The 72,089-nt window shown below is 38.8% G+C and overlaps 2 protein-coding genes across 4 annotated transcripts; both read left to right on the top strand.

The window, feature by feature from the left end:
* Window positions 1-1,439: 1,439 nt before the first annotated feature.
* Window positions 1,440-3,083, top strand: LOC110287418 (uncharacterized). The gene is made up of 2 exons (XM_021154050.2): window positions 1,440-2,181; window positions 2,939-3,083. The coding sequence occupies exons 1-2, from the start codon at window positions 1,608-1,610 to the stop codon at window positions 2,941-2,943; spliced, it is 579 nt and encodes a 192-aa protein (XP_021009709.1). The 5' UTR covers window positions 1,440-1,607; the 3' UTR covers window positions 2,944-3,083.
* A 32,457-nt stretch (window positions 3,084-35,540) lies between these two features.
* On the top strand, window positions 35,541-63,556 carry Pwwp3b (PWWP domain containing 3B). Of its 3 annotated transcripts, XM_021153987.3 has the most exons (5): window positions 35,541-35,703; window positions 38,801-38,948; window positions 56,541-56,669; window positions 58,923-59,090; window positions 59,731-63,556. In XM_021153987.3, the coding sequence occupies exon 5, from the start codon at window positions 59,947-59,949 to the stop codon at window positions 61,990-61,992; it is 2,046 nt and encodes a 681-aa protein (XP_021009646.1). In that variant the 5' UTR covers window positions 35,541-35,703; window positions 38,801-38,948; window positions 56,541-56,669; window positions 58,923-59,090; window positions 59,731-59,946; the 3' UTR covers window positions 61,993-63,556. The 3 variants fall into 3 exon arrangements, with proteins under 3 accessions (XP_021009646.1, XP_029329551.1, XP_029329550.1); XM_029473691.2 differs by lacking the exons at window positions 35,541-35,703; window positions 38,801-38,948 and adding an exon at window positions 43,058-43,099; XM_029473690.2 differs by lacking the exons at window positions 35,541-35,703; window positions 38,801-38,948 and adding an exon at window positions 44,090-44,199.
* Window positions 63,557-72,089: the final 8,533 nt, after the last annotated feature.

The following is a 72,089-nucleotide window of genomic DNA, read 5'->3' as shown; positions in this document are numbered from 1 at the left end:
AACACTAGACAATTAACCACAAGCAACTAAAGAGGGTCAAGAACTGGGATAAACAGTGTTCCCCAGAGAAGAGACACAATGCATGTCGATCATTATGTCTCGACAAGTGAGCTTACAACTCTCGTTATGTGTGAGAGGAGACCATTGTGATATTGTATAGGCAATATAGAACATGTAACAATCCTCTCACCATAGACTAGTTCAAGTTCCACCTTGGCTCCACAGCAAGCTTTTCAACTTCTAACACTCTCTTATCGGAGGTGGAGAAAGTCTTGTTGGGCTCCCTGAAGGACGTGGAATTTTTTTATTGTACTTGGCCAATTAACCTTTATACATTCTCTTGGATATTTGTGTGTTTTATGAAAACACCCTGCTCCCTTTTTGATCTGGGGGAGTATGGCAAATTGTTACTAACCCCTAAATTTTGTGGAAGTGATTAAAGAGAATGGAGGTTGTCACTTTCCAGAAATGTACTATTTTGATATTTAAAGATATCAACTATAAGTATAAAAAGGCATTTGATTTCTCCAAAGAACAATATTTATACTTTATACTTTGGAATTCTTTATTTTTGTCTAACTGGAAAAGAATGAAACAGGAGGTCTTAGTTTGGTTAGTTCATCCTTCTAATTTCTGACACAGCTTTCCTCTTTTTTTGTGTGTGTGCATTAGGTAGTGTGAACTAAATGCTTTCCAGGTTCTGTTTTAACTGTTTTTTCACTTTCAACTGTTCTTATTGTATTATTTCAGCATTTCAACTTTTCTGTCTCCCCATCTTTTTGTGTGTGTGTCTTCCACTGCTGAAATCTGAGCTACACAATGATTGGGTTTAAATTTTTTTTTACTTATATTTATTTTGTATGTCTATATGTGCTTTAGTGCCCAAAGAGAGCAGGAGCACAAGATCCACTGGAACTGGAGTTATAAATGGTTGTTAACTGGGTGCTGGGAATCGAACCTGGGTCCTCTGGAAGAGTAAGCGCTCTTCTGAGCCATCTCTCCAGCCCCTTCTAAAACTGTTTTCTAACTCTGGTATAACTCATGTAAAATAAAATCAGTCAAATATGTTCATCCATATTGACAAACTATCATTTTCTGACAATATTAAATTTAAAAGACATGTTTTCTATGGCCTTTAAAGGTATCCCAAGATAGTAATGCCACAAAAGAAAAAAAAAAAAAAAAGATTCTGAGCAATCCCTAGAACATAAGGACCTTTACAAAGTGATAGACATGCATTGGATATAATGCATGTCAATCACTTTGTCTCAGCCAATGAGATTATAGCTCTAGTGACGTATGAAGAGGAGCATTATTACTCCTCAAGGCTCCGCCCACTTGTGCTTGGTATATCGCCATCTTGTAGCCAGTCTCGGTAGGCTGCTCAGCTGGGTGCTGTGCGGTCCTCCCTTTTTAGGTACTCTATACTTACCAACTCCATCGGCTGACCCGTGGAAAATCTTCTCTACTGCTCTCACTGCTTTCTAAGAGGAACTTGTGACCAACATCTTCCCTCTTCTTGGTGGCAGTCGCCCTAACAACGCCCCATCTCAACCAACACCTTCAAAGCTCCTAGCAACTGTAAGAAATATCTGACAGGTTATTTCATGTCTGCTGTTGCAGCACAGGAGCCTGGACTACCTGACCAAGAGGGAGATGGTGGTGGGATGGGGGACGACTCCAGACAAATTGTCCTGCATGTGCTGCCAATTGAAGAAGCTGCTGCTGACATCGATGGAACCGCAGCATTTCTGGTTTCACAGGCAGTGGTGAGAGCCATCGCAGAGGAAGAGGGCGGGCAGGAGGAGTTACTGCCTGATATTGAGGAGATCTGGCCACCTGTGGAAGAGGTCTGGCCCATTATTGAAGATATCTGGCCTGCAATTGAAGAGGTCTGGCCTGATGTTGAGGAAGGCTGGTACATCTGGAATGATGACCAGGAGAATGATGAGGATCAGAGGCAAGTTGGAGACCAACGGGATTATAATAAGAAAGGAGAGGAGGAAAACGATGATGATGATGATGACGATGACGACGAGGATGACGATGATTATGAGTACGAAGATGATGAGGATGATTATGAGTACGAAGATGATGAGGATGATTATGAGGATGAAGAGGATGAGGATGACAACGAAGGGGAAGATAATGAAGATCAGGGGGAGATTATCCTGCGTGCCTGTGAGTTCCCCTATGTGGGTGTAGGTTTCTAGAGAAGTGTTGTTTCTCGTAAATAGCCCGTGGTAGTACCAAAGTGTGTATATATGTTATTAATGACCACTTTGTGCTTCACCCCAGGCAAGAGGAGTAGTAAAGTTTAGTTTCTGGGAGCACACAGATCTAGGAGAATGGAGGGCTCTCTGAGAAGTCCAGAACCTGGCAAAGAAGCATATAATTGGGAGGGTGAATGCCTAACAGGAGGAGCTACCTCCACTATGGCTGCCCTGTATAACGCCCCAAAGTGTATCCCAAGGTTCATTGTACAACCCAGAGGAAGAGGACAAGATGTATAAGCTATTGGAAAAGAGGGAAGTCATCCTAAAGAAAACCATGAAGCAGCAGATATAGGAAATTCATAAATACATCTATCACTAAGAAGTTGTCTACACGGCTGGATTTTGTTTGCCTATGTCTTTAAGGAGAATTTTTTTAATACAGTTTATTAGTGGACAGAATCTTTTAACATAGAATAACTGATTTGTATCTTTACAAGGTTATAGGATCACCAAAAAACTAGGCCTTTATGGTATTAGAGAACCTTTTATGGTCAGCTGACTGAAGACATTACGTTATATGAGATATCCTGGAACACAGTATTTAAGTTACAAAAGGAAAATACTTTTGATAAGAAAACATAGGATAGACTAATTTTCTTAACAATTAAAAAATTTTTCATGTTATATGTTTTACAGTTCTTAATTATTTCTTCTTCCTACAGATTGAAGGCAAAGGAAGCTATGGATGAAGATAGAATCAAGGAATTGGTTCATCGTGAATAGGAGATCATCTAACACTCATTACCATACGGCAAATTGATGATCGTCCTATTCTAAAATTCTTCATCCACATCCATTTACTGAAGACTTCCCCATATGTTTAATTATTAAATCAAAAATAAAATTGTTTCAAATGAATGAATGGGTGAGGGTGTTTTTTTATAATCAATACTAACTCAAGTTGATTAATGTATATTTATTTTGTTTTAGCCTGCCAGTCATTGGAGCAGATCACTTTTAACTATTTTACACCCTCTTATTACACTTTCAATAAATTGCATTAGTAAGTTTTAACCATTTATAAAAACAGATATGGAGGCCTAGCATAATCTGAATTTTATGCACAGAAACTGTCAAGTGGTCCAGTTTGTCTGGAAACAAGATGAGAACGTTTGACGCATGGGACAGCAGCAGCAACAACAGCAGCAGCACCTGGGAAGTTGTTAGCAATGTGAACTCTAGCACCATTCAAGGTTTACTAAATAATAAATTCTCATATTGATCTGGCAGCTTCTGAGCCCCTTTAGTCTTAATATCAAGATAGTTTGAGAACTGCTGACTTAGAGTAGTGCTTCACTACAGTTGGGACAGCATTAGATTGCTGAATTGAGACCCTTTCAAATAAATTGAATAAAACAATAAATACTGGATACTGGATGAGGGGTGGTGGGTGCAGGGAGATACAACAGTTCTGAGAGGTCTAAGACAGAGAGAAAGGTCTAAAAACACAAATATTGGAAGGTATAGTGGGGGAAAACTAGATAACAGAAAAAGTAATGTCTGGATACTTTATAACATACATATAAAGTTTAAAAATATGTAAAACAATAACTACAAGTATATATATACATACATATATATTACAAGTATATATATAATATATATATACTTGTAGATATATAAACATGTATATGTATACATATATGTAAACAAAGTGAATTTGTATGATGCATGCTTATGTAGCATTCAGAAAATCTATGAGAATGAAAATACCTATTATTACTAGATTTTTTTTAAGAGAATGGGGTAAAAGTTAGGTAGAGGTACATGGTGAACTTCAATTATATCATAACATACCCATTAGGTTAGCTCATCGGTGTATATATGTAAGTTATCACTACACCTGTGTGTAGATTAGCAGTGTTTCTTGAAAGAAAAAAAAATAAGAATAAAAAAAAACACTCAACAATTAGAATCAGCTTAAGGAAGAAAGTACACTTGGATGTGAGTGGAATAGGTGCTCTGATTCTTCAAATGGCAGGATTTTGAAGGTGAAAAGCCTTGTTCTACTGCTATTTCAAGCTGCTTGGGTGTTCATTTGCTATAATTGCTTCCAGTGTATAGAAGCATATTCTAATCATGCAACACTGAGCAGCATTATCTGCATATATACCTAAGTCTTTCTATAGAGGTCAAGTTTCTAAATTGTTAGGATATTTTCAAAGTTTTACTTAGCATGCATCTTTCTTAAAGCACCTACATTGTGTTTTCCACTTGGTAGATATGTGATAAACACTTCTTACCAAAACAAAGTTTACTGAACATTTTACTTAATGCACACAGAATTGCATATTTGGTCACCAACATTGACATTTAAAAACACATTATCAGTGATCGTATAATAATCACTAAAACATAAATAGAAAGAATTCATTATAGTGCTATATAGCACAACGTGGTAATTATACTCTTAAAAAATGCTCACATATTAAAAAAAAAAACTAAAGGAGAAAGGTTTTAAGGTTTCTAACCCATACAAATTCAAATGTTTGATAGTGTGAATTACCTTGAATTCATCATGAAACATTGTATATAAATACATTTGTCAAACCATGACACTATACTTCACAAATAAATACAACTACACATTCATTAAAACTAAACTAAAGATAATATAATCTACACAGTACACATTATTAGGAACTTGACATATTTATGGCAGGCAAATGGCACAGAGACACACTTTAAGTCCTTTGTCACTATTCACACTGAGTGACAAGCCCAAACATGCATATTGAGGCTAATAAAATCCTTAATATCCCCTGGTATTTGTTTTATAGAGTTGGGTGCACACAAGTTTTGTGCATATGGATTATCCTCTTGTTGGAATGTTCTTTTAATCAGAATAAAGTGAGTATCTTTGATTAGCTTTTGGATTGAAATCTAACCACTATGGAAATCAGTATGGTAGTTCCTCCTGAAGCTGGTAATAAATCTACCTCTAAAGCCAGTTATACCACTTTTAGACATATATGTAAAGGATTCTACATCCTGTTACAGAGATACTTGCTCATCCATGTTCATTGCTACTCCATTCATAATAGCTAGAAATTGGAAACAGCCAAGATAAAATGTGATGCATATATAATTAAATGTTACCTGACTTTTTTTTAAATGAAAGCATGAATTTTGCAGGTAAATGTATAGAGACAGAAAAATTCATCTTAAGTGACCAGACCAAAAGAGAAAGACAAGTATAGCACATATTAGTTTATGTGTGGATGTCTTCAATACACAGGCTACTACTACACATATAATCACAGAGGTTTGTCATAGAATAAGGGAGTAAGGGTGAATAAAGAATCTCCCTAGGAAGGAGAAATAGAATAAATAGTTATGGATGGATGGAGGGGCAGGGGAAGGGAGGATCAAGTCAGGGAAAGAGAGGAGTATGTGAGGGAATATGTGGAAGACAGACAAAACTAATTGCCATTTCATGCATCATAGGGAATCCTAATATAGCAGAAGCTTTTTAAAAATACATAAACATGTAAAATAAATCTAAAATGAGTCAGTCATCAAATAATTGGAGAGACAAAGCCACATCTAGGTATCTCTCACCACCAAGTGAAACCTCCAGTGGGTTATATCTAATTGAGCTATTAGCCAACAGAGAACATGTAAACTCTCAAGTCACCTAGGCTATTTCTAAATCTATTAGTTGTTCTCTGCAAACTGACGGTAAAGCTCCATTCTTAAAGATACCACCTACGAACTCATTAAACACAGAGAAGTTGAGACTACCTAGGGCCTAGTACCTAGTTAGAGCCTTCATCCCTACTGACTGTTGTTTATAGTACTGGAAGCTACTTTAATTGATGCTAAAGGAGAAAGGTGAACACCAACCCAACTACAAACCCTGTGATCTACAGAGGTGAGCAGCCTACAAGATTTGTGGGTACAATAGTGGTACAAAAGTTGTGGGAGTAACCAACCACTATCTGCTTGTATTTAAGGCCCATTACCTGAGATGAAATCCATGCCTAACAGTGCTCAGGTGGCCATGAACATAAAACTAGATAGGCCATGGGCCTGGGAAAACCAAATACTACGGTTCTGCTAAAGGAACCTAGCCATAAAATGAGTCCTAACAACATTCTGTTATGTGCATATATCAATAAGAATTCATACACCAGGGAAGCTCCCTTCAGGAGTAGATGGGAAGAAATACAGAAACCCAAAGTTCTTAAATAGGATATCTGCATCAAATCCCTCTCCTCAGGAATTAGGGAAGCCTGAGGAAGAAGAGGTGGAAAGATTATAAGATCTAGTAGGGATGTGACCAAGGTAGGGCCACAGCACTGATAGAGAAGTGAACATAAGCCCCTTATCCTAGAGCAGACATTGTCTCCAATCGATAATCACTCACAAATGAAAAAAATAGTTTTATCCAACAGAGTCTCACTAGGTATACAAATCAAACATAAGGGCATGACTCAGAAGTAGATGGCCAACACAAAACAAACCCCGTGGTATTTGGGGGATATGTATTTCAAATGCTTGGGCTTTTTATCTCACAAGTCTTTTGCTTATATATTACGGTTTCTGAATTTGTGTTTTCATGGGATTTCTATGTGTGAAAATATGTGTCTCTTTGTGTTTGTATGTGATTCTTGTGCTTATTATTTGGCTTTTTTCCCTGTTTGTTTTGTTCTACCTTGGTTAGACTGTTTTTGTTTTACATTATTTTATTTTATGATGCCTGTTTGTTTTCTAATAAGAGGAAGAACATGCATTGTTTGAGTATGCTTGGGGTTGGGAGAATCTAGGAGGAATTAGAGAAGAATCATACTCAGAATATATTGTATGGAAAAGCTAACTCTAAGATAGTATCTATCCTTTAACTTGAGCTGTACTTTGTGTAGATAACAAAATGATTCTTTTTTCTAATCCATTTAGCCAAACTGCATCTTTTCATTGGAAAATTGGGCCTTTAATATTCCAAATTATTATTATTATTATTGAAAGGTACATCGTAATTTATATCAGTTTGTTGATTTTGTGGTGACTTTTTATTCCTAAGTTGAATATCTATTGTCCTGACATCATCTATCTTCCATCATATTTCACTAAATGTTTATTAGATTTACTGAGTTCCTCATTTCTAGGTACACCTCAGCTTTGTTTTTCTTCAATATTTTCAAGTTGTTATTGAATTCAATATCAATATCATGAATTGTCCTTATTTTTATTCCTCTATTAATCTATCTATCTATCTATCTATCTATCTACTGTTTTCTAGACATGCTAACTACAGTTCCCCACCCCTCCACTCCTCCCAGTTCTCCATTCCCAACATTCCCTCTTCCCCAGATCCACTCCTCCTCTATTTCCCTTCAGAAAATAGCAGGAGTCCCAGGATATCAACCAAACACTGAAGAGCAAGTTACAATAAAACGTAATAGGAGCACAAGAGTTCCAAGAGCAGACAACAGAGTCATAGAGACCCCCACCTCCACTGTTAGGAGTCCTACAAAAACCAAGCAACATAAACATAGCATATATGCAGGGGACCTAGTACAGATCCATGCAGGCTCCATGATTGCTGCTTCAGTCTCTGTGAGCTCCTATGAGCTCCGCTTAGTTGATTCTGTGGGTTGTGTCCTCCTGGTGTCCTTGATCACTCTAATTCCTACAGTCTTTCTTCCCTCTCTTCCATGGGATTCCTCAAGCTTCAAGGGGCAGAAGCCAAAGGAGATCTCCAATTTGGGCTTTTATTCTCTGCCTGATGTTTGGCTGTGGTGTGTGGGTGTCTGCCAGTGGAAGCCTTTCTGACTTGTCCTTATATTTTTATTCAGCCATTTGATTGTGTTTTATCATATTTCCAACATGAGTTCATTCATTCCTATTAAAGCTCATGCAATTATTTGTGCCTTCTTTGAATTCTTTGAAATCTTGTACTCATTTTATTTATATTTTGGAGTTCTATCTATGCCTGAGTTTCTTCTTTGGTTGTTCTTTTTAGGGGCATTTGCTACAAGATTGATGTTCTTTGTGGGAGACATATTGTCTTGTTTTTTCATGATGCTAATCAGGAAGCTGTGTAGCTTATGGGGATGAAGGAATGGTGAGACCTGGTTTGGGTTTTTGCTTTTGGTTTGTTCAGTTTGTTGTTCATTCGTTTGTTTGTTTGTTTTGGGAACAGGTTCTAATGGAGTCCAGGCTGGTCCTAAGTTCACACTGTACTTGAGTATATCCTTGAATTTCTGTCCCTCCGGCCTCCACCTCCCAAGTGCTGAGGTTACAGTCCTACCCTATCACATCTGGCTAAGAAAGTAGTTTACTGCTTATTTCTAGAGAGATCCTTTGTATTTTGTCATGCAACAATAGAAAAGAATATGTAGGGCTTACCAGAGGGCAGCCTCGGAGTCACCAGATCTCTAGACATGTAGGGTAAACTATTGTCCAACTATTTTTGATATGTAACTGTTAATGCAAGTCTTATGATTTTAAATTTTCTTAGCAAATTAAATAAGAAAAAACATGCACTCACGATTTTAATGTTTATATATTTATTGTGTATGCGCGCGTGTGTGTATGTGTGTGTGTGTGTAAGAGAGAGAGAGAGAGAGAGAGAGAGAGAGAGAGAGAGAGAGAGAGAGAGAGAGACAGACCATGGGTATAAGCTATGAAATTAGAATGGGTTCTATAAGAAGAGGTGAGGGAAAGTGATAAGAAAGAGGCATCAGGGTTAGAGAGATGGCTCAGTGGTTAAGAGCACTGACTGTTCTTCCAGAGGTCCTGAGTTCAACTCCCAGCAACCACATAGCAGCTCACAACCATCTGTAATGGGATCTGATGCACTCTTCTGCTATGTCTGAAGACAGAGACAGTGTACTCATATACATAAGATAAATAAATAAATAAATATTTTTAAAAAGAGAGAAAGGGGCAGCAGACAAAAGAGCATGCATAATAACTTCAAAAGGAGACTACAGGGGTGGAAGGCACAAGTGGGTATTAGAGGTAAATGGTGAGGTTAGGATGGACCAACACAAATATTGTTTGAAAACACCATAATAAAACTTAATTGAGACAGAGAGAGAGAGAGAGAGAGAGAGAGAGAGAGAGAGAGAGAGTTTAATTTTAAAAAAACAATGAAACGAAAACACAGGAATATTATAAATTGAAATCTGATCTTTCAGGTTGACAGAAAGTCATATTCATCATGATAATAAAGGGAAGACACTTAATAGTGTAGGAGTTGATTTAAACCTTTCAGATATTTTTATATATCACATGTTGGCTTACAACAAACTCTTACTGGGAACCTTTCAAATATTATCCAAATTGTAGGTGGTTCTATTTACATATTTGGTTGATTATCCTTATGCCTTCTTCATTTTCTGTTATACTTTGTCACCTAAACATAGAAACAACACTGTCCCTGGGTTTAGAAAGGGAATCTTCACTTTGGTCTCATAGTCCCTCTTTCTGTAGGGCATGGACCTACATACAGCTCTAGTGTGGGCATGGCTATAACCAACCATCCTGCTACTCTGCCCACTCCCAACCACATCCATCCCCTCTAACACGGAGCTGACCTTTTGCCACACCTTTTATGTAGTTTCTTGGACTCAAGGCTTCTGCTCTTTTACCAAATGAAAATAGTTACATGGAGGCTACTTGTCATCAGCTGAATCAGGCATAACTATAGAGAGTCCCTTAGGATCAGCACAAACTTTCCAAATGACATCTTGCTTCCTCTGATAAGCCTTGGACCTGAACTGTTAGTTCCTACCTTATTTGCTTTCTCTCCAGTTATACATAGACTGAAATTATTTTTAAAAAAAGCACTTTGCCCCTTCTTAGAATTGGGAACAATCACTCATGGAAGGAGTTACAGAGACAAAGTTTGTAGCTGAGATGAAAGGATGGACCATCTAGAGACTGCCATATCCAGGGATTCATCCCATAATTAGCCTCCAAACACTGACACCATTGCATACACTAGCAAGCGTTTGCTGAAAGGACCCAGATATAGCTGTCTCTTGTGAGACTATGCCGGGGCCGAGCAAACACAGAAGTGGATGCTCACAGTCAGCTATTGGATGGATCACAGGGCCCCCAAAGGAGGAGCTAGAGAAAGTACCCAAGGAGCTAAAGGGATCTGCAACCCTGTAGGTGGAACAACAATATGAACTAACCAGTACCCCCGGAGCTCTTGACTCTAGCTGCATTATGTATTAAAAGATGTCCTCGTCGGCCATCACTGGAAAGAGAGGCCCATTGGACTTGCAAACTTTATATGCCTCAGTACAGGGGAACTCCAGGGCCAAGAAGTGGGAGTGGGTGGGTAGGGGAGGGGGGGAGGGTATGGGGGACTTTTGGGATAGCATTGGAAATGTAATTGAGGAAAATACGTAATTAAAAAAAAAGCAATGTGGAGTTTTGCAATTTAATTTTCACATAGAACAGAGACTAACAAAGCTAGAAAATTGTCTAAATGTGCCTGCTGGTATCTAGAGGCATCTTTAAGCCCTTCACTAGAAATAAATGAATAAGCAGCAGAGGTATGCCTATAGTCCTAGTACTTGGGATACTGGCAAAATTGTGAGTTCAAAGTCAGCCTGATCAAGATAGTGAGTAACAGTACCTGCTGTCAAGGCTAACCACTTAAGTTTGATCTCTGAGAGCCATATGATGGAGGAGAGAACAAATTGTCCTCTGACTTTCACATGTATGACAGCACTCAAGTGTCTTCATATATACACATGTGTATGTATTAATTTTTAAATGTGATTTAAAGCTTTTAAAAACAGTATTAGCCAAAATTATTATATTTCACATGAACAATTAGAAAAAATAGAAACTATAATCTGATCTGTTACCTACAGAAGCTTGCAACATGTGTGCTGATTTGCTCATCATCGCCAGTGCCATTGAATCTGCTGGGCCACAATGACCAAATGACACAGCATTTTGCATGGTTGTCTGGAGCTATTATAGAGCATTTTCTTGTTCTGGCCACATTTAAAAGTGGATGTCTTTTAGATTACTCAATAAATGTCTACAAGATCCAATCCCAAAGGCATATGTGACTCTTTCACAATAAAAAGTAAGTACAGTAAAGTTTGGAGCTGAGACGAAAGGATGGACCATCTAGAGACTGCCATATCCAGGGATCTATCCCATAATCAGCCTCCAAACGCTGACACCATTGCATACATTAGCAAGCATTTGCTGAAAGGACCCAAAGATAGCTGTCTCTTGTGAGACTATGCTGGGGCCTAGCAAACACAGGAGTGGATGTTCACAGTCAGCTAGTGGATGGATCACAGGGCTCCCAATGGAGGAGCTAAAGAAAGTACCCAAGGAGCTAAAGGGATCTGCAACCCTGTAGGTGGAACAACAATATGAACTAACCAGTACCCCCGGAGCTCTTGTCTCTAGCTGCATATGTATTAAAAGATGTCCTCGTCGGCCATCACTGGAAAGAGAGGCCCATTGGACTTGCAAACTTTATATGCCTCAGTACAGGGGAACCCCAGGGCCAGGAATCGGGAGTAGGTGGGTAGGGGAGTGGGGAGGGGGAAGGGTATAGGGAACTTTTGGGATAGCAGTTGAAATGTAAATAAAGAAAATATCTAATAATTTTTTTAAAAAAAAACTAAGTCCAGGAAGTGTCAGGTCTGGTAGTAGGAGCAGACAAAACTTACAATTTCCTTAGAAGAAATAATTTCAACATGTTGTAGACCTCTGACTACCTAGAAAATGCATCAAAGATGCAAGTCCCTAAATTTTTGTGGGGCTCACTTCTTACTGTGTAGTACAAACATGCCTTAGTAACATTTATAAAGCAGTTGGTACATCTTACTTGTTGGCTCCAATCCTCCACAAGTCACAAGGGATGCTGGCTAGCATAGAAATGTGATTGATGGATGGACTTCTCCAGAAAGTCCATCTGCAGTGATTTGTATGGAGTTGAGGCCATCAACTTCTGTCCAGTGTTCCTTTTCTCAGTCTTAAACTGAGTTCCACAACAAAGTTCTGAGCTTAACACACTGCTCTACTCTTAATGAATATAATCCATACAATAGGATAATACCCTGCTATATTAGGAAGAAAATGAAATCACAGCTTCTATAGCAACATGAATGGGATTAGAAATCATTAAATAATCTAGGCACAGAAAGACATGTACCACATGATCTCATTCACATCTGGACTATAAAAACATTAATTTCATAGAAAATGATGGTGGTAATCAGAGGCTGGGAAGAATAAGGAGTGGGTTAGAAAGAGGTTGAACAATGAGTGTGATGATGTACTTAGATGGAGATAAGAAATTATGGTGTGCTATTGCTCAGTAGAATGACTATACATAATGATAATGTACTATGGATTTCAAAAGAGAAGAGATTATAGTATTTTCATCATAAGAAATTATGTTTGAAAAGCTAGATATGTTTATCCTGACACAATAAACATTGCACGTGCCCCTCATAAATATGTCCCAAGTCTGAATCTGTAGTTTTGTATATTTGCTAATGGGTAATATTTAAAGGCAAACACTGGGAAATATGTTAATCAAATATTAAAGGAAAAGGTTTACAAATGACAAATAAGCACATAAGGCAAACAAGTTTATCTATACATATGATATCTAATAATCATTTGTAATTAAGAAATATAAATCAGAACCACTGAATATTTAATAGAATATATTCATACTGTGTACCAACTACTGGTAAAGATCTGAAGAGTTGACCCATGTACCTCTAATGATAATTCAAAGTATTGTAATTATAGTGAAAAGTTTTACAGTTTCTTAAAATGATACATATAAAACTACCAGATGATGCATTCATTCTACGCTGAGCTATTTATCCTAAATAAAAAAACTTGTGTTCATACATCACAGACTTGACTATGAATATTTGTGACAGCTTTATTTGTAACTCCAAAACTTGGAATTAGAACTTAAATGTATGAAAAAATGGTGGCATATTCATTTAATGTAGTATTCAATAGTAATAAAAAAGAATATACTATTAATACATATAACAACAGTAATTAATTTCAAAATGAATCTCTGAGTAAAGAATGGCGATGAAAATCATTAACTGTACAAATTCACGTACATAAAATGTGGAGGGGAAGCATTTGTGTACTGACAGAAAGCAAATAAATGGAGAGAAAAACTCAAGAGAGAATTCTTAGGAGAGAATGTGGGAAGAGTACGTGATTTTGATTGTGGTGGTCATTTAAATCATTCATTTATGTCAGAATGTACAGCATTACGACTTCTCCAAGAAATATATGCAGCTTATTTATCACATGTCCATTTTCCTTCAATAAGGCTGTTTTTACAAAGCAAGTGATGAAACGCTAAGATAGTTTCTTTGCCTCAGCCTACAACTGTAACCTGCATTTTGGTAACTTCTAGATAATATAAAGTTCTTCCTCACCATTCTGACTCAAACACCAATAAGAGGCGGGGATATAGCGCAGTTGGTAGAGTTTCTGCCTTGTGAGCAGGCAGCCCTCAGTTTAATCCTCAACATCTCATAAAAAAATAAATAAAAACCTGGTATATGGCTGCAATCCAAGCACTCAGGAGGTAGAGGCAGGAGACTACACGGAAAGCAGCTGAGCCTACATTAAGACCCTATCCCCAAACAAACAATCAAATAAGCTAACAAAGGTTTGCTAGGCATAGTGGTACATGCCTTTAATCCCAGCACACGAGAAGTACAGGCAGGTGGCTGGTTCTTTGTGAGTTTGAGATCAGTTTGGACTACATAGTGAGATAGTTCTAAGATAGCCAGAGCTACATACTGAGATCCCATCTCTCTCTGTGTCTCTGTCTCTGTCTGTCTCTCTGTCTGTCTCTCTGTCTCTCTGTCTCTGTCTCTCTGTCTCTGTCTCTCTGTCTCTGTCTCTGTCTCTCTGTCTCTCTGTCTCTCTGTCTCTCTCTCTCTCTCTCTCTGTGTGTGTGTGTGTGTGTGTGTGTCTGTGTGTGTGTGTGTGTGTGTGTGTGTGTGTGTGTGTGTGTGTAAGACACTTTATTTTATTTGTAGGAGTGTTTTGCATGTGTCTGTGCACCACATGTCTGCAGTGCCTGAAGAAGCCAGAAGAGGGCAGCAGATCCCCTAGAACTGGAGTTGCAGAGTTGTGAGCAGCGAACAGTTCAGATGTTGGGACTAGATTCTCTGGAGAAACTGCAAGCTCTCTTAACCTCTGGGCCTTCTCTCTAGCTCTCCAACTCTATATTTTTTTGATATTTTCTGAGTCTTGATGAGTGCAATGAACCTGTCACATTTTGGGCTGAGTGTTCTACCATCATTTAATCTCTTCACCTTGGCCAGTTATGGATTTCTGCATTAACTGCAGCCTGCTGCATTAAGAAGCTTTTCTGATGAATGCTACATGTATCACTAATATCAAATGGTAATCAGGACCCCTCATTTATAAAATCACCAACACCATTCATATTGTAGAAAGCTTTTGACTTATTCAATTTCTAAAATGACGTTTCCTCTTAATATTATCACACAGGGGTTTAAATTCAAACATACAAATTTTTAGAAATATATACACAAAATTGCAAATAGCCTATCCATAAGAGACAAAATTGTATCTTTACTTTAAAAAGTTTCTATATCTAAATTTATGTAAAAATTTGTCAAGATGGGTGTTTCATGTCAAAGCAAAACCCAGGATGCAATCAATCTTATTCTATTTTTGAGGCTGATGAATGTATTTAATCAATATGTTAAAAAGTATGAAAATACATTCTGCCAATTAACACAGAATATCTGGGGAGATGAGCAATGATTGGGAGTAGTATAAATATGGCAATGTACCAGTATCTGGTGTGATAGTTGGTTTTATTAGGAGTAGAAACTATAGTCATTAGAAAGGAGAGAACCACAATTGAAAAATGTCTCCAGAAGAGGCACTGTAAGCACATAAGCTCTAATTAGTGATTGATATAGTAGAGGGCTCAGCTCCTTGTGGGTGATGGCATCCACAGGCTGGTGGTCCTAGGCTGGGTATCCTGGGTTCTACAAGAAAGCATGCTGAGCAAGCCATGAGAAAAAAAAAAAACAGTGAGCTGCACCCCTCCGTGGCCTCTGCATAGGCTCCTGCCACCAGGTTATTGCCCTGTTTGAGTTCCTGTGCTGAATTCCTCTGATGATAAACATTGCTGTGGAAGTGTAAGCCAAATAAGCCCTTTCCTTCCTTAGTTGTGGTGTTTCATCACAGCTGTAGAAACCCTAACTAGAACAATATTAACACTGTAATACAAATTTTCTTATATATGTATAAGAGTTTTCAGAGAAACAGACAGGCACACACACACACATACACAGAGAGAGAGAGAGAGAGGAGAGAGAGGGAGAGAGGAGAGAGAGAGAGAGAGAGAGAGAGAGAGAGAGAGAGAGAGAGAGAGAGAGAGAAATGCAAATAGTCCACAGACAGAGACAAACGCACAAATGCACAGACACACAGACAGAGACAAACACATAGAAACAGATCAGCAAATATAATCATGTAAAGTGGTAAGTTTCAAAATTTGCAGGGTGGAGACTCAAGTAAGAGCCTATGTCTCAATTCATGCCCAATCTCTTCTTCTTACATGAAGGAGTTTTTTTTTGGTTTTGGTTTTGTTTTTTCTGCTGCTTTCAATTTCCTAAGCAAGCCCTACATTATTCAAAGTCTCCTGGTAGAAAATCTTAAGCTTACCTTAACAGAAACATGCAGAAGAATGTTTGACCAAACATCTATGTATTGTGGTCTAGCCAAGCTGACAGCAAAGAAAGCCTGATGGTGACTAGAGTTTGTGCTTAATGCAAGTCTCTAACAGGAAAGCTCCTAAAGAGCTTCTGTGAGAAATTATTGTATGCAAAGTGCCTCTATTGGAAATTTCTAAATTGAGATATGAATAAAGGAGACATCTTGGAAAGTGAGTAATGTAATTCTTTTAAAATTTGTAGAAGCTCACAAATAGAAGACTGAAGTGAGTCTCAGAGTTAGCTCAGACAGACTTTAGACTTCTGTACAGAATTGGGACTGGGAGAAAGTAAGAGAAGTTAAAGATGGACTAAATACATTTTGCATTATGATATGAAGGTAGGACTTCGGGAGTCAGAAGTAGATTACAATGATGTTAAACTTCAGTTGTCGATTTAAAACATGGTTGACTTAGGACAGTTAATGTTTATTGTTCACTTGGGGGTAAATCACCATGAAATTTACCTGTAAGTCTAGCTTTGAGAGTGTTTCCAGAAGTTCACCTGAAGAGAGAAGGCATTCTACCTTGAATGGAAATGGTAACATGGGCTTAGGTCCCAGACTGAATAAAAAGAAGAAGAAAGTGAGCACAAGCATTCAGACTTCTTGGTTTCCTGGGAACGCGATGTGATCAGGTCCTTCCCACTAGTGCCAGGATGGCTTCCCTAAAAGAATTAGCCGCATCCTCTAGAATTAGGAACTAAAAATAGACCCGTACATCTTAAAGTTACTTCATACCAGGTATTTTTTTTTGTCTCAGCAGTTGAGAAAAGTAATTAATACTGAAGACTATAAAGAGCCAAGGACGAGGAACTTTATTAAAGGGTCACAGCATTAGGAAGGTTGAGAGCCACTGCTAGAAGGGGTGAAGTTTCCAATATCTCAGACCCATCCGGGAACGCTAAGCCAAGGAGCTGAGACGCTGTTAAGAGTTCTCAACCAGCTGTGGGTTGCAAACCCCTGGGGAGTGGAATGATTATTTCACGGAGGTTGTATATCAGATATCCTGCATAGCAAATATTTGCGTTACAATTCATAACAGTAGCAAGATTACAGTTACAAAGTAGCAACAAAAATAATTTTATGGTTGAGGGGTGGGTGGGTCACCACAACATGAACTTTATTAAAGGGTCACAGCATTAGGAAGGTTGAGAGCCACTGCTAGAAGGGGTGAAGTTTCCAACATCTCAGACCCATCGGGGAACGCTAAGCATAGCAAGCAGTGCTTGCTGCTTACTGCTTGTTGTTGTTACTGCTGCTGTTGCTGCTGCTGCTGCTTGCTCACTGCTGTTAGAACCTGAGGATTAAAACTGTGGCCAAATGCTACAGTTCCTGTGGTTAAAGCCCAGAGCAATAAACCTCCAACCTTCTTGCCTAGAGCCATAAATCTCTGTCTGCTAAAATCTAGGACAACAGGCCCCTGGATCCCCTTGCCTGGAACTGTAAGTAATTAGGCCTTGTGTACTCAGAGGCTTGGGACAGCCAACACTAGAAGAGCTTGTCCTCGCCTACTCCTGATTTCTATGTGAGTTGGGCAGAAGGACTCCAGCCAGCTGACTTCCATTTTTCTCACAGCCTTCCATAGTCTAAGTGACAAAGCCTGTCTTGCTCAGAGTCTCTTGCCAGCACTGTTAGATCATTTCAATGGGAGACTTAATTGTTACAAGATTGGGAGTTGGCAGAAAGAGGGAAGCTATTATTTTTGATTTGCTTCAATCCATCTTGTCTTGTCTGTCTGTCTGCCTGTCTTGCCTGTCCCCTCCACCCCTCTCTCCTTTCAGTGACTTTTAGAACTATGGCAGCAGGGTCCAGGAAAAATTGGCTGCTCTTTAACAGAGTGTGATTTCCTCCGGAGAAACATGATCTCCTGTGTTCCTGCTCCAGAGAAAGGCACTAGCTGGGGTGGGAACTCAGAAATGCTCTGGCAGCCTAGGCATCTGCATCCTCCTGACTCTCTCAGAGAAACAATGGAAGGTCCTGTTTGCATTCTTACAACTTTAAGGTACTTATCTGCTTTGGTACTGAGGACAGTAATATCTATATTTCTTCACATATATGAGTGTAAATGTATGTACATGTGTCTTAAAATAAATTAACAATAAGGGGAATACATTAGTTTTAGGGTATTAGGTTATAACCACCACATCTCCCTTTAAGCACAGTCTAAGTTTGAGGTCTACTCTGTATAGCCCCATTGCTTTCTATTTATTCTCATTTGTACTACATTCTCATTGGCCAGTCCCTTCTTTGACATACAGCATTGCTTTGTGGGTTCTTCATTTGTGTCCTTGTTCTTACATTAAGATCTCCAAGTCGAGACCACTCAATATTTCATGTTTCAGCAGGAAAAGATCAGGCAATTCAAAGATGAGATTATTAAGCAGTGGATACTTACAAAAAAAATACAGCCTTAAGAGAGAAGAAATGAATGGCAAGCCATCGATGTAAGGTTTCACCAAATTGTAGAGTGAATGAAAAAAAGAAACTGAACATGATTGGTCCCAGGTTTAGGCACCAGATGAATGAAAAGAAGAAATAAAAAGGAAAAGACATGGCTATCCCTAGGTCTAGTTGGAGAGAAAGTTTATTGTGGATACACAGGAGAGTAAAGCCAGAGGCAAGGACACATGGGAGGGTCCAGAGTCAACAGGACCCCAAGCCATGTGAGGAGAGAGGGGAACCAGGTACAGCAATCAGGAGGCCCAAAAGAAGATAGATGAAAAGGCCCAGGATCCAAAATGATTGTACTATATAGGGAAGGGCAACTGGAGAAGAGAAACCCAGAGACTGCACTGGAGAAGTTTATGGTAGGGGCAGGGAATGCCACGCAGGAGGAACCTGTAACAGACAGGAACTGAGGGGTACTGGGAGAACCTGAAAGTCAGCATCCGCTTTGGTATGTTAAATAGGCACCTCAGCCATATGTCCCAAGCTTGAAACCTGACACACACCCCGGTGGGTCACAAATAATCTCAAACAACCCTTATTATTTAATCTTTTTATTTTATTTTTCTTTCCTCCCATCTGTACTATGCCTTCATTGTTTCTTGTCTATAGCTAAGTAAGTTAATCTCATACATCCCTTCTATATGTCATTTAACATGACTTCATATATGGTAGTATTAGTTTCCTTACACTGCCCTTGCACAAGCTTCTTGAATTTCATATATGACTGATTTTTTTTACATGGACAACAATACTGATTTAATTGCTCGCTCAACTCTAACAAATAGTTATTAGGATGAATCATATATTAAAGAAGATGAAACCTACGTCTGCAAAATTCATAGAACATAAGATGTCACAACTAGGGTCAAGAATGGGACGTTGTCATACAGGAAGGCTAGCATTTTATAAATATCTAAACTGAAGGCCTTGTGAATAGGGTCTTATACATCCTCACCAGAAAACAATTGCTTTATCTATTCAAATTAAATAAAGAAAATAAGTAATGCAGAAAGCCTGGCCCTCATGTTATGAGTACTGTAGGGAATAGCATATGGCTCCTTGCCTTAGAATCCCCAAGATGAGCAAACATGGGATGCAATAATGTGCTTGGTTTGTTTGGCACTATCTGTGACCTCAGAGTTTGGCAGGAGCTATGGCTTTTGTTTGCCAATTACCAATGCACTATGATATTGCACTTGTTACCTTTTCAACAATGTTAAGAATATTTCAAATAAAATCTGTGTTATCTAACAGTACCCCAGAGCAGTCTAACTTATAGGAGCACTAACTACTGGCAGAGGATGAGTTTTTAGTATCAATGTAGAAAAACAACCCTACCAAATATTACAAATTCAAACTTGCATCCCAGTGAACCATGTGCTGGAGGATTCTCTTGGGAATTCATCTGTCTTCTTATGCATATTTGACTGAGATTCATTGGCCCCATTTGCCTCTGGAAGTGATACATTAACCAAGTGGATTCTCTTGGTTGCTTTCCTTGGTTTCTAACTTTTCCTTGTTCTTGAACTTAAAGTGGCTTCACATTTAGTCAGTGTGCATTCTGATGGTCCTATTTTTTTTTTGTTTGTTTGTTTCAAGCCAGTGTTGGCTATTGGCCTGTGACTCAGGGTTATAACACCTGACACAACTTTGAGCTAGATAAATTTACCCCTAGCAGTGCCATAATTTATTATTTCAGCAGCCTGGGAACACACACACGCATGCATGCATAAATTGCAAAGAGTATTCCAGAAAGAAAATGTATTGAAATATTGAAATAGAATGACTAGAAATTTTGCAACTAGAAATGCTTATATTAAAAGGTAGATTTCTGTAGTAATTAAAAAATCATCCTTTCACAAAGTCTTGAACACATAGTGTTCTTGGCAGCTGTGACTAAAGATTGGGCAGCACGGTACATGCTGACTATCAGATAAAAACAGTGCAGTCAAGTAGCAAATGTTAAGACTTGAGATAAAAATGTTAAATCCACAAGAATGCTGTGTAATAGGAACACCTAAGAAGAAAGCATGAAACAAAGTTGATAGACATTAGAGCCAGAGCCGGGGTAGGGAAAGCTATTTCAGAGATGCTGAATTTCAGAGAATAGAAAGCCTGTACATTCCTTAGTTTAGCCAGTTTTTTTTTTTTTATCTCTTTCCGTAAGAAGTATTTTAAGTCAGTTTGACTTAACTACTTAGGCTTGTTTTTTTTATTATTAGAGTTATGATTTCTACAAAGTTTGTACTTACTCATTTTATGATTATTTCATGTTGTCCCCCGGTGTTCAATACCTAGAACAAATTGTCAAGAGAAATTACCAAGTAGATCAATGTTGTTTGTTATGAGACACCAGACAGGCCATAGTCTGACAAAGGATTCATACCCAGAATATATAAAGACCTCCTACAAATGAACCAGTAGAAGCACTGGCAAATAAGGCAGTGACTAACTTGAAAGAAAGAAAGAAAGAAAGAAAGAAAGAAAGAAAGAAAGAAAGAAAGAAAGAAAGAAAGAAAGAAAGAAAGAAAGAAAGAAAGAAAGAAAGGAAGGAAGGAAGAAAGAAAGAAGGGGGAAGGAAGGAAGGAAGGAAGGAAGGAAGGAAGGAAGGAAGGAAGGAAGGAAGGAAGGAAGGAAGGAAGGAAGACAAATGACCAATAAACCAAGCAAGAACACTCCCATCTCTCTCATTTACAAGCAGAGAATTGAAGATTCAACCATAGAAAGGCCATTTTATACCCATTGGCTTGGCAACAATTTTAAAGTTTGACATGAGCAAGTGTTGGGGATGTGAAACATGGGGGGACTCTAACATAACACATGGAACTATGAATTAGTACAACCTCTTTGAAAGCCCATTGAGCCAAGAACAACAATCAGGACCATGTCATGAATCCAACAATTCTACATCGATCTACCCTGAAATCAGCTTTCATACAAGGGAGTTGGAATTATTCGTTTTTTAAAGATTTCATGGTGTCCTATTTATTTTTCTTTTTATTGAAAATACATTTTTCTCATATAATATACCCTGATTATAGTTTTCTCTCCCTCTACTCCTCCCAGTTCCTCCTCACCTTCCCTCCCATCTGGATCCAATGTGTTTTTATCTCTCAATAAATAAAAAAAAGCAGGCTCCAAAGAGATGTAATATAATATAATAATATAACACAAAAACATCAGAGTAGGATAAGACAAACAAGCAGAAGAAATAGAGACCAATAAAAGGCATAAGAAACAGTTGCAGACCTAGAAACGCACCGATGCATCCTTTCTGGGACAGCTTGCTGGTTCACACCTGTAATACCAGCAGTTTTGACACTGAGTTAAGAGTGTTGCTGCGACTTCTAAACTAGCTTGTACTTCATACTACGTTCAAGGGAAGCTTGGGTTACACAGAAAGGCTATAGATATGGTTACAGCAAATAATTTTGACTTCAGGTATTGCTTTGAACATTGTTAACTTTAAAGGTGCATATTACACCTGCATATATTTTATTAATGAATGAACTAATGCCTGTTAGAATTAAACAAGACATTTAGAATTGTACAGTGACTAAGTGGCAGAACTGAAAAATGTATACTGGCTGTAATAAAATATGTAAACTTCTCGATGGTTCACTTCCAACATAAAGAAACGTAATGACCTAATGGATGCTCTCCTATCTACCTAACCATCACAATTAGTACATTATTACCCTGAAAATGTCTATTCAAATGTTTTCTTACATTGAAATTTACTAATGGAAAAAAAGGGAATTTTTGGTTCTGTATTTTGATGGTCTACTACCTGCATAAGCTCTGAGGGTCCGCATTTGGTATATCATAATATTTAGTGACAATGGGCCTTATATTCATTCCATAGATTTTAGGAAGTTATTTGAATTACAGACAACTTCAACAGGGAGATATTTGGGATCTCTGTGACTCTTGAGAACTATAGTAAAAATAAAATGGAGAATAGAACGTTTTAAGATAAATATTTGTGCACCAACATCAGAATAAAACTATCAAGTACAGCCTGTGAAACATCCCCCAAGACTGGTCAGAACTACAAGATCAGTGTTTCTTTCATTCAGCTCTCCCTTAGTCCCAAGTAACTCCTGCTTCATACATTTATCTTGAATTTAACAATGGATTCCTGTGCAATAGTCTGGGAAAATCTGAATCTCAGAAACTTTGTTTATTCTGTTATTTTGATTCTCAGGCTCTTTTATGCCATTTTTCCCCAGGATTCCAGCCCTTCTCATACAGATTGTCAGAGGTACCCCAAAACCATGTAGGTAGGTAGGCAAAATGGACGTGGACAGATTGAGATTGAATTATTTTAGTGATTGAGTATGTGAGAAATGAGGAGAACTGACTGACTTATTGGATATAAGACATAAACATATGACTCTCTTATTAGATATAAGTCCTATAGATTAAGACATGACATATTATTAAGTATCAAGACATTATTGTCATGATTAAACATCAGAATTTTAATTGATTTTGTAAACACATATCTAAGAAAGGCTTTTTTAATTTTGTAATTATATTTATGTATAGAAAACAGCAGTGTACATTTAACCCAGGTAAATTTTAGCCTTTGTTGTTTCCTTCTTGGCCATGCCAGCTACAGACTTAGGACCCAGGACATTGCTTCCCCAAAGCGACGGATCTCATCATATCTATCATTATAATTGGTCCTAATAGCTACCACCAGCTTAGCCAGAGCACCCTTGTCTTCCAAGATAACCTGTGTGAAGGCAACAGTGGTGGATGTCTTCCGGTGGACCAGGCACCCCACCCTGGCCTTTTCCTTGATGATGCAGTAGGGCACTTGATCTTTCCACACAGCACAGGCAGGAAAACAACCAGCTCAGAGGAATCTACGTCATGGGCAATCACCATTAGCTGAGTCTTCCTGTTCTCCACCAAGATGGCCTGTACTTATGGGCAACCTTAAGCAGCCTAGAAGCCGTTTGCCTGCCTGGGCCCAGATGAACTGGTTGATGACAGGAGTGCTTTGAGACACTTCTAGAGGATGGCTCTTTGCTGCTGCAGCCTGTAGCAGGCACTGTAGCAGGCCTAATAGCAGGCTCTGTAGCTGCTTCTAGAGGAGGTCTCTTTGCCACTGCAGCCTGTAGCAGGCCCTGGAGCAGGGCTACCTGAGGAAGCATGCTAGATCACTTTTGAGCTGGCTGTACTGTCCAATGTCGAACATCTCAGACCTTTTCTCAAACAAAGGATTGACCACCTTTTTAGCCTCCTGTTTATTGAGGAAGGTGTGGGGTGGGGTTGGCTGGGTCACCATCTTCCCCTTGGCCTTCTTTCCTTTGGGCATCTTGCTCGGCTGGTGGAGAACCTCTATGAAGATTTTAAATCTTCCCACAAGGAACCACTGACCAAAGAACATGCACAGGCTAGACCTAAGATTGCTCTATTCATATGTAGCCAATGCAGATTGATCTTCATGTGAGACCCTAAACAACTGGAGATGAGGATATCCCCAAACCTGTTGAGTGTATGTGGGATATGTTCTTCTAACTTGGCTTCCTTGACTGGCCTCAGAGGGAGAGGAAGCACCTAGACTCCCAGATTCTTGAAGAGCCAGGGTGAAGAGATAACCAAGGAAATGCCACTCTATAAGTGAAGGAGATGGGGGGGAGTGCATATAGCAGAAGAAGGATTGTGGGAGCAAGTGAACAGGAGGGGGACAGTGTGAGGGGTATAAAGTGAATAAATGAAAAAAATAAATTTTAAAGAACAAACAAAAACTGGGGAGGGAAGCTTTCAAATAAAAACTTGTACACCAACGTCAGAAGAAAGATATCAAGTACAGAGTGTGAAACATCCTGCGATGACTGGTCAGAACTACAAGATCATTGTTTCTTTCATTCAGCTCTCCCTTAGCCGCAAGTAACTCCTGTTTGTACATTTATCTTGAATTTAACAATGGATTCCTGTGCAATAGTCTGGGAAAATCTGAATCTCAGAAACTTTGTTTATTCTGTTCTGTTATTTTGATTCTCAGGCTCTTTTATGCCTTTTTTTCCCAGGATTCCAGCCCTTGTCATACAGACTGTCAGAGGTACCCCAAAACCATGTAGGTAAGTAGGCAAAATGGACGTGCATAGATTGAGATTGAATTATTTCAGTGATTGAGTATGTGAGAAACGAGGAGAACTGACTGACTTATTGGATATAACACATAAACATATGACTGTCTTATTAGATATAAGTCCTATATCTAGACATGACATATTATTAAGTATCAAGACATTATTGTCATAATTAAACATCAGAATTTTTTATTGACTCTGTAAACACATCTCTAAGGAAGGCTTTTTTTTTTAATTTTGTAATTATATTTATGTATAGAAAACAGCAGTGTACCAGGTACAGAGTGTGAAACATCCCGGTAACCCAGGATGTTTAACCCAGGTAAATTTTAGCCTTTGTTGTTTCCTTCTTGGCCATGTCAGCTACAGACTTAGGACCCAGGACATTGCTTCCCCAAGGGCGACGGGTCTCATCATATCTATCCTTATAATTGGTCCTAATAGCTACCACCAGCTTAGCCAGAGCTCCCTGGTCTTCCAAGATAACCTGTGTGAAGGCAACAGTGGTGGATGTCTTCCGGTGGACCAGGCACCCCACCCTGGCCTTTTCCTTGATGATGCAGTAGGACACTTGATCTTTCCACACAGCACAGGCAGGAAAATAACCAGCTCAGAGGAATCTACGTCATGGGCAATCACCATTAGCTGAGTCTTCCTGTTCTCCACCAAGATGGCCTGTACTTGTGGGCAACCTTAAGCAGCCTAGTAGCTGTTTGCCTGCCTGGGCCCAGATGAACTGGTTAATGGCAGGAGTGCTTTGAGATGCTTCTAGAGGATGGCTCTTTGCTGCTGCAGCCTGTAGCAGGCACTGTAGCAGGCCTAATAGCAGGCTCTGTAGCTGCTTCTAGAGGAGGTCTCTTTGCCACTGCAGCCTGTAGCAGGCCCTGTAGCAGGGCTACCTGAGGAAGCATGCTAGATCACTTTTGAGCTGGCTGTACTTTCCATGACAAACATCTCAGACCTTTTCTCAAACAAAGGATTGACCACCTTTTTAGCCTCCTGTTTATTGAGGAAGGTGTGGGGTGGGGTTGGCTGGGTCACCATCTTCCCCTTGGCCTTCTTTCCTTTGGGCATCTTGCTTGGCTGGTGGAGAACCTCTATGAAGATTTTAAATCTTCCCACAAGGAACCACTGACCAAAGAACATGCACAGGCTAGACCTAAGATTGCTCTATTCATATGTAGCCAATGCAGATTGATCTTCATGTGAGACCCTAAACAACTGGAGATGAGGATATTCCCAAACCTGTTGAGTGTATGTGGGATATGTTCTTCTAACTTGGCTTCCTTGACTGGCCTCAGAGGGAGAGGAAGCACCTAGACTCCCAGATTCCTGAAGAGCCAGGGTGAAGAGATAACCAAGGAAACTCCACTCTATAAGTGAAGGAGATGGGGGGGAGTGCATATAGCAGAAGAAGGATTGTGGGAGCAAGTGAACAGGAGGGGGACAGTGTGAGGGGTATAAAGTGAATAAATGAAAAAAATAAATTTTAAAGAACAAACAAAAACTGGGGAGGGAAGCTTTCAGATAAAAACTTGTACACCAACGTCAGAAGAAAGATATCAAGTACAGAGTGTGAAACATCCTGTGATGACTGGTCAGAACTACAAGATCATTGTTTCTTTCATTCAGCTCTCCCTTAGTCACAAGTAACTCCTGTTTGTACATTTATCTTGAATTTAACAATGGATTCCTGTGCAATAGTCTGGGAAAATCTGAATCTCAGAAACTTTGTTTATTCTGTTATTTTGATTCTCAGGCTCTTTTATGCCTTTTTTTCCCAGGATTCCAGCCCTTCTCATACAGACAGTCAGAGGTACCCCAAAACCATGTAGGTAAGTAGGCAAAATGGATGTGCACAGATTGAGATTGAATTATTTCATTGATTGTGTATGTGAGAAACGAGGATAACTGACTGACTTATTGGATATAACACATAAACATATGACTGTCTTATTAGATATAAGTCCTATAGATCTAGACATGACATGTTATTAAGTATCAAGACATAATTGTCATAATTAAACATCAGAATTTTTTATTGACTCTGTAAACACATCTCTAAGGAAGGCTTTTTTTTTTAAATTTTGTAATTATATTTATGTATAGAAAACAGCAGTGTACCAGGTAGAGAGTGTGAAACATCCCGGTAACCCAGGATGTTTAACCCAGGTAAATTTTAGCCTTTGTTGTTTCCTTCTTGGCCATGCCAGCTACAGACTTAGGACCCAGGACATTGCTTCCCCAAGGGCGATGGATCTCATCATATCTATCCTTATAATTGGTCCTAATAGCTACCACCAGCTTAGCCAGAGCACCCTTGTCTTCCAAGATAACCTGTGTGAAGGCAACAGTGGTGGATGTCTTCCGGTGGACCAGGCACCCCACCCTGGCCTTTTCCTTGATGATGCAGTAGGGCACTTGATCTTTCCACACAGCACAGGCAGGAAAACAACCAGCTCAGAGGAATCTACGTCATGGGCAATCACCATTAGCTGAGTCTTCCTGTTCTCCACCAAGATGGCCTGTACTTCTGGGCAACCTTAAGCAGCCTAGTAGCTGTTTGCCTGCCTGGGCCTAGATGAACTGGTTAATGGCAGGAGTGCTTTGAGACACTTCTAGAGGATGGCTCTTTGCTGCTGCAGCCTGTAGCAGGCACTGTAGCAGGCCTAATAGCAGGCTCTGTAGCTGCTTCTAGAGGAGGTCTCTTTGCCACTGCAGCCTGTAGCAGGCCCTGTAGCAGGGCTACCTGAGGAAGCATGCTAGATCACTTTTGAGCTGGCTGTACTTTCCATGACAAACATCTCAGACCTTTTCTCAAACAAAGGATTGACCACCTTTTTAGCCTCCTGTTTATTGAGGAAGGTGTGGGGTGGGGTTGGCTGGGTCACCATCTTCCCCTTGGCCTTCTTTCCTTTGGGCATCTTGCTTGGCTGGTGGAGAACCTCTATGAAGATTTTAAATCTTCCCACAAGGAACCACTGACCAAAGAACATTCACAGACTAGACCTAAGATTGCTCTATTCATATGTAGCCAATGCAGATTGATCTTCATGTGAGACCCTAAACAACTGGAGATGAGGATATCCCCAAACCTGTTGAGTGTATGTGGGATATGTTCTTCTAACTTGGCTTCCTTGACTGGCCTCAGAGGGAGAGGAAGCACCTAGACTCCCAGATTCTTGAAGAGCCAGGGTGAAGAGATAACCAAGGAAACTCCACTCTATAAGTGAAGGAGATGGGGGGGAGTGCATATAGCAGAAGAAGGATTGTGGGAGCAAGTGAACAGGAGGGGGACAGTGTGAGGGGTATAAAGTGAATAAATGCAAAAAATAAATTTTAAAGAACAAACAAAAACTGGGGAGGGAAGCTTTCAGATAAAAACTTGTACACCAACGTCAGAAGAAAGATATCAAGTACAGAGTGTGAAACATCCTGCGATGACTGGTCAGAACTACAAGATCATTGTTTCTTTCATTCAGCTCTCCCTTAGTCACAAGTAACTCCTGCTTCATACATTTATCTTGAATTTAACAATGGATTCCTGTGCAATAGTCTGGGAAAATCTGAATCTTAGAAACTTTGTTTATTCTGTTCTGTTATTTTGATTCTCAGGCTCTTTTATGCCTTTTTTTCCCCAGGATTCCAGCCCTTGTCATACAGACTGTCAGAGGTACCCCAAAACCATGTAGGTAGGTAGGTAGGCAAAATGGACGTGCACAGATTGAGATTGAATTATTTTAGTGATTGAGTATGTGAGAAACAAGGAGAATTGGCTGACTTATTGGATATAAGACATAAAAATATGACTGTCTTATTAGATATAAGTCCTATAGATCTAGGCATGACATATTATTAAGTATCTAGACATTATTATCATAATTAAACATCAGAACTTTTTATGGATTCTGCTAACAAATCTCTGAGAAGTTTTTAAATGTTTCCATAGGGTATAGTCATAAGTATAATTAACAATCATAGAAAAATATTTTCTTGATATTAATTCTTATATATCTATTTTCAAATTATAGTGTGCTTTTCTGTGTACATGAATAAGAACATATTTTTATCTATCCTAACAAATACAGCTGTTCACAGAAATATATATATACCAATAACTCTTAACTATCCAAAATTAATCTAGGATAAATTGATTTTCTCTTTCTGATTTGATATTTTTACCACATAAAAAAGATAGGAGAATTTTAATACACCGAAACTAATTATAACATATAGAATACAAAAAGTATGTTAAAGTGTATTTTTCGTCTTTCTTTTCATAAGGAGAGAGAGATTTTTTTATTAATTTCTAGCCATCTGGAAACTAACAAAGATATTTTGGATGTAAGAAACACCTTGATAGTTTTATGATTCTAAACTTTGGGTCAGATCAGAAGGAAGAGAATAAGAGAGACTATTAAAGGAAAGTGACTACTCAAGTAATTGGAATACAGACACCATGGAAAACAGAGTAGTTGTCTATAGACATATTGCCCTGAATGTGCCTGACCCTTGAAGCTAAGCAGTGTTGGTCCAGGTTAGTAATCTGATAGGAGAAAAGAACAGTTTTATCCATGGACTGTAGTGACAATATGATATTGAATGTAAACAGGACAGAATGAAGCACCAAAACAAAATTTTAACTTTTTGTGAAATGAAGTATCTATTTGCATAACGAAGCATTAAAGGATATAAATTAAATTTGGTACATTTAAAATTTAAATACATGTAAGATGTCAACTACTTTATCCATTAAGATGAGAGCAAAGAACTCCTAAACCTGATAAACAGCTTCAGTGCAGTAGCTGGATATAAAATTAACTCAAACAAGTCAATGGCCTTTCTCTACACTAAGGATAACAGTCTGAGAAAGAAATTAGGGGAAAAACACCCTTGACAATAGTCACAAATAACATAAAATACCTTGGCGTGACTGGAACTAAGGAAGTGAAAGATCTGTGTGATAAAAACTTCAAGTCTTTGAAGAAAGAAATTAAAGAAGATCTCAGAAGATGGAAAGATCTCCCATGCTCATGGATTGGCAGGATCAACATTGTAAAAATGGCTATCTTGCCAAAAGCAATCTACAGATTCAATGCAATCCCCATCAAAATTCCAAATCAATTCTTCAACGAATTAGAAAGAGCAATCTCCAAATTCATCTGGAATAACAAAAAACCTAGGATAGCAAAAACTCTTCTCAAGGATAAAAGAACCTCTGGTGGAATCACCATGCCGGACCTAAAGCTTTACTACAGAGCAATTGTGATAAAAACTGCATGGTACTGGTATAGTGACAGACAAATATACCAATGGAATAGAATTGAAGACCCAGAAATGAACCCACACACCTATGGTCACTTGATCTTTGACAAGGGAGCTAAAACCATCCAGTGGAATACAAATGGTGCTGGCACAACTGGCTTGTAGTGTGTAGAAGAATGCAAATTGATCCATTCTCATCTCCTTGTACAAAGCTCAAGACTAAGTGGATCAAGGAACTCGACATAAAACCAGAGACATTGAAACTTATAGAGGAGAAAATGGGGGAAAGCATTGAAGATATGGGCACAGGGGGGAAATTCTTGAACAGAACAGCAATGGCTTGTGCTATAAGATCAAGAATCGACAAATGGGACCTCATAAAATTGCAAAGCTTCTATAAGGCAAAAGACACTGTCAATAAGAAAAAAAGGCCACCAATAGATTGGGAAAGGATCTTTACCTATCCTAAATCAGATAGGGGACTAATATCCAATATATATAAAGAAGATGTACTCCAGAAAATCAAATAACCCTACTAAAAATGGGGAACAGAGCTAAACAAAAAATTCTCAACTGAGGAATACTGAATGGCTGAGAAACACCTGAAAAAATGTTCAACATCCTTAATCATCAGGGAAATGCAAATCAAAACAACACTGAGATTCCACCTCACACCAGTCAGAATGGCTAAGATCAAAAATCCAGGTGACAGCAGATGCTGGCGAGGATGTGGTGAAAGAGGAACACTCCTCCATTGTTGGTGGGATTGCAAGCTGGTACAACCACTCTGGAAATCAGTCTGGTGGTTCCTCAGAAAATTCGACATAGTACTATAGGAAGATCCAGCAATACCTCTCCTGGGCCTATACCCAGAAGATGTTCCAACTTGTAAGAAGGACACATGCTCCACTATGTTCATAGCAGCCTTATTTATAATAGCCAGAAGCTGGAAAGAACCCAGATGTCCTTCAACAGAAAAATGGATGCAGAAAATGTGGTACATTTACACAATGGAGTACTACTTAGCTATTAAAAACAATGAATTTATGAAATTCTTAGGCAAATGGATACATCTGGAGGATTTCATCCTGAGTGAGGTAACCCAATCATAAAAGAGCACACATGATATGCACTCACTAATAAACAGATATTAGCCCAGAAACTTACAATATCCAAGATACAATTTACAAAGCATGAAACTCAAGAAGAAGGAAGACCAAAGTGTGGATACTTCGCTCCTTCTTAGAATGGGGAACAAAATTCCCATGAAAGGAGTCACAAAGTTTGGAACTGAAACTGAAGGAAAGACCATCCAGAGACTGCCCCACCCGGGGACCCATCCCATATACAACCACCAAACGCAGACACTATTGCATATGCCAGCAAGATTTTGCTGACAGGATCCTGATATAGCTGTCTCTTGTGAGGCTATGCCAGTGCCTGACAAATACAGAAGTGGATGCTCACAATCATCTATTGGATGGAATACAGGGCCCCCGATGAAGGAGCTAGAGAAAGTACCCAAGGAGCTAAAGGGGTCTGCAACCATATAGGAGGAACAACAATATGAACCAACCAGTACCCTCAGAGCTGTGTCTCTTGTGGCATATGTAGCAGAGGATGTCCTAGTCGGCCATCAATGGATGTAGAGGCTCATGGTCTTGCGAAGATCATATGCCTAGTACAGGGGAATGCCAGGGCCGGGAAACAGGAGTGGGTGGGTTGGGGAGCAGGGTGGGGGGAGGGTATAGGAGTCTTGGGGATAGCATTTGAAATGTAAATGAAGAAAATTTCTAATAAAGAAAAGATGAGAGAAAAAATAAATATGACTTCATTATGAGAATGATTTTATATTCTAAGATTATTTTCACTTTAATTTTATTCCCCTTATCATTATTTTTAAATATATTGTACATTAATTCATCATACGCATTGAAGCATACAGACACATATAAACATAGACATCGTTAAGTACATGTTTAAATATACTTTCTAATTAACTTATTTTTATGTGGATGAGTGATTTGCCTGCATGTATGTCTATGCATCATGTGCATGCATGGGAACCAGAAGAGAGTATCAGATCTCCTGTGATTGGAGTCACGATGGGTGTGAGCCACCATCAGGGTGCTGGGAACTGAACCAGAGTCCTCTGAAAGAATAAGTGCTCTTTCTTAAATACCAAGCCATCTCTCAGGCCCCTAAACACAAATATTAAGCTACTATTATTCATTTAATATAGTAGAAGACAATGCATATGCAATATTGATTTTATCATTTTAACTTGAGCTTCTAAAAAGAAATGCTCTTAATAAGGATGTAAGTATGATTGTTTCTATGTGACTTGATATACTAGATGCTGTATTTATAGGATTTTACACTCTTAGACATTTTCTAAATACAAAAAATTTCTCCTTATATTCAAGGCTTTAAATGTAATTGAAGAATTCAGAAATTAAATTTAGCCTGGTATTAAAAATAGAACCAGCAATAAATATGAATAATTTGGGCTTTATAATACTGCATTACAAGTGGAATAATTTTATATCTACATACCTTATTGTATTATTTGAAGTTTTTAAGAAACAAATCTTTGTCAAGACTTGGCATATTGTGGTTCAGTTTATCCTTACTTTAAATACTTAATTGGAAGTTTTAGCCTTTCTGAACAGTGAACTGAGTAAACAGGAAACGGAGACCATTAGTTTTGTGACGATGGCCCCCAACCTTGCAAATACAGGAGAAGACAAATGAGAAGACTGCCTTGGACTGCAAGGACTATGCTCTCATGCATTTACTTTGCATCACTCTAAAGAATTTCAACACTCGTCCCCAAATAATTTGACCTATCAAATATATAATTCTATAAAATAATAATATTTTAGTATATAAATTTCAACATGTATAAATTGAAGTTTATAAAACAAATAAAATTAAAAGAAAATAAACTCATGTATACATGATCTCTATGTGATTTTTATGTAGTCTCTGGAAAAGCAAGAGCTTTAGTGGAAGGCCATTTCGTCTCTATAATGTACAAATGTCTTTTATCTTCTGAAATCTTTAACATGGTTTCCGTTTACCTCTCTGCTATTTAGCCTTTGGAAATGGTGTCAAATGGCTTCAAAAATATTGTCACAACTTCCGTGACTTCTGTCCTCACCACTGTATGAACCGGACACTTTTTTTCCTTACTAACATTTGTATTTTCAGTATTATCCGTATCGATGTTTAGTTTTTTAAAACACATCTAATTTAAAAGAAAAAAAATTGTTTCAACAACAGCTTTAAAGTAAGACAACTCTTCAGAAAAGAACCCTTATGTTCTAAATAGCAACGTCTGTCAAGGTCTTATGATTTTCACAAACAAAGTTTATCAGGTCTCTGCTCTTCCCAGTATGTCCTTGATACGCATTAGAACTACTTTGACACATTCCCAGGTTTCCACGAACAGAAACGATTTCTTAAACTTCATTATGCTTCAATTTATTTGGGGGTCCAGGGAAAGGATGCCACTTTATGTACATGGGGGTCCAAGAACACCTTGCAGGAATCAGCTGTTTGCTTTCATAACATACCCACTCACTGTAGCATAATGCATATTTGAAATTTACTCTGTCAGTGGATCTTAAGTGTCTCACCATACACAAAGTGTCAGTTTATGGTTGACAAGATATCTGACAAAGGTGCTTGCTTAAAAATATAAATCTGAGAATTGAAATTGATTTCTTTGTGATAGAGAGCATCTATGGAAAATCCATAGCTAACATTATACCTACTATGAAGCTGAAACCACAGATGACAAATCAGACAGGAACCAACAAAGCAATCCAGTGAGTAGAAGTGCTTGTTGCTGAAGCCTGATGATCCCAGTTCAATTTTTAAATCCCATAGTAGAAAGAGAAAACAAACTCTCTAAGATTGTCCTCTGAATTCTACATGTGAGCCATGGGCCATGGAAAAGACAGAGAGAGACAGAGAGAGAGAGAGAGAGAGAGAGAGAGAGAGAGAGAGAGAGAGAGAGAGAGAGAGAGAGAGAGAGCACAGCAAATACTAAATGTTAAAAAATAATTGAAGCTATTTATTATTATTTTGTGGTGTGTGTGTGTGTGTGTGTGTGTGTGTGTGCACGCGCGCGCACGCCCACACAGGACTATGTATGGGGTCAGATGAAAATGGATATCAGTTCTCTCCCTCTGCCTTTCCGTGGCCTCTAGCATTGACCTTTTGTCTTAATGAGATGTCAAAAGAGCTTGGGAGTACTTTTATCTGATGATTTACATTGCAAAGCATATCTCTATTTCTTGGTGACTGTTAAATTTGGCTTCTTATGGTCTTAACTATTTTTGTTTGCTCTTTTGAAAGCCTCTCACCATTTAGCTCCCATGGATCTCCCTAGTAAAGTGATTGAGTCCACCATGCTTCAGGGTCACAATACTTATTATAGTTTATAGTTTTTATTGAAAATACATTTTTGTACAATATATTCTGACCACAGATTCCTCTCTCCCAAGTCCTCCCAGATCCTCCCCACCTCCCACCCACCCAACTCCAGGCCCTTTCTCTCTCAGTCCCTTTAGAGAGAAAAATAAGCCTTCACCCTTACTGACTAGTTTACTGTTGATGCATATATTTCTTTCTAATTTCAGTATAATCGGACATGGATGGATTTTCTTTAGAAATTACCTTATTAGGTGATGCAGTCAAGTCACCTGTAACTGCACTGGCAAGACGGGGGCAGGGAGAGAGTGAATTTAAGGTCAGTCTATACAGCATGGAGGATCTCAAACTTACAAAAGGAAAAAAAAGAGAGAGACGGAGAGAGAGAAGGAGGAAGGAAGGGGAGGGAGGGAGAAGGGAAAGAGAAACAAGTAGAAAAGATGACCCACAAAGCAACAACAACAACCGATACAAAAAAAAAAAAAAAGGAACAGGCAAAACCCCTCTGAGGGCTGCTTTAACTACATCATTATTATACGGAGGCCTCTTTATCTTTTCTTTGCCTTCAGAAGTCACTCATCTAAGTAGATGCTCACAGTCATCTATTGGATGGAACACAGTGCCCCCAATGGAGGAGCTAGAGAAGGTACCCATTGAGCTGAAGGGGTCTGCAACCCTCTAGGTGGAACAACAATATGGACTAACCAGTACCCCCCAGAGCTCGTGTCTCTAGCTGCATATGTAGCAGAAGATGGCCTAGTCGGCCATCACTGGGAAGAGAGACCCCTTGGTCTTACAAACTTTATATGCCCCAGTACAGGGGAATGCCAGGGCCAAGAAGTAGGAGTGGGTGGGTAGGGGAGCAGGGCGGAGGGAGAGTATAGGGAACTTTCGGGACAGCATTTGAAATGTATATAAAGAAAATATCTAATAAATAAATAAATAAAAAGAAATGCCAGAAAAAAGAAAAAAAAAAGTCACTCATCTTACCATCATATGTGTTTGAATGGAAATTGAAGGTATGTTTGGGGCCCACAAAGTACAAAGTTCTTTAAAAAGAAAACTTGTCTTCTCTTGAACTGGGCATTGGTTTTGTACTTTTTTTTTCCTGAGCATCAGGAGCCCTCCTGTCCTCCACCCCCTCCCACCCCAAAAGGGGCGGAGCATCCGGGGCGGAGGGGAAGGCGGGAACGCACGAGGTGGGCGGGGCGGAGCTGCCCTTTTACAGGCTTGCGGAGGTCCGCGGGCCACTTGCTCCCGGCTCACATCCTACTGACTGTTCTTTCCAGAGGGAGAGACTGCCGAAGGGAGCGCCTCTCCGGTGGCCGAGGGGCGGCGGCGGCGGCGGCAGCGGCGGCCGCGGCAGGCGCCAGAGGCTGCGTCTTCAGGCCTGTCCGGGAGAATTGTTGCAGAATTCGGTGTGAAAGGTGAGAAAAGTCGGGGCTGCGGGGTGAAAGTAAGAAAAAGGGGTGTCGCTTTGTGCCGGTCACCTCGGTGAGAGAAATGATAACTGAGCTTTGTATTCCAGATTGTTCTTTTAAAAGTCTAATGGGAGAGAGGTGGCGATCATGTTACACCTGAGGAAAAATAATTCTTCGCGAGGTGGCAAACACTAACTTTTGAATGGATCATTTGGTTATTTTAGTCAAAAAGCCATGGTGGCTGTGCTGTTTCGAAAAAAATCTCCGCGAATTAATCTTTCTTATTTTGAAAGAAAAGTTTTGATGTCGTAAATGAAAATTTAAAGTCTGGGATGCTGGCTTACTTTCTATGTGTTGTGTTTGCCACAGATACTAATGTTTTGGTGAATTTTGATCAAAAGGATACAGTGAAGTACAATTTGCAGATTCAAGTGCCTCAGGGAGCTGGGAATGTGGTTATTTTTGTCAAAGAATAGATACTCAGTGTTTTAAAAGATAACAAAGTTTTAATTATATGTAAAAATGATCTCTTTCTACATCTCTGCTTACCTATCAAGAGGATGAGTCCTGAATGGTATAAAAATATAAAAGGTAAGAGAGGCTGGCATGGAGGTGGTAAAAGCCTGGACTCCCAGTGCTTGGAGGATGGGGGTGGGGGGGGCTGGATGATCAGCAGTTAAAAGCCAGCTTCCAATACTTAGTCCAGGCTACACTAGGCCTTGTCTCAAAACCAAACCCTGAGAGGTCATAAAAGCAATAAATATTCATTACAGTAAACAGAATAAATGGTACATCTAATAAGAAACAATGCGTCATATTAAAGAACATCTAAAGACAGTGCCCGATGTGTTTCCTTGCTTCACTGAGCATGTAGTACCTACATTGGCCTAAACTAACTGAAGAGAGAGAACTTAAAACCACAGGGGGGAAAGGTACTTGGGAACTATCTATGAGGATTGAATAAATGTAATTTCAAGAAGTGCATTCAAGTGTACATGTGACGAAGAATACAATGAAAAGTAGTAAACAACACAGGCAGAGCGTACTGAAGAGGCAGGGTTTTGTTATAGGCGTTAAGGACTTTGGCACTCAGATATAAAAATGGAGGTGACAGGGAATAATTTGTTTTGTTACAGGTGCTTGAGCAGCTGCCCACATGCATCCCATTGTCTTAAGCTACAGCTGGATTTTCCTGTGGATCTGAGAAGGCTGGTTACCCAATTCCCTGTGCTGGCTTAAAATTCACCTACTTATGCTATAGTCCAGAATGGTTCAAACAGGAGAGATTTATATACTCTTGAAACCGTATTTAGAAAATGTTCAAACACATTGTCGAGCCGTATGTAGGAGATAAGATGCAAGCTATCATTGAATACTGTTTAGTTGTTAAAAGAATAAAGTATGGCCAGATGGCTCAGTGGGTAAGTACAGTTGTCATGCAAGGCTGATGACCTGAGTCTCCAGAATCTATGTAAAGATGGAAGGAGAGAACTGACTCTACAGAGTTCCTCTGACCTTCACATGTATGCCAGGCAACATATACCAAGCTACCCCACATTACACCAGCAGACTCACCCACACCCAACCAAAAAGGTGAAATAACTCTACAGGCAATGAGAAGAGAATAGGTTTAAGGTTAACTGTAAAATTAAGTAACTTCCAGAAACTTCTGCATAATATAATCTCAAATCATTTACAAAAAGAGTATTGTATATTACTAGAATGAGTGTAGGAGAAAAATGAATATACAAATGATTTTTTTTTAAAAAAATGGTAATGTAAACAGAGTTAGAGAGAAAAATTTTTCAACTTATGTATTACATAATTTCAGTTTTAAATGAGCGTATTTGAGTTGTTTTCATTAGGAGAAAATTTAAAATCTAGAGATATGGAAGTCTTTAAAATAGTTAACAAATGATAATATGGAAATTATCAATATGGAAATACCATCTACATTATTGAGAGATAAACAGCCTAATTTCAAAAACATTCAAATATACGGATACAAATACATAGTAATAGGTCAAGCAAACTGCCATATTTTGATCACTATTGTAATACAAATCCAAACCTTGATAGAAAATAATAAGCATTGGGTATTTTATAGTCCAAACCCTAGAATCAGAATTTTTTATCCTGTTTTTTTTTTTTTACATAACACCAAGAGAGAGACAGAGATGGAGACAGAAAACGGGAAGATGGAGATGGAGACAGAGAGATGGAGAGAGAGAGAAAAAGAGAGGGGGGAGGGAGGGAGAGGGAGGGAGGGAGAAAGAGAGAGAAGGAGAGAGAGAGAGAGAGAATAAGAATAAGAATAAGAATAAGAATGTTTAAGCTGAGGATGCTAATTCTGGGAACTTGAGAAATCCACTGTCTGATTGTCTGGCACTTACAAGGTTTCCTCAATGTTTTCCAGGCAATCATTTTTATAACGTGGACAAACAAATAATAAATTCTGTTTAGTCTTAGCAGACTGTGAGCATTTGCATAGGAAGTGATTGAAAATATCTGTTGTATATAATTTGCAAACTCCATACAAAGAGAATGGGTGCTGTGAGGACTTCGGAAGTACCCAAAATGGGGCTGGTGAGATGGCTCAGTGGGTAAGAGCACCCAACTGCTCTTCCGAAGGTCCGGAGTTCAAATCCCAGCAACCATATGGCGGCTCACAACCATCCGTAACGAGATCTGACTCCCTCTTCTGGAGTGTCTGAAGACAGTGACAGTGTACTTACAGATAATAAATAAATAAATCTTTAAAAAAAAAAGAAGAAAGAAAGTACCCAAAATGACAACAAAACGCAAGGCAGATTGATAGGATGCAGCTCAGAGAGCAGCAAGCAAGGATATTTGCTTCCCTTCTTTTATGTCTCTACCTCTTAATTTCCTGAATGGAGAGTATTTTAGCATGAAACAAGTACAGGGTTGTTCTAAAAACCATTGCAACATGTATGAATAAGAGGGGAAATCAGCGTATTGTGAGACTCCTAGGGATGCGAGTTCACTGCATTCCTGTGCCTCATGACAGCCAGAGTTTGGGTAGGCGGTTTCTCTGCATTTTTTTCATTTTATTGATTTTATTTTCTGTCTTCCTTTTGCCTAGTCCTGCCTGTGATACCACTTGTGACCAGAACAGCAGTGCAGCCATACAAGTACCCAGAAGGGTGAAGGCTCTGCTGGGCAAACAGCTGAAGTGTGAATCAAAACAGCTGGGCCATAGTGTCAGACTACCAAAGTGCCTGTGACAGAGGGTGAGATTTTTTTTTTCCAGTTTCATCAGATGTCTTCCGTTTAAAAACATTTTGAGGTCGCAAAGGTTCATTTATTTTGGATCTATAGTATTTTCAATTTACAACTGCCTTTGTATCAGAGATGGTTTCAGTCAAAAATTTGGGGTCCAGTTTATTTGGCTTCCCATATTGAAGGCAGGAGAAATGGAGTCAAACCTTGTCGTTTTGAGCAAGCCCCTCCTGTTTTAAAGAGAAGTCCTGGTAGTGGCCATCCAGAGCTGGCCTGGAAACCGGAATAGCGAGTCCTTGAGAAGTGCTGTAGGTTGTTATCGCTGCATACCACACAGAGCAGTTACTAGGGTTTCTTAGGATCTGCTTAAAGGCCCCAAGGCTTTCTCCTTAGAAGGAAATCTGTGCTTTCCTGCATCGTGTTCATAGTGGCTTAAGGCACTCACTTCTTTTCTTTTCTGGCAACCATCAGAAATCTCTGACTCCAGAGTTTGTGCTGGGTTGTTGAAGTTGAGTCCTCTGTCTTTTGTCCACGAGATTTTCTCCAATTATCTTGGATAAACTGGGCAACAGTAGCAGCTCAGAAATCATTAAAACTTAGTATTCCCCCCACATCATCGAGAGAAGCCCAAAAGTCTCCAGTCGTCCTATAACACAAATAATATACCCCACAGTGCCAAAGACCCTCCTGCTCAAGTCCCTTTCTTCTTTTACAACAGAAGAGAAAAGATAAAGATGTGGTATCCGGTTTCAGTTATCTCAGTCCTTTTGAGGACTTGTCCATCCTGCCTTCTTCTGATTCTGTTTGCTTTTCTGACCTGCACCCTGTCTCCACTCTCATTGTTCACCCACATTTCTCCTTGCCCAAAGTCAGCCTTTTATCTAGTCCCTTTTCTTTGGGGGTTATGTTTTAATCTAACCCAGTTCACACTCATTGAAAATGTTTTCTTAAAGCTACCTTGTGAATTTTCAGGGGAATGAAAAACAGGCTAATAAGATAAGGCTTCTCAGAAAACACTACAGGGGTCTGCAATTTTTTATTATCACATCATGAAATTGTGGTTACTGTTTGATATTGAACAACCTAGGTTTAGCATTAGAGGTGCACGTGACTCATTCATCTTTGTTGAACAGGCTGTCTGTGATGTGGAGATGACAACCTAAATTTGTGTGGGAAAATAAAAGGTAATAAAGGTTTCAAAGCCACAACTATCTGATGTCCTATTTGAAAAATATTACCATAACGCCCTCACTATAGCATTGTAAATCCTGACATTGGAGCCTACCAACAGAGACCACCGCCTCACCAACAAACCCTTGACTCCCTTTTCAGAGTGGGTACAGAATCATTTTGACATTGCCTGACCCTTCAGCTTAGGATATCTGGAAGAACGATGGAGATGGCTTCTTTCTGTATTGTTCCCAGGGCCAACAGTTGTTTTTTTTTTCCCTTCTTCCTACTTGTTTATTACAGGAAGAGCTTTGCTAACCGTCCAGCTCTGTTTCTCTACTCTAGGTTGTTAAAATGAACAGGAGATTATTCATGTTATCTCTTCACTCTGTTAATTACTGGGATCTTTGAACATCTTAGAATGTTTGCTTTTAATCTTAGCACAGCATTATCTTAAGGGATGTAAAGCTCAGAATTGTTATCCCCAGGCAGTGTGTATAAGATATAGCTCCCCCTAGGAACTACCATGTCAGAGTTAAAGCTCAGAAAGAAGGGATGGCTAATCATTAATAAAGAAGAGTGGAGTGAGCCTTTCCCTGCATACGTTTATGGCATTCAGTGTCATTACAGGAACAGGTAGATCTGAAAGGGAACTGATCACCAAGCTTCAGCAGCAAAGAAAGACATGTCTTAGCCGGGCGTGGTGGCGCACGCCTTTAATCCCAGCACTCGGGAGGCAGAGGCAGGCGGATTTCTGAGTTCGAGGCCAGCCTGGTCTACAAAGTGAGTTCCAGGACAGCCAGGGCTATACAGAGAAACCCTGTCTCGAAAAACCAAAAAAAAAAAAAAAAAAAACCAAAAAAAAAAAAAAAAGAAAGACATGTCTTAATGACTGAATGGTTAGGAGGATGTTGTAACCTTATGCCAGTTCTGGTCAGCACAAAGGTATCGTGCACCAAAATATGCTAAGAGGGAAAAAGGATGTGGATGAGTGTAGCAAATACTAGGGTTGCTAGCAGCTTGCCAGTGTCTTCAGCACCAGGGCTGTGATGTTGAACCTCACTTAGTTTCGAACAGTTCACTGGTTTCCGCATAATCTGAGAGTAAACATCACCTTGCATCCTAGCAAACAGGCCATGGATGGTGATGGGGGAGAGGGCACATAGTGTAGGCAGACAGACCTGCTTTGGCTTTCCCCCCTTTTTTTTTCTTGTCCCTTTCCTGGGTTTATACAGGACTGACTTTCTATTACCTTGCAATCTTACCAATTGTTGATTTTGTAATTTCTTTGCTGCTTTTCAGTCAAACTGAGCTTTAAAAAGTGAAGTTTTGGTCTTAGTTACATTTGCATCTCTTTGATGACTAAAGTAAGTGGGTATCTTTCATATGGTGCTGTTTTTATTTTGAGTGTTTGGGTTTTAAGGGGCTCCACTGAATAGCTTGATAGAAAATGGAGTTGCACAAGGAGGCCAAAGAGTAAGCTATAGTTCAATGGTAAATTGCAGAACACTGATAATTGTAAAAGTCAAGTGGGTCTTATAACAAAGCACCACATTTAAGTAACTACTCCCAAATAGGTTTGGGGCTTTTAGCAGTCTACAGACAGATATTTAGAGCTGTTCTGCACGAACCTGCTTACAAGGAAGCAGAGCGTTCCCTTAGAATTTCATAACCTACTCATGTCCTTCTGTCCTTTCCCATTTATTTTGATTCTGCTGTTTATTTTTAATTAACATGTAAGAGCAACTTTAGGCTGCCTTGACATTTTATTTAATTTTAATTTTTATTTTTCAGTGGATTTTGATAGTTTTTTTTTTGAGGTAGGTGCTCACTCTCTAGTCCATATTTTCACTCTGTAGCCTAAGCTCCCTTCAACCCTCACCCCCGCCCCGTTCCTGCCTCAGTTTCCCAAGTGCTGGGATTATACGTGCAAGGCACCACACCCACCTTTAGAACAGAGATGTTTTTGCTTGAAAACAGTTATACTAAGTTTGTCAAGTTTTCCCATTTTGGCTTAGTGTTTTTTACTACAAGTTTTTCCTCCCTAATTTCAGTATATTTACATACACATTCTTTAAAGAGTTTAATTAGTGTTTCATATTTAGAAATGAGTAAAATGTGTGAAAGTTTTAGAAGGATGAATAAGACTTGATTATACCCACACACTGTCATATACACCACACACACTCATGCACACACATAAACAACACATTCTCTCACACACATACCCCACACAAACACATACATACACACACATAAACAACACATTCTCACAATCACAAACACATACACACACACGTGCCCCACACACACTCATATACACACACACATAAACAACACATTCACACACACACAAACACACGCGCCCCACACACACTCATACGCACGCACTCATAAACAGTACACACATTCACACACACACACCACAGCAAGTGGTGGGGGAAGCATATAACCTCAGGACCAGGAAAATTAATCTTTCAAAGACTTAATTTTCCCCCAAATAAGGTATTATTAATTCACCTCAATCACGAAGAAGGGCATGGCAAATATTTTAAAGACATTTTGAGCCGCTGGATCTTAATTTAGTTTGCAGAAATAAAATGGCAGAATAACAAAACAAAACATTTATGTGTTGCAAAAAGCTATTCTTCTGTAGGTCTTTAGTTTATGTTAAAGGCATTTCTGCAGTGTTTTCGGGGAGGGGATCGTCCACCCTGGCGCTCTGACTGCAAAGTAAAGGACACATGTTGCCTTTTCTGCTTTCCAGTTTGGAAAAAAAAAAAAAAAAAAAGGCACGGTGCTTTTTTTCAGACTGAAACAAGTCTGAGTTGGAGCTGGTGGCTTTCGCCCCTCCCCGAGGGGCTCTTCCCTGCAGCCCCCAGCATGAGAAGGGGTGGAGCTTATGCCTGCTTGTGGGAAGCGCGCAGCAGCGCTCATCCTGGGGGAGGGGCTGCACTTCTCCAGGCGGCAGCAGCAGACTAGGAGCTAGGAGGTAATGGCTGTCTTAAAGCCCGTTATTTTCTGGCAATTTCGTCGCGCTTCGGTGGGAAGGTGGAAAAAGAAAATAGAGATTATTGCCGGGGAGAGGTGGGAATGCAATAATGTTTTGATAGATCTGTCCTAACTCGGGTGGAATTAATCTTCTGGAATTTGGGGTTTTCGGATAATTTGAAAGTCCGTAGTGTGGGGGAGAGGTGATCAGATTGCAGCTTCTAAAATAAGACTTCAGTGAGGCATGCCGTTCATGTTCATTTTCTTACGTGGCATTCCATGTTTTTGTCTCCGGTACAGTTTTTTTTTTTTTTTTAAATCGGATTTTGTTTTAAACATTTGCATTCTGCCAAAAAAACTGGCAGAAAACGCAAACATAAAATGAATGAAATAGAAAGATACATGGGCTTCGAAGGAGATTTAGATACGCTGTTGAGTGATATCACTTGTAAAAAAAAAAAATGCGTGTTTTCCTGACTGGGGGCGGGGGCGGGAAACTAGACTCCTTGTGTCTCCCACTGTTTGGGTGTAGTTGGTGGTGGCAGAAGTGAGACATAACCTTTCCTTTTTATTTTAACTGCTTTCAGCATTTTCAGAATTGCTTTATTCCCTGATAATTTTTATAATGAGAAAAGCAAAATGATGCTGAGATAGCAGACTATTTTATTTCAAACACACTCGTGCGCGCACGCATACACACACACACACACACACACACACACACAAGTCCACACAGAGATACGTGCTCTCATAACCCTTTCCTTTTGCTGAGAGAGGATTTTTTTTCTGGACCCAGTCAAGCAAGGAGCCAAGTTGTGTAGACTACAGCCCTGTGTGTATCCTGCTTGTGAGGGCGCCTCTCAGGCCACAGGTAGAGAGAGCAGTGGACCAGAAGAACCATTCTTTTCTTTTTTTTTTTTTTTCTGTGTTATCTCAGTTTAAAAGTGAGCTAGGGGACTTGGTTTAACTCTCTAAGCAGTTTTAAAAGTGTTCTGCAGCACGATACTTCAATCCTATGGAATGTCCCAATACTGCCAAATAAAGGTCTGAAGCTGTTGTGCTTTGACAAGCTGTCTCCAAAGTTCAAGTCGGTGGAAGAAAGTAAGTTTAGAATGGCTTCAGTGTTTTAAGTTATTTAAAGAGAAAAACTATGATTAACAAAGTGTGTGTCAGCAAATCAGGAAAAAAAGGGGGTGGTGGTGATCTTCTAATGGAATTTGTATGTGATGGGGTAGAAGCAGTCTTACCATCTCTGTTTTAAAGTAGCCCCTGTTTGTTTGTTTTGTTCTGTTTTGTTTTGAGACAGGCTCTCTATAGACCAGGCTTCCCTGGAACTATGGAGTTCTAGGCTGCCTTTTTGACAGTCCTCTTGCCTCAGCCTATTGAATGATGAGAATGTAGGCATGAACAAACGTGCTGGACTTAAAATAATCTTTAATTTGCATTTAGTCACTTTGCACTAATATTGAAAAAAAACTTGGAATAACATGCTTCAAAGTTGGGGCAGGGGATAGAATTTAAAACAATACATTATAATGAACCAAACTGGCTGCCAGGTATGGTGTCTTGTATCTGTAATCCCAGCAGTCAAGAGCCTAAGTCAAGAGGATTGCCTTGAGTTTTAAAGTTAGCATGTGATATGCAGATCAGCCTGGGTTGCAGAATAGCCCCCTGATTAAAAGAGCCAAAACAAACAAAAAAGTTGTTTTCTAATGCTATGTATTTGTGTGTATATATATGAATATATACACTCTATAGGCAATTATTAGTAGAGTTAATCTTTCCAAAATTATACTTTTTGTAGCTTCCCCATATTTGATATTCTCAGTAGACATGACATTTATCTATAGTAAAGACTTTTGTAGGTAGAGACATTTGGATTCCACCTTTTGTGCAATGTATAACAAAGCTCTGATTTTCAGCCTGGTATATTCTAGAAGCTTGAAGAAAGCTGCTGGCTGGCAAGATGTAGTTCCCACCCTTCTCACAAGGACATGGTAGTGACAGTTCTGCTTCTGGACACAAGATGGCGCTTGCCAGATAGCTTAGTTCTTCTCCAGACAAGTGTTTTTATGAAGTGAGCAAAGAAAACAGGGAAACACATTTTGTATTATTAAAGTGCAAGGCAGCATGTAGTATGTAATGGGAATTCATTTGAAAACCTCTTTGTGTGTGAGGAAGACAAAGCCCCATCGAAGACTGATGTGAGGACTCTTAAACATTTCAAATGGAGGTCATATGGTCTGGCTCATAGTTATTTCTGTTCTCTTCTGTCTCTGCCTGGTCATTTTCTGCTAGCAAAATGGCATGCCTACAACAGTCTTGACAGGGAATTTTATTTACACATTTTATCCATTTTATGAGTTTGATTCTATGCTCCTTTTTGGCACCACCTCAGCTAATACCACATTTGCAAGTGGCATGAGCAGTGCACCTGTGGTCCATGTGAGCACGAGAAAGCCTGTGCAATGGCAGAAGTGCCCAGCAGAGTCAAGGCTCTGCTGGGAAAGCAGCTGGAGTGAGAAGCAAGACAGCTGGATCACAGGCCCAAACCACCACAGGTCACGTGACAGAGGGTCCAAGCCCTTCATTTCATAAAACAGTTCATGTGAAAAACATAGGAAGTTGAAGAGTCGAAGTAGGGTTTCTTTTGTTTCTGGTTCGGTAGCCATGACATAGCAAATGAAAAAGCACACGTTGTAATGCTGGGAAAGAAAGAAGTACAGGTGGTTCTCTGCGGCCAATGATTTGATTTGAGTTTCTTCAACTTTATTCTGCTTCAGAAAACACTGGCCCTCAGTAGGAGTTATGCTTTGAATCTGTTTCTTTTCCTAGGCTTGGACTACTGTGTAGTACCACTCAACTTTCTTGTCGATGCAGGGTAGCAGCAGTGAGCCACAGCTTTCAAATTACTCAAAGTGCTGTTTCCCTTTTGGCACAGCCTCAGTTAATATCACATTTGCAAGTGATGTAGGCAGTGTCCTGTGATCCATTTTGAGCTCCCCCACCCCCCCAAAAAAAATGTCAGTGCAAATGCAGATGTGTCCAGCAGAGTAAAGGCTCCACTGGAACTCAGCTGGAGTGAGAATCAAGACAACTTCCAGTCATGTGGTCATGACAGGAAACTGTTTGGGGCAGAGCACAGTTGCCAGTGCTCCTTTTGTTTGTTTGCTCCCTTGTTTATTTTGTGTGTGGGGGGAGGGTTTGTCTGTGTGACACCTATGTGTAATACCCTTGAAGACAAAGGAAGGTGATGAGCCCCTGGCACAGGAGTTAGAAATGGTTTGTGAACCACCATGTGGCTGCTGGGATTCAAGCCCAGGACCTCTGAAGAAAACAGCCAGTGCATTTAACCATTCCTCCAGCCCCCTGTGGTTTGTTTTTTTGAGATAAGGTCTCAACCTATAGTCCAGGCCAGCCTTGATACTGGCTGTGTAGACTAGATTGGTCTAGAATTTACAGCCCTCTGCCTGACTCTGCTTCCTTACTGCTGGAATTATATGGAACCACAGCCATCTCTACTAGTGATTCTGGAGTGAGAGAGGGGGCAGTGTGTGTGTGTGTGTGTGTGTGTGTGTGTGTGTGTGTGTGTGTATCTGTCTGCCTGTCTGTCTGTCTGTATGTATGTATGTATTTATGTTTATCCTAGTATGTCCACACAACAACTCAAATGTGGTTTAACTGTGATGGTTTCTAGGTCTAATGAGTTCCTTTGAATGTGACTGTAAGAGGAAAATGTATGTTAAAACTCTACAATGACATTAGAAAAATATTCACAATGATAGCTACTTTTGGAAGTCTGTCGTGTCCAAGCCAACCATATGACTCACAAGAAAACCTTGGAAAGCATCCTGACAATTAGTAGCTATGTCAGTCATTCCAAACCTCTGACTGTCATCCTCTTAATGATAGTTTACTATGTTATCTGGGCCAGCGGGAGGAGACACAGACCCTGAATTCTATCTGGCTGATATGGGTAGATAAAAGAGCTCTGGCAATTTACCCAAGTTAAAAGAGCAATCCCTAGACTAAACTGTGAAAGCTGCAAGACTACCAAAGTAATCACGGAAATGGTATCCCTGATGGACTCCCTGCGCCCCTTGCCTGTCTCCCATTTGTCAGCAGCACACATACTCATTCCCTTCATACAGTGGCTGCAATGAGGCCTAGGTCCTAGCACATTAGAAAAGTACCTTTGTAAAATAGTTTAAATAATCTTCCTAGCCACTGGCTTAAGTCTTGACCTAGTGCCTATAATTTTTTCTTTATTTTTAAAAGATTTATTTGTGCGTGTGTGTGGGTGTGTGTGTGTGTGTGTGTGTGTGTGTGTGTGTGTGTCCGTGTCCATGGAAGCCAAAAAAGGGATGTTGGATTACCTAGAGCTGGAGTTGTAGGCAGTTGTGAGCTTCCTGATATTGTGCTGGGAAAATGAACTCAGATTAGCTGAAAGAGCAGGAGGCATTATAAACTGCTAAAACAGTCCTCCACCCTCCCCCAACTCTTTTTAAAACCACTATCTTCTAGTTTCGTACATTCAAGTCACTTACTCAAGCTTTTTTTATTGGCTTATGTATATGTTCATGGGGATGGCACATGCTTGTGTGTATATTTATACACTACTCACATTTTTTTGAGGTCTGGAGTATCTTACTGAGTCTGGAGTTCCCTTGACTTGGCGAGACTGGCTAGCTCCAGGGATCTTCCTGTCTACCTTCCCAGAATTGCGATTGCAGGCACAAGCTCAGGTCTCCACATATGGCAAGCACATTACTGACTGAGATAGTTCCCTGGCCCTTTATTTATTTATTTATTAAGGATAAATAATATCCTTTATTTAAGCTCATTGTAAGTTTTTAGAAGCACGTAGAGAGGCCTCTACAATGATTGCTTCTTTGGTAAAACCAGGAAGTCAAATATAAGCCACTGTGACCTAAAGACTTGTGGGTGACCAAAGGTTCACTGGGTGATTTCTTGCCTAGATACTAATGAGTCATTTCCATATTTAGACCATCTGTGGCTCATACTGAACTTTAACTTTTTAAACACCTTCTTCCTGGTCAGTGTCTACCTGGTGTTGCTCATTTAGGCTGCTGCTGATCTCCAAAAGGTATTGATGATTCGGAATATGCTTTCATATCAGGTGGTCCAAGTTGCCCATTCAGTCTGCTAGTATAGTTAGAACTGGGTTCCAAAACTCATGCTTTAAACATTATTTCAGAGGACCTTGCTGTAACACCTGCCTGGGAAAATTGGTATCTAATTATTTGGTCTACCATCTCTCTTATGGCCTCACCAAAAAAATACTAGAATCAGGGTGATAAGAATAAGTTTGGTCATGCCTAGATTTCCTTTCTATGTATGTCGCAGAGAATGGCAAGTGTTATGAGGAACACATTGCTTTTTCTTCAAGTTTCCAGTGATGGATTCTAGACAGGTCTTTCTGTCTGTTCAGTGAAGAATAGCACAGTCTAATAGTCTGGGCATATAATAGAGCTTTCTTTGTTTATGTGTTATGATGATGTGTAGTGAGGCCCTGGTCTCCTTTTCTTGGATTTTATCCTTTAAAAGATTTCTCATTACACAATCCACACCCTTCACTCAGAGATACTCTATTGGCATTCTCTAGATTTTCATAGTCGTGACAGTATGCAGAACTGATTGGGTTTTTGTTCTCTTTTTTTAAAGCATCTGTGTCATGCTACATACATTTGACCAAAGATTATGGAGTTGTTTTTTTTTCTCCCTGACAATGATATACTACACTGGAATACTCTGTTACATGCACCTCTGGTTTTTTTGTTGTTGGTGGTGGTTTTTTTGTTGTTGTTGGTGGTGGTGGGTTTTTTTGTTTTTGTTTTTGTTTTGTTTTTGTTTTTTGTTTTTTGTTTTTGTTTTGAGATGGGGTTTCTCTGTGTCGCCCTGGCTGTCCTGGAACTCCCTCTGTAGACAAGGCTGGCCTCAAACTCAGAAATCCACCTGCCTCTGCCTCCCAAGTGCTGGGATTAAAGGCATGCGCCACCACCACCCGGCTTGTGCACCTCTGTTTTAAGGGTCACAGAATAGTCCACCTGCCCATTGAAGGTCTAAGATTATTTTAACAGTGTCTTTAACAATGTCCCCTGGACCTTACAATGATCTTTGAGAACATTTTAACTAGAAAACCCCTGTTCTTATGAACCTAATGCACAAAAATACTGCTCTTTATGTTGTAGCTAAGCTATCTCTTCTGTGTTATGAAGCTGCTTTTCAGTGGGAACACATGAGTAAACCAGCTCTCCGAGCTTGAGTTGTAGAATTTGACTACTCTCTTACCCTACCGTGCTTTCTTCTCTCTTCCCTCTCCTTACAGGTATATATTTGACTGGCATGGAAGGCCTTCAGGATGATTAAAGCTGTGCCAAAGAGAATAAGTTTCATAAGCTATAGGATAGTAGCATCTTCAAGTTTTTTGACATTTGTCTTTTGCTAACTCAATGGAAGAGCTAGCTAGCAAAGACATGAACTCTTACAAGAGAAGTTGCATAGTCACATCAAAGGCCACCCAAATGCTTTAAAAATTAACACCGTAATAAATTAGTATAGGGAATTAAAATAATTTAATAGACAATAGGTCTTGCTCTATATTTAAAAGGATATTTTAATTCATACTTTTGGCACACGCAACCTTCTGTGGTAGTCAATTAATCCAAAGAAAAACTCAAACTCTGTGTATTGCCGTTACTATCAGAGTAAAATATAGTTGGTTTTTATGAGTTATATTCTAGCTGGTTGATGTTCTCTCTCTTTGAAGACTCACATTTATTGAAGCATATTTTCCATAGAGTTAAATTCACTCTTCTTTTTTAACTGTACATATTGATGAGCTTTAACAAGCTTAGTCGCAAAAACAATACAATTGGGTAATGGAATATCTCCAAAATAGGACATTCGGACCTCATTGCATTCTATATAGTGTCTCTATCCCACTTCCTGACAGTCAGCAAGTTTATTTCTGTTTCTGTGGATTTTCTTTTCCTGGGGTGTCATGTACATGGAATCACAAAGTAATCTTTTGAATCTAACAATTTCATTATATTGATCAACAGATAGATATTCTACTTATACATGCAAAAGTATTGCATGTATAAGTAGTTTATTTCTTAATACAGCTGAGGAGTGTTGTATGATATGGATATTCTATGATTTGTGTAACCATTCATCAAGAGATTTGCAGGTTTTAATGATTATGATTAAAGTAGTTAAAGAATTCAAAGCAGACCCTTGCCAGAGGCGGGGGACGGGGGGCGTTCTTCTCTTGAGTAAATACCTCAGAGTGGAATTATTGGCTTTGAAGGATTAAGAATGCTTAACTACATTAACAACTTCTGGGCTGTTTCTAAAGTTATGTTTGATATTTTTGCAATATGTGCGTTACTCTGCATCATTGTCTGGAATCTCTCCTGTTAGTGTTTTTTTTCTCTTTGATACCAGCTGTTATTATAAAGGTGTTAACGATACCTCATTATCTTTCCCTTGTATATATTTACTAATGGTGATAAACATATTTTCATGTCCTTAACTAAAAATTGTGTATCTATGTTGAGATGTTAGTCTTACTAAATTCTAAGAACATTTTATATATCCTGGATACAAGCTCAGTAAGAGGTATATGTTGTGCACATATTTTTTCCAACTCTGAAATTTTTTTCATTTTCGTTTTGAAGAAATTTTCAAGCTGAATTTTCCTATTTTTATGATTTATGATTTTTTTCAACTTTGTCTTTTAATAAACCTTTGGTTCATCCAAGATTTCAAAGACATTCTCCTAATATTTTATAGATTTGGCTTTATAGATATAGATATGATTTTATAGAACTGGCTCATGATGTATTTTTAATGATTTTTTATATATACTTAGCTAAGGGGTCATGATAGAAAACTTTGCTTAAAATGTTCCAGTACCATTTATTGAAAAGAACTATTCAAAAATTGGTAGGCAATATTTACTAGTTTATTTGTGATCTGTTGACCTATATGTCAATCATACATCAATAATATATAATCTTGATTATCATAGTCTTGAACTCAGATAATGTGAGTCTTCTGCCATTTCTACCTACTTCCTTTTCAGTATCATTCTGGCTCCTCTACTTCTCCAAACATATTTTAGAGTTATTCTTTCAACTTCTACAAAAAGCCTGCTGGAATTTTCATTTAAGTTATAGTGACAAGAGATATGTATGGAGAATGTTATACCCTAAATTAGTATTTATGTCAATTCATATGGTATATATCCTTGTTTATTTATATGTTATTTGTATCAGTATATTAAAGTTTCCAACACACTTTTTGTTAACACTTAGATTTTTTTTTTTTGAGATGGAGTCTCTCCTTGACCTGAAACTTGCCAAATGGGTAAGCGTGGCTAGCCAGCAAGCTCTGGGGGAATCCATTTGTCTCTGCCATCCAAGTACTGGATTACAAACACAAACCACAACACCTGGTTTTTAAAATATGGGTCATGGGGATCCAATTCAGATCTTAGTGCTTGCAAATGCAAGTACTTCGTGAACAAAAGTGTCTCCCAGCCCTGCTTCTTGTATTTTTGAAATAAAATGATACATGGAGTTTTAAAACTTAAGCTTTAAATCTTTGTTGTATAGAAATCCAGTCAACTCTAGATTGGTTGATTCTTTAGAATTCTCTTTAGAGTTCATTCATGTTATCAAAACTGCAGTTTTACTTTTGCCTTTCCAAGACATACACACTTAATTGGGCTTTCGGCTCTTACTCTATTCACTGGGGCCTCTAATCCAATGTTGATTAGAAATAGTAAAAGCAAATATTCTTACGGTGTTCCTGGTATTAGCAGAAACACATTCCATGTAAACATAATGTTAACTGTAGGACTTTTGTAGATGTTGGTGATCTGATTGAGGAAGACTGATTTGTTTTATAATGGGCTCAGTTCTTCTTTTTTTTTTTTTTTCTTTCTTTTTTTTTTTTTTTTTTCTTTTTTTTTTGAGACAGGGTTTCTCTGTGTAGCCCTGGCTGTCCTGGAACTCACTTTGTGGACCAGGCTGGCCTCGAACTCAGAAATCTGCCTGACTCTGCCTCCCAAGTGCTGGGATCAAAGGCCTGCGCCACCACCACCCAGCGGGCTCAGTTTTTCTATTCTGATTATCTGTGAGATGTTGGTAGATGCTCTGTCTGCCACAGTTACTATGATTTTTCATCATTTTCAGTTCTCTACTGTGGTAAGCTAAATTGATGGATTTGGGAATGTTGAACAATCCTTACATTCCAAAGTATGAATTTCATTCGATCATGATAATATCTTTTATCTCTGTCATTGCTTTGAGCAGTAGCATTTAATGAGGATTTCTGCATCTATGTTTTTAAGAGATAGTAGTAGTCTGTGGTTTTCTGTACTTTTTATTGTGTTATTGGTATCAGGTAAATGTCAGTGTCACAAAAATATATTTGATGTCATTCCTTGTATTTTATCACCTTATTCTTACTGGCTTGCATTATTGGGTTTTTAAGTAGAGGCTGGTGCACTACACGATTTTTTTTTCCACAATTCTTTACCCTAAAATTTCATCAGTCTATATACTTGTACTACCAAAAGGGAGATTGTCTCTTTTCATGCTCTTCCCATTTAGCTGCTGTAAGTACTAAGTACAAGTTTCATGATGAGGCAGAAAGTATTGCCCAGAGTAACCTCGATGTTTGGAGGCACCTTTGGACCTGAACTTTGAAAGTAGAGCTTTCTTAGCATTCTTTCTTTACTCCCTGGTATATAACCTCTAATTTGAGTCTGAGTGACATATGGAAGGCAACTATGCTCAGCATACACCATAAGGTGCACACACTTGTACAAGCACACACAGAGACAGAGAAGGGAGAGAGAGAACCTCAAAGCCTGTCCCCATTGACACACTGCCTCCAACAAGGCCATGCCTTCTAATCCTTCCCAAACAGTTCCACTCCTGGTTAACCAACCCCACAATCTAAAGACTGTATTGCATCACCTCCCACATGGTTTTCTTGAACTATCATTTTATAGCTACACCCTCTTCTGGAACATCAGCAATGTTAATCTTTTCACTATTACTCTCCTGTTATTTTGAAAGTATCATAAATATTAAATCCTATAGTGTTATAGTGTCCAGGTTCTAAGTGGCCCACTTCCATATTGTGAAGTATCTTTCCCTTGTGTGTAGGCTATACATTGTTTGCAATTAGCTCAATTTGGCAAAGGTGATGAATTATCACGTGTTACCATGGTTATATGAGACTGTCTTAGTGAAATGGAGAAGTAGGAGAGAAAGGTAGAGGGGAAAAGAAGGAAGCAAGCTAGATGCAGAATCAGGTACAATATTTTTCTTTTAAGTTCAGTGACTCTCTACACATAATGCTTTAAGATTCATTATATTGCTCAGCTGTTCATCCCACACACAGGTATTGAACATTTTTTATTTACACTGAAGGATTTGCACTGTGTCTTAGTAATTACAAACATCAGCTCTGGAGTCAGAGTACCTAGGTCCAAATGCCTTGTGCCAAGTACACTGTGAACATTCTTGTAAACATTTCTTAATCTCTCTAATGCCTCATTTACAAAATGAGAATGACAAAAATGCTCACTGCTTTAGTCTATTTGTGCTATTATAACAGGGTACTTGAGAACAAGAAATTTCTCCAAAATGGACAGATACTTAGCTCACAGTTCTGATGGCTGAAGCATCCAAGAACTGAGGGACCATATCTGCCAGGGGCCTTATTATTATGTCACAAGTCACAAAGAGTAGCATATAGTGAGAGAACAAACAAGAGAGAAAGTGAGAAGGGTCCAAGTTCATCACCTTTTTATTACTTCAACCCATTTCCACAATGACTAAACCACTACTGCAATCTGGTATTAATAGGTTCGCTGGAGTTTTAATCAACTCATAAAGGTCTCTCATCTCTCAACACTTATGCACTAAGGATTTAAATTTCCAAAACATGAACTTTGAGGGAGATGTAAAACCTTATTAACAAGACTGCCTGGCATGTGGTAAGAAATCACTGGCATGTATCCTTAATATTAATATTAGTAATGCTCATGTAGAATGCAGTGAGTTATTCTCTGGTTAATGGTAAGTTACCAGGCATGTAAAAATGATAGGTATTATATGTTATTTTAATAATCTACTTCATAATAATAACATCAGTATAATTTTAACATTTATCATTAATAGTTATCACTCTTCTTATCCTTCTGAAAAAGAGTAAAGTGGATAAAAATTCCACGGAATTGGTATAAGATTAGCTAACTTGCATGCTATGAAAAATAGACAGGAAAGTGTAGTTTTGAAGTATAATAACTATATTTTATGTGTACTTAGGCATTCAAATGAGTAGGAAAAATATTATAAAGTATATAATAAAATAATTCTCTTCACTTAAATAAAGTAATGTAAATACATTAGCCCAGGAATCCTCTTTAGATGAAATAGTTAATATTCTGTAAGAATGATTTTTTTTTTTTTTTTGGTTATTAGAAAAATCAACTTTTTTTGTCCTGCTATTCTAAAGACAGACTGGGAATTACAGAGATATAGCTAAGATATAAGTTGTTCCATAAGTTGATAGCAGAATGTGGTAGTCCAATTAGGGGCTTACATCGATCTCCATTTCTAGTGAGTTACATCATTTTTCTAGTTCACTTCTTAGTTCATAATAGCTTGCCAAACTATCTCTTTATTGTGGCCAATTTCTAGTGAACAGAAAAAATAGTGAAAGTGGGGCACTGAGCACAGGCTAGCAGTTTATCCCATTTTGGTGGTGTTGTCTTTAGAAGCTTCCCAGATAGCAGTTAAACAAATAAAAGACAAAAACCTTCCTGTGGCAGAGAGTGCTACACCAGACTTCATTTTCCTCCTGAATCATGAGGAGACAACAATGCCTAGGCTCTACTGTAGTTTGGACTCCCCACCTGAGTTCTGGTTAGAGGGCAGAGGCCAGTGGTGGTATTTGCTAGAAATAGCCCTTAAAACTCTCCACAAGACTGTCCATCCCCCCTCTTTCTTAGATATCTAGCCAGAGAAAAATGATGTACCAAAGGATTGTCAGGCCCAAGAAGATGGTAAAGCCATAGGATGGAAGAAGTTTGGGTCCCTTAGTGACTACCTGAAACAAATGGCCCTCCTCTTTCTGGTGACTTGATGGCCTCCTTTAAAAATGTTTGGGAAGTGAACGAACCTGTGAGATTTGTGAATATCACAAGCATTGTGTAATTTATTTATTAGTGCCACCAACAAAATCCCAGCCTAGGGATGACTTTTATTAGTCTATTAGTATTTATTACATAAATGTGATTTTAAAAAAAAAAACACATTTAAAATGTATACCCTATGAATAATGTCATAATGTGTTATACTGAGGCAAACAAACTACCTCACTTCTCAAATTATCAACTGTAGTTTAAGTATAATTATACTTAAATTGGCTTTCTAATTTAAAATTACCATAGAGATATTTTGAGGAACAAAAGACTTGTAAATTAAAAACAAATTCTCTCTGCATTGAATTTCCCAAGTGTGAAACATAACAGCAAGTACAAGAAAAAAGCAACTTCCTGTTATAGTCTAGGCTACACAAAAATGGCTAGCTTAATTCCAAAGAAATATTTTTTCATCTTCTAGTCAGAAATAAAACATGTGTACGAAGCAATCTCTGAAGCTTTCCTGAAGAATTTAAGAAAAGAACTGAGTCACAGTAGAGGTGTACAATGTTTTGGACACAGAAAGTTTAAAAAAAATCTTACTGAAAATAATGTAAAGCTGTTGTGCAATCCTAATCATTATCTTTCTTATTCTATTTTAAAAGGTGTTGGCCAGCATGGATTTCCATGCACCTATAAGTATATTTGGTTTGCAAGTGGTTTTTATTTTTTAGAAATTTTGCATCTGTCATCATCTGGGAGTTTGGTATACGGCTTTCTTCTTTTGTTGTGTTCTTATTCTAAGTGGAGCGTGAGGGGTGTGGGTATACTGTGTGTGCAAGTGTGAGGGGCTGTGCTTAGAAAGAGGAAAGGGGTTACAGAGGACAGTGGGAACAAGGTAGGGCAATGGGATAGAAATAGGAGCAAAGCACATGATATGTGCATAAAGATGTTCAGGATGAAGCCCATTACTTAGCAATGAAGACATACTAGTAAAAAGAAAAGAATCGCCTGTAGACATAGGATAGCAAAGAATGCTAGTTAAAATATGTAAGAACTATTTACACTGGGGTTTTCTTACTATGAGATAAAGTGTTTTGCAACCTCCTCAAGAAATCATCCACCCCCAGGGTTTGAATGGGATTACACAGAGCCTTGCTGCTATTGCACTGTAAAGTTCTTTAAAGGGGAACATTTCTAGGTCTCAACACTCAAGCGGTTTTTCTTGGCAATTGTGTCTCCTGTGATTCAGGGAGTGGCCTTCAGCTCTGCGTCACCGTAGGGGCGGAGCCTTCTCTGAGCAGTGCCTGGGAGTTCTGTCCAGCCAGCCTTGGGGGAGGAGCTGCATTTGACTAGGCTGCAGCTGACAAGAAGCTTCAAGGTAATGTCTGACTTGAATTGATTTTCTAGAGACTTCTCGGAGCTCTGGGCGAAACATGAGGAAAGGGGAAGGATGATCTTGGGGTGGAAGGAACGAACGGCTTGGGATTTTTAGAGAATTGCTAGCATTTTGAGGACATGAATCCTCTGGAACTTTTGTATCTCCTAAGGTTTTTGAAGTCCACAAAGGGGAAAGGGTGATCAGATTACAGCCTCTAAATTAAGGCTTCAGGGCAGCATGGCCGTTCATGCTAATTTCCTAACTTGGCAAACCTTGTTGATATTATGAGGTGTTCTGTTATTCTATGAAGTTTCAAACATGTATTCATTTACACAAAAATAAAGCTGAGAGAAGTATTTCACAACAGTGGATTCATGCATCTACTAATTGGAATGCACTGAAAACGTCTGGACGTGTTACATACATATGAGTACAGGAAGGGGCTCAAATGTGCAACTGAGTGAAGGCATGGGCACATAATATATGCATGTATATGTGTGTGCTTGGAAAAATGTGACAGAAACTTCTGTTAGCAGTCAGCACTTTGGGGTAATCAAGCTGATATTTTTAATGTTTAACCCATTTCAATATCCTAAGAATACCTTGCCTTGTGATTATTTGTATAACCATGAAAGAAATGAAGCTCAAACAGCTACCCATTTTCTTTAAACACAAACATTCAAAAAACATGCATATATGCTTCCACAACTATACTTAATTTTTTCCAGTAGTGGAAATTTTCCTAGATCTGGTCAAATAAGGAGTATGGTTGCTGTTCCGATTATAAATCTGTGTGTTTCCTCCTTGCAATTCATTATTTCAGTCATGCGTAGAGCTCTAGTTGCCAAAAATCATTTTCTGCATCATCTAAGTGTACAGATAAAACAAAATATTTGGTTTATTCCTGTAAGCTGTTTAAAGAATATTATATGGTATGATACATGCATGCTCTGTAGTATTATGTATCTGGTAAATAGAAAACATTAGCCTCCACAGGACGTACTTTGAAAGTTTCTGAGGAACAAGTACATGGTAAAGAGAGCAAATTATTGAACAATAATTACATGTACTATTTAAATATATGTATGTTACTATAATGTATGCAACTAAATCTAAAAAATACATGTATAGTTAAACAGGGATGCCTTTTCTAGTCTATATTTTTAAAGTAGTAATTAGTTTTTATTGTTTTTTGATATCTTCAGGGAAATATACAAATAAAATATTACACACTTGGGACAAGCCTCATTTAATAACTTATGCAAACTCTTGTGAAAAACACTTATTTATATAGAATTATGTTCAAATCATGCTCTAGAGTGGGTTTCATGACCCTGGTTTGAAATGGGCATTCATTCTTCTATCTATGTAAGCAAAATTCTAGACAGAGAATCTTAATGGTAGACATTTGTTTCAAGTTGTACTTAACTTTTATATGTATATGTATTTTGCATCATTTTAATTCAATAAGCTTCTGGATCAACAGAAATGTTTTGGTGAAAACATCACCATATTTCTACCCTGTACTAGAAACCTTTTCATGTTCTTAAATGCTTATTTGATACTAGGAATCAAACCAGGATCTTAAATGTGCCAGGCAAACACTCTAACACTGAGCCACATTCCTAGCTCTAAGTGCTTATCATAAAGAATTTTCACCCCCCAAAAAAAAATCCTCCTGAATTTCTAGTGCAGTTTCTATCCTCCCGTAAAACGGATCTTGTGTTACTGCCCTGCTTATATTATCACCAACAGGCTGCAATTCCGGTACTGGTCATAAGATGGCAGAAAGCCTGAATTTCCTTCAGGGAACCATTTTTATGAAGCAGGCAAACCAGTGATACTGTTTTTTTAATTAATAAGATGTTGAGACACGATGTGCCACATAACTCATTCCATTGAAAACAACTGCACATTTAAATAAGGAATCCATATGATGATTAATGGGGAGATTCTATCAGAAAATCTATACTGTGATTCATAGGAGATACAAGCTAATTTGTTACCTTCCTTCCCTCATGCCTCCTCTCCCACTTCTAGAGTGAGATCCATTTCAGTATGAATGGTAGAGAATATTTCATCTTGAAAGAACACAGGAGAAAACAAATATGACATCTGTATTAATGACTATGTCTTATCTCGTCCCTATGGTACACAAAGGCATGCCTGTCAGTTTGGGCAGGCAGGGTTGGTTGGTTTGTTTTAACACATCTTCCCTTTATTGATTGGATTTCCTGTCTTCCTTTTGTACAGCCTCGGTTAATAGCAGAGGTGCATGTGATTGGACTTGAGCCCAGAAAGGCAGTATAACTACATCCGTGCCCCATAGGGTGAAAGGCCTGCTTGGAAGTCAGCTGGCGTGAGGATCAAGATAGTTGGCTGTCACACTGCAAGACTACCCACCAGTCCACCTGACAGAGGGTAAGTAAGCCTTTTCCCATTTCAAGAAATGCTTTACGTTTGAAAACATGCTGAGGTCTTAAAATATACTTGATTTTTGCATCTGTAGCATTTGAATTTCAAAGTAACTTTTGTATTAACATAATTCAGTTAAGAATTCATAAAGCCATATGCTCAACTCACGCATTTTCTTTTAGTGTTATGGAAACATTAGAAGCATTTGAGAACTTAGTAGAATTACATTTCTTTTAGCTTGTTCTGGAACTTCTGAATAAGACTTGAGAATGGAACTGAACATTCAATGAGCCCATTCCCCCCCACACACACATATGATCCTCGTGGGTCCTAAATTTGAAGATTCACTACCACAGGTGAAATACCAGGAATATGAGAGTATCAAACTATCCAATGACATAAATTCCCTAACAAACAACTACAGCACTTCTACTGGTGCATATTCTTCAACAACAATATAAGAGTTCTTTAATTTAGTTTATTGTGCAAGTTTATTTCCTGGTATTGTTACCTCCCTAGCCATTAAGCTGCAATGAGAAATCTCTCTGGTTCTCATTGAACACAGTTCTTTTCAGTTTGCTTGCATTTGCTTAACTTGTACTTCAGCAAGATACTTTTATTGTTAATAGTGTTCTCCCTATTTCAGTATCTTCCAGAGTTCTCTTATTCAAACAACATGTTCAAGAATCCTGGGGACATATTCGTGAAAGAAAACGGTGCACATAAGCCATAAACTCTTGTGGTGCCAAATCAAAAAGAAACTTTCATAAGACTGGTTTCTTGATAGCACTTGTATTTGCAGCCACAGGGCTAGCCAATCTCTTTGTCTGTAATACTACTTGGCACACTAATCTAAATCATAATGGATGGCGAATATGTCCTGTGTAATTGGAAAGACCAATTATGGCCAGCAAAAGTTCTAGATAGGTCTGAAAGTCCATCAGACAGTAAGAGGAAAAATTCATCGTCCCTAGAAGTTGAAATACTTTCACTGGATGAGAAAATTACCGTGGAAAGCACAGACGCAAAAGTCCTAACCAAATCTGCTGTTGAAGCCATTATGTCCTCTCTAGCAGTGCAGTCAGAGGTCAACGTTGCACCTAGAGAGGAGACAGCCTATGAAAGATCACTGAAAATGGCACTGGAAATCGTGAAAGAAGGAACCAATCACAGCCAGGAAAGCATGTCAGAAGAACAACCTACAGCTACAGCGTCTGAAAATGTGCCAGAACAGCCGCCTGATTCACCTCCTCATAAAAAGTTCCGCAAACTTGAAAGCAACACCCCGGAGGACTCCGCTTCCATCCTGCTGTGCTCAGAGAGTGATGATTCCATGACCGATGATAAGTTGCAGGTGCACACAACCGGTGAGAGCATGCCAAGTGAGATGGACACAAAGGCATCAGAAAACTTAGGCTGTTGCCAAACAGATCCTTCATTGGCAGTTGAGGATGATAAAAAGGAAGAAAAGAAAAAGATTGACATCTCGGCCATCATGTCTGTGAATTTATCACTCAAAGAAGAAAGCGAATATATTAAAGAAGAGAAATTCGTCCCCTCATCAGAAGATCTCGCTGTCCCCAAAGAGGAGTCACAAGACATCCTCCCAGAAGCACCCCCGGCTGTTTCCTCTGAATGTTCTGCTGTCTCAGAGAATAACATGGAAGATCCTGGTGAGGGCCCATCAAATCAGAATCTAGTCTCCTATGCCAACCAAAATCAGTCTTCTGTGGAATCCGATGTAGGTGCTGAGACATCCACTGCAGGGTGCTCAGGGGACTTTCAGGTTTCCCTTCCTGCCCGTGATACAGTCAGCAGTGATCTACTGCTCCAGAGACTGGATTTAGAAGATCTTGAGGAAGAAGCCCGAGCTTCCGGCAAGCTTTTGTCCTTAAATCCTGCCAGTGCCGCTGCGTTGGAAAATGATAATGAAGATGACGATGAGGACCTTCCACGCTTCATCCTCCATTATGAGACACGTGCATTTGAAACCGGAATGATAGTGTGGTTTAAATATCAAAAATACCCATTTTGGCCAGCAGTGATCAAAAGCATTAGGCGGAAAGAGCGGAAAGCGAGTGTGCTTTTGGTTGAGGCAGACATGAGTCCTCAAAAGAAAGGCGTTAGAGTATCTTTGAGAAGGCTGAAGAAGTACGACTGTAAAGAGAAACAGGCACTAGTGGAGAAAGCCAGGGAGGAGTACCGGGAGAGTATCGATTGGTGCATCTCACTGATTTGTGACTACCGAGTTAGACTAGGTTGTGGCTCTTTTACCGGCTCGTTCTTTGAGTATTATGCTGCTGACATCAGTTATCCAGTCAGGAAAATCATCAAACAAGATACCTTCAGAAATATATTTCCAAAGCTATACAATGAAAACGTCGGGGAGCAGTTGCCTATGGCATCCCAAGCCAAGAGGGTATCTTTCCAGAAAATTCTCCCTGATCGGATGAAGCCTGCTCGGGACCGAGCTAACAAGAACCTGGTAGATTTCATTGTCAATGCAAAAGGAACAGAGGACCACCTCTTGGGCATTTTAAAGGGCACAAAAAAATCCAAGTGGCTGAAATCATTTCTGAATGCAAAGAGTTTCACACCCTGTATCGAAACCTACTTTGAAGATGAAGATCAACTGGACGAGGTAGTGAAATACCTACAAGAAATTTATAAGCAAATTGACCAGAAGATGCTGACTCTAATAAAAGATGACAAAATTAAGTTTGTCTTGGAAGTTCTTCTACCGGAAGCAATTATTTGCTCAATTTCTGCTGTTGATGGATTAGATTATGAGGCAGCTGAGGCAAAGTATCTCAAAGGACCGTCCCTCGGCTGTAGGGAGAGAGAATTATATGATTCCAAAATCCTATTTGAAAAGAGACGGAGGTCATTACCAAACGAAGGCCGTTAATGCCAAGAGTTGGAACCAAAAACAGAAGCTAGATGAAGCTTTGGAAAAGTAATCTTCTAAAAGTTCCAATGCCTAAATATTTGCCGAAAATGAAGGGAGGGTCTTTGAATTCTAAGTTCTTTTACTTTTTTTTTGAAGATCTGTGTGACCTGCAGGTACCACTACATCTACTTTTATTTTCTTGTGCTTCATCATATTCAGCTTGATCAGTATATTTTTAGCAGTTTGACTTTCTAATAGATTTTGGAATGCATAATTCTTAAGCAACTTTAGCGGAAACTGTTATTTTGTTTTAAGATATTTTTGCGTCTTTTCTGTATAGGTAAATACATTATGCACATTCAGTTCAATAAAACTTCACTGGTGTTAGATTTTAAGCAAGAGAATTAGAAAAGATGTCTAAAATACCAGTTATATATTTTTTGGTCAATTTTTTTTATAAAGTACTGACTTTTCTCTTAAGATAGCCAATTTATTTTTCCTGCCATGCCTATTTATTTTTGGGAAAAATATCTCTAAATCATAGAACCAAAGATAGATTAAAATTTGCCATATATATAAAACTAACCACAATTGCTTTTGCAAGAAAACAATCTAAAATTAAAAAGTAAATGGGTTATCCACATGTAATCTATCTGTTTGTATGTATGTGTATAACATCTCAGCATGCAGAAAATGATTGTTCATTCTACACTTCTATGAAATTCCAGTTTGAAGAGTGTCAAAGCTGAATAACTTCCTAAAACAGATAAGCTTCTGGCTATCTTCATTATTGTGAGTAGTTCTTAATCTAGCAAGTTGAGCGTATGTAGAAGACAGTTAAGATCAGCGTGTCAACAGTATAGCCACACTACAGTCCAGAGTTGTTGCTTCAAATCCATCTAAGTTTGATATAAACTTAAGAAAAGCAAGCACTGTGCTTAGAGTCCTTTCTCCAAATATAAAGTCATTTGTCTCCAACCAAGCAAGCTTTAGCATTTGGCTTATTTCTAGAATGGTTCTAATTGGTTCCAATAACATAAATGCCAACTGGTAAATCATTCCAACCTACTAGATGGACCAGAAACTGGAAAATTGGAAAAACGTTCCAGCAAAAGGTCTTCACTTGCTACATGTGGCAGTTATTCTGTATATGGTTATGGTGTATACAAAATTAGTCGTTCTTGTTACTTGAAACAAGATTTTTTTTATAAGACTCAATCTTAGAAAAGCTAGTATATTAAAAAACTTGATGTGAAAAGATGTACTAAGGGCTTAACATAAACCTATCTCCATTTTTACCTCAGAGAGTGAGACAACTTTCACTCTTGGGCTCTTTCGTGTTCATCTCACACAGCTCTATGTTTATGTACAATTTGCAGAATTTGGGTATTTGATTTATAATACAACTATCATATCCTTCCATTTAGATGTTCATTTCACTTGAGTTAAATAAAAACATTGTGGTGTTTGTGTAAATTAATATATGTACAAGCATATATATCTACATGTACCCACACTTCATTTAAAACGTGTAAGTGCTGTCATCATTTAACTCTTGTTATAAGTTGTCATTCTAAATAAAATGCCCACTTTCATGATTGATTTTGTATTATTTTAAAAGAAAATCTTCCTGATCATTTTAGGCTTTATATCTAACAAAACTATTTTGGTACCCTGCCTAAAATTTCCCAGCATTCTTTTTATATACATAATCTGTCAACCCCCATAATTTCCATATAGCTTTGAAGAGTGTATTATGATACCCCATACCATACAGTATGTCGACTCTATGATTTGGAAAAATACATTTTATTTACACTATAATACTGTGTCCCTCGGGTTCTAACATATTGACCCTTCAGTATTCCTAGGAAGCTATTTTTGTATCCTAATCCAAACCTAAATCTGTGTTTTAATATGCTTCTTGTAGTTGTGTTTAGAGACAGGGTTTCTCTGTGTGGCTCTGGCTGTCCTGGAACTCACTCTGTAGACCAAAGAGATCTGCCTGCCTCTGCCTCCCAAGTGCTGGGATTAAAGATGTGTGCTACCACCACCCAAAGATTCACATACTCTTTTACCTCTTAGTATTAGGCTTATAGGTTGCCTGGATTTGAAAGTGAGAGCCTCAGATTTCCTCACGTTAGCTAATGACTGGGTACTCTGTTTGATGTAAAGACTGGGGCACCTGATCCCTTTTGAACTGTCATTTACCTTTTGCCATATGCTGATCTGAGACATCTCTGCCCTTTGAATAGGTCATCAAATGGTATTTGGTCTGTGGAAAACAATGAACTTAGCTTCTTCACATTGCTTCCAGAATATGTGGCTGTTAAGGTTCTTACTGCTGTTAAGGCAGACTGTAAATTTGTCCCAGGCTGGGTCCTTAGCATAAGATTTTAATCTGAGGGAAAAGCCTGTTTTGTCATCTACCCTAAGCATTGTGTAAAGGTAACCCTCATCTCCAGTTAAAGGAAGACTGCTCAATTTCAAAACCAGATTTTCCTTAGGGGGTCTGCCAAAGTGCATGGAGATCATGTACAGTATCCAAAGGGATATACATCTGTGTATCTGTGTCCAAACAAGGAAAGAGTGGAATGCTGAGACATGGAATTCCATAAAGTTGGGAAATGAGAAACTTTCTGAGTCACGATTCCACATAGCCCACACTGACCTGGAAGTCAATGTTATCTAAGGCTCACTGTGAGCTTCTGATCCCTCTCTTCTTCCTGCCATTGGGAGTGCTGTGAATCCATGTATGCACCATCTTGCCCAGCAAACATGAGAATCTTAAATACCTAAAATCATCTGAACCTTCAGGTGGACAATAGCAGTAATTCCAAACTGCTGAAAGTAGATGTTCAAGCATCTTGGCATTTAGCAATGAGTCAGAGAAGTGTTCTCCTTTAGGCTAAATAAGAATATGTATGGTTAAATATACACATTGCAAAGTTAAAATCCAAAGCCAGTGAACTGGTAGTTCTAAATTGCTGTGAGCTTTTGTAAAAAATAAATGTTAGCTAAGCTAATGCTCACATTAAAAGAAAATCAATGCTTAGACCTAACCACATTTTAGCTGTTTGTGCGGTTCATCTGAACCTCTTTTGTGATAGCATCCATATTCAGTGTAATATGACTATCAGCTCCATGTTCGTCTTCTACTGGGAGAAGGGACTAATTTTCCTTCCCATGCCCTTCACCTTACAGAAGCTCCCTTTAATGAAAATTAAGTTGTATTTCTCATTGAATGAGTGCCTCTCCATTTCCCTTTTATTTAATACACTTGTTTGGAGAGGGTGACAGAATCAGCCAGTACAAAAGGACATTAAGTAATACAATACATTATACACATATGTGATGTCAGTTTTCAGGAATAATGTATACTTGTTTGAGTAGGGCTCTCTGAAGCTTGACTAAGGAACCCCAATGATGAGGCAATTCACTGAAGCAACAAACATGGTGGAAAAAAATTCTCAAAGTTAATTCTTTGAGAATACTGGGTCTAATGAAAAAAAAATACAGTTCAACAAAAATGTTTTTATGTATTTTTAAAAAATGTGATACATAAATCATTTAACAAAGGAGATATGCTCTTGAAAATGTTATCAGGCACATTCATCATTTTGAAAATGACAGCATGGGCTTACAGAAATTTAGATGCTCCAGCTCTGCTACATACCAAGGTTACAGGATGTATATTATTCTATAGCTCTCAGGTCATAAATTTCTACAGCATGCTACTTTCCTGAATACAGTGGGAAACTGTAATAAAATGGCAAGTATTCATGTACCTGAACATAGAAAAGATAGAGCAAAGCCACAAGGTGGATGGCTAAATAAATAGTGTGTCTGTTAAATAATACCAAGAATGAGGCTTTAAGGACTAGAAATTGCCCTGGATGAGGGAATGAGTCACTGGTAAGGGAATGTGAAGACCTCAGATATTATAGTGCACTTCTGTAATATTTTTAAACACATATATGCTTAAGCTAAATGAATTCATATAATCTATTTTCTTGCCTTAAAAATAATTAATGCTAATATAAGTTTCATTTTAAATTTCAATTCTTTAAATTTTGTGACCTTATTATTAATACTTATCTAGCTATCTCTAATCTCTTAGTACCCTTCCCAACAATTATTCACTGCTGACTATCATTTATAATATTGGCACAAAATCAAAATACAGAGTAGACTGATGGTAAGAGCCAGAGATAGTAGACATATGCTGTGAAAAACTATTTGCCAGTTATGATAGCACCATTGCACACACGAACTCTCAGTGGTTGTGGCTACATGCACGAGCCCTGCATAAAATCAAACAAGTCATCCTCGCTGTTTCTAAAGTTCCACTCTGGCTGCGAAGCTATTGAAATTGATGGCTACTTGGGGAGAAAGAATCAGTTTTCTTCAAGGATACTGCTCCTGAGAGCCTATTCATGCCCTTGTAGGTGGTTCTGCATCGATGTCCATACAGGCAGTATTAAGTGAAGTCAGTGTATTAAAAAATAAGAGCTCATGAAATTCAGAGGGAAAGTGGTGAGGAGGATGGGAGCGGGGAAGGGAGGGAATTTGATCAATACACATTGCGTGCTTGTGTGAAACCCTGGAACAGAAGTGTACAGGGCTGGAGCGAGCTCAGTGTGTAACAGCATTTGCTCCTCTTGTAGAAGACCTGAGCTTGGTTCCCAGCATCCACATCGGGACGCTCTCAACTGGCTGCAATACCACGTCCAGGGTGTGTGTGATACCTCTGTCCTCCTCAAGCACTTGCCCTCATGTTCACATACCTAGAAGCAGACACACAACCCTACATATAATTAAAAGTAATAAAAACACACTAAAAATAAACAAATAAAATTTAAAGAAACCCATAAACATCCTTATCACACTGTTTGCCCCAAGTCCCTGAAATCATCTTAGAAGAAGAGGAGAAATGACTGTAAGAGACAGAGGTGACAAATGACTATATGAAAACAGTGTTTTCCAGACACATAAGAGATGTTACACACACACACTCAAAGTAGTATGGTAGCATGCACAACACCTTCACAAGCTCAAACCACACAAAAATCCCATTGCAAAATTCTAATCACTAGGCATGAATTTTCGCCTCTAGTTAAGGAACTATTGGCATCTAGTCATTGCCAGGAAGAGGAAAATCAGGGTTTTGGTTGTTATTGTTGTTGTTTGTTTGTTTTGCTTTGTTTTGAAGGTTTGACCTCTGATAGGTCAATGACACTGCAGGGCCAGCCCCATAGCCAAGAGTATTTATTTAGGCTGCACAAATTGGACTCCAGGAGTTAACAAAAAACAAAGTAACCTCCCCCTCAAAATAGGAAGTTGGATGAGTAGGGAGGTAGTGGGGAGATCTGAGAGGAGTTGGATATGGTTATGACTAAAATACATTGCATGAAATTCTGAAAGTAACAATAAAGATATTTAAAACCAGGCGTGGTGGTGCACACCTTTAATCCCAGCACTCGGGAGGCAGAGGCAGGCAGATTTCTGACTTTGAGGACAGCCTGGTCTACAGAGTGAGTTCCAGGACAGCCAGGATTATACAGAGAAATGCTGTCTCGAAAAACAAAAAAACAAACAAACAAAAAGAATAAAAGTATATGTTTTATCACAGCAAGTGTCTTATCACAGCAGTTAACTAAGAAGTTGGTATGAGAAGTAGGCTTTTGCTACTGCTGACCATATTATTTGGAAGAATTTGAAACACTTGGGCCCTCTAGAGTAGAAAAGGGGTTAGCCCTACTATAAAATTACTGATAGCCTTACCTTCCTGTCTCTAATTCTATACCTCTTAAATTGATCTTATCTAGGGGATCCAAATAACTATGTACCCACAGATTCTCACAGTCTATCACCCCATGTTAAGTCAGAATGCTATTTCCTGTACCTTAGACTATCTTATAATCTATCCCTATGAAATAAGGGGTGTATTAGTCAAATTTATACTCTCAGGCTTCTTGCAGTCATTCCTACACAATAGTTATCTAATCTGAATACAATAAAGTATATTTCTCTCCAGTAAGCCCATAGTTAGTCTGAATTCTTGTAGCTGATATGACATTTAAATGAATTAGAAGCCAACCATGGCACCCTTCATTAGTCATGGACAAATTTTGTGTCCCTATTGTTATCATTCTTACACCACTCACGAGCCTATTTGAAAATAATTTAATCAAATGAAGAGCACTTGTGGTTAATACTTTGGTCTTAGAAATGAAAAACAAAATGAGCAAGACATGACCTCCACAGGAGTCAAAGAAGCTAAAAACTTTATCATCAGCATCTAAAAGCTGAAATTATGCTTAAGCTATGGCCTGATTCTTCTATATGAAGCACACGATTTGTTTTCAAGTACTATATAAATATTAATAAATTATAATGTAATCCTGTGTATAATAAGTACTTCATTCTTAACTTACTAGTAGTGGACTAGTAATCCAGGTGTGGTGTTGCAAACCTATAGCCCAAACATTGCAGTTCTAAGCTAGCCTATGCTACATAGTAAAAACACAGTATTATACATGTTTAACCATATATTTTACACAACACTAAAATTTATTCCTGGAATTGGAGAGATGACACAGTGGTTAAGAGCACCTGCTGCTTTTTCAGGGGATCCAAGTTCAGTTGCCAACACCCATTTTTGGCAGCTCATAGCCTACTGTAACTTCAGCTTCAAGTTATATCATGCAATCTTTTGGTCTCCACAGATACCTAAATATATATGGCATACACGCATGCACGGGACTAAAAATCAAATGAAGATTCCCTTCTCATCCATCTAAGCATATACATAAACCTTTGTAAAGTGCATAATTCGCTAATTTTTAATCACATAGGATCCTTTTCTATGTGAACATTAACCAATCACCTTTAGTTAATCAATAAGGCATAAATGGTATTGATTGTACATGGAACATTAAATCAAAACAACTCTAGCCAAGAAGCTTATCATCTCATAATTTACCAACCAGTGTGAAATCAGAAACTCTTTTAAGTGTTTCTATACTGAAATTGTAAGTGGAACTTTTGTTTGTTTGGTTGGTTGGTTGGTTGGTTTTTTGTTTTTTTTTTTTTGTTTTTTTGTTTTTTTTTTGAGACAGGGTTTCTCTGTATAGCCCTAGCTGTCCTGGAACTCACTTTGCAGACCAGGCTGGCCTCGAACTCAGATATCCACCTGCCTCTGCCTCCCGAGTGCTGAGATTAAAGGCGTGCGCCACCACGCCAGGCTCATAAGTGGAACTTTTGAAGACCATTTAGTTAAAACTCATAAAATGTTTCCCCTAAATGTAAACAACCAACTATCCCATGATCATGCATTTGCTGTTTTAGTTTTTTGTTTGTTTGTTTGTTTGTTTGTTTAATTGAAGGATTATAAGACCCAGGACAGCCATCAAACCTTTGACATAGTCTATCACCTCATAGCTGAACTTGTAATGAATATTCTATATAAACCATAAAGCACTAACTCATCCATATTTAATGGACAATACAGCTTTACAGTCCACACTAACACAATGGCACTTCATACACATACAAATGCAACACAGGAAGCTGACAAAAAATTAACCTTTCCAATTGAAGGTATTGCCTCCACCAGACTGGTCTGCAGGCAAGTCTCTATAATGAATTGATTTGGAAAGGCTCATCCCAATATGGGCAGTGCCACTCCTCGGCAGGTATTCCTGGGATATAGAAGAAAGCAGACTGAGCAAACCCTGGAGACAAATCCTGTAAGCAGCATTTCATCATGGTTCCTACCACTGATCCAACATGGGTGCCTTCCCTGACTCCCCTCAATAATGAACTGTGACATGGAAATATAAACCAAGTCTTTTGGTCATGGTGTTTAATCACAGGAACACATAAACTCACAGTCTACAGATTGCTATTACACAGGTAAAATTAATCTTGTAACCCCCTCAGACCTATCCCTCAAATCTCTAAATTCATTAATACATTATCTTAACATCATATAAACGTCTATGCTGACAAACATCTCAAATAAGGAACTGTCCGAACACAGTCCAAGAATAGAGTCATGGAAGGGGAATTCTGAGCACTTGTGAGAAAACTCCAAGAAATCAATACAATAGTGACCTCAGTTTCTTCAAAACACAGGTTTGTTCTTGGATTGTGTTTTCATGTTAGTTCAGCTGTTGTTATTCATGTGTCTCTAAAGAAAAACAAGTGTTTGTCATGTGTGGTTTATCCTTGTGATTGAACATCTTACTCATGTGATTCTTCATAACCCTCAGAGGATAAACTGTTTGATACACTGAATAAATTTGGCTATTGCATGAGACTTCAGTCTACCTCATTATCAGGGCCCTACTCTCCTACATTCACACTGCCAACAAGAGCAGTAAACAAGAAATATCATATATTCATTAATTGATAATCCTATAACTACCACATTTAATTATGACATTAATAAGCAAGTTTTAACCCAATTCTTATAAGCATTTTATTTTTGTTTTGTTTTGTTTTGTTTTTTGTTTTTGAGCAAGTGTAGTTCTTGCTGTCCTGGAACTCACTATGTAGACCTGGCTCTCAAACTAACCTGAATCTGTCAGCTGAGTACTGGGATTAAAGGTATGCACCACCACAACTGACTTACAAAGTATTTTAACTTTATCTAGATAGTGAATATAACAAAATATATCATCCAAAGCATGAAAATAGCCACATGCCTTTTTCTAGCTCCATAAACATATAGGTTTGTTCTTGTTCTTTTAAATTAATTTCTTGTGAGATTGCACATGGAAGCAGTCATATTCCAGTGAAAATTCTCTCTAGTCCAGTACTTCTCAAATTTCCTAATGCTGCAACACTTTAATACAGTTGCTCATATTGTGGTGACCCCCATCATAAAGTTATTTCATTGCTGTAACTTTGCTACTGTTATAAATGATAGTAACTGATATGTAGTCTATCTGATATGCAACCCCCCAAAAGGGTTGAGAACCACAGGTTAAGAATCACTGCTCTATTTTTGGTTGTGAGCCTAGCCTTTAACGGCTGAGCCATCGCTCCAGCCCCCAAAGGAGGAGCTAGAGAAAGTACCCAAGGAGCTAAAAGGATCCGCAACCCTATAGGTGGAACAACAATATGAACTAACCAGTACCCCAGAGCTCTTGACTCTAGCTGCATATGTATCAAAAGATGGCCTAGTCAGTCATCACTGGAAAGAGAGGCCCATTGGACTTGCAAACTTTTTATGTCCCAGTACAGGGGAATGCCAGGGCCAAAAAGTGGGAGTGGGTGGGTAGGGGGGTGGGGGGAGGGTATGGGGGACTTTTGGGATAGCATTGGAAATGTAAATGAAGAAAATACCTAATAAAAAAATAGATTCTTTTTTTCACTAGTTAAGAGCTCTTTTTTATTAGATATGTTCTTTATTTACATTTCAAATGTTATCCCCTTTCCTAGTTTCCCCTATGAAAATTGCCTGTCCCCTCCCACCTCCCCCTGATCACCATCCCACCCAATCCTGCTTCCTGGCCCTGGCATTTCCCTATATTGGGGCATAGAACCTTCACATATGCCCCAGTACAGGGGAACACTAGGGCCAAGAGGTGGGAGTGGGTGGGTGGGGGAGTGGGGGGGAGGGTATAGGGGACTTTTGGGATAGCATTGGAAATGTAAATGAGGAAAATCCCTAATTTAAATAAAAAGAATCACTGCTCTAGCCAGGCAGTGGTGGTACATGCCTTTAATCCCAGCACTTAGGAGTCAAAGGCAGGTAGATTTCTGAGTTTGAGGCCAGTCTGGCCTACAGAGTGAATTCCAGGACAGCCAGGGCTACACAGAGAAACCCTATCTCGAAGAAAAAAAAAAATCACTGCTCTAAACCATATTGTTCAAAAGGAACAGGCATTGAGCTCATTAGCAGTTTGCTCAACCACACCCCCACAGACCAAAGCAGTGTTAAGAACTAAGCAGGAAAGACTGTTTTAGAAAGTTTGACTAAAGTATAAAAAACTACATATAAAGTAAAAGTAACTTAATGTAATTTTAGTATGCTTGAGTATGCAATGACCAAAATACAAATTATGCCTTCCGTAAAACACACATAGTATATATACATCTTCTCT

This window comes from Mus caroli, unplaced genomic scaffold (genome assembly GCF_978045245.1).
Source record: "Mus caroli unplaced genomic scaffold, Mus_caroli_1 scaffold_5, whole genome shotgun sequence".
Taxonomy (NCBI): domain Eukaryota; kingdom Metazoa; phylum Chordata; class Mammalia; order Rodentia; family Muridae; genus Mus; species Mus caroli.
This window is presented reverse-complemented; position numbering and strand designations above follow the sequence as displayed.

What these genes read in the sequence shown, in the direction of transcription:
- LOC110287418 (XM_021154050.2), top strand. Translation starts at nt 1,608, where the DNA reads ATGTCTGCTGTTGCAGCACAGGAGCCTGGACTACCTGACCAAGAGGGA.
- Pwwp3b (XM_021153987.3), top strand. Translation starts at nt 59,947, where the DNA reads ATGGATGGCGAATATGTCCTGTGTAATTGGAAAGACCAATTATGGCCA.